The 72,089-nt window shown below is 43.3% G+C and overlaps 1 protein-coding gene across 1 annotated transcript; it reads right to left on the bottom strand.

The window, feature by feature from the left end:
- Window positions 1-15,812: 15,812 nt before the first annotated feature.
- LOC141127862 (lysozyme g-like) lies at window positions 15,813-39,228 on the bottom strand. The gene is made up of 6 exons (XM_073614708.1): window positions 39,143-39,228; window positions 39,005-39,063; window positions 38,164-38,262; window positions 35,219-35,415; window positions 30,361-30,499; window positions 15,813-16,972 (listed from the first exon to the last, which is right to left on the bottom strand). The coding sequence occupies exons 2-6, from the start codon at window positions 39,042-39,044 to the stop codon at window positions 16,839-16,841; spliced, it is 609 nt and encodes a 202-aa protein (XP_073470809.1). The 5' UTR covers window positions 39,045-39,063; window positions 39,143-39,228; the 3' UTR covers window positions 15,813-16,838.
- Window positions 39,229-72,089: the final 32,861 nt, after the last annotated feature.

Below are 72,089 nucleotides of genomic sequence, written 5' to 3' on the forward strand. Positions count from 1 at the left end.
TTCAAATTCTTGTGTGTCTCCTGGTCTGGGAAAAACCAGAGCTTTACGTAGACTTGCCCGATTGCAAAGAGTGCTCACCAAATGAGTTGCCACAGAGTATGGTCTGGAGTTTCCTTATGTTACTAAAGAAATTATGCAGGAAATCAAGGCCAACCGAGAGCAGTGGTACTGTGATGCTTTTTGGGACTATTTGTGTGTGCTGAAACCTTTCTGTAGAGCTGGCCATTCTGCTGCTATGGATGAACGGTTCAGTAGGTGCCTACTGCATTAGGGTTATGGCCGGCACATCTATGCTGACAAGGTGGTCATCTGCAGGCCTGGGAAGGATGATATTGTCTACTTCATTACCACTGTGGGTAAACAGGGGAAAATACTGACTCTGCCAGATCCCCAGTTCTATTGGTAATTATCCAGAATGACCGTTGTTTTTTTTTTCTCACTTTGCCATGAAGAAAAAAAAAAGAGACTATGGGGTGCATAGTTAGATAGTGTCAGGGTTGGTGGGAACTTCGTGGTCAAGAACTTTCACTTACTTCAGCATTTTCACACTCAAACACTCTTTGTCATACTAAATTTCTGCCACTAGGTGGTGGGAGTCACCCATAGACAGAATTGGACTTTTAAGTTACAGTTTAGCCTGTTTGTACTTAAAGTAGGAAGAAAAATTTCATTTCTTAGGAAGTGCAGCTTTGCTTCTTGATGTACAGAAATGCTGGTTCATATTTTGTTTGTGTGTCTGTGTTTTTTTCAGGTGAACTGGTGCATCTGTCAAGCTGCTGTAGAGTGGGTGGTTTAGACAGAGAGTGAGGGGTTGTAATGCATATTGATGTTATCTGATTGTGTGTTCATGTTTAAAGTCTATAACTTCCTTATTTCTTACCCACCCCTTTCCCATCCAAGTTTTGTGGTTCAAATACTAACTTTCAGGATTGAGACACATTTTTTTTTAGACGCTGAGGACATCGTCTTTTGTAGTGGGGGGAGTATGTAGCACCCTGCTCCTGTTGATCAGGCGCTTGTATGTAAATTTAGTGGGTTATCTGTTCTGTACATAGTTCAGATTCAATGATAAATTAGCCTCTTTTCCAGCATTGGCTGTGTTGCATGCAGTTCCACACTGTCAGCTGTAGGTGTCGTTGTCACCACAGGCCAGTGATGGAAGGGCAACAGGCTTTGTATTGAGTGTCCTTCTTTCCCAGAAACAGCCCAGTGGGAGTGGTTCACCGCTGTGCATTCTGGGAAGGGATACTTAAGGGGCAGACGCCATATTTTTCGCTCTCTCACCTCCTGGCCCTCCTGGCCTAAGGTATGCGACAACTCCTTTTCTGTCTCGGGGCCCTGCTGGCCCGAGGCTATCTGGGGCCTACTGGTTCAGAGGTGGTCCTGTGCTGTCTGTCCTGCGGGAAGAAGCTGAGCAATTGAAAGATCCAGGGGAGGACTCATCTTGGAGAGGACCGAGTGAAAGGCTGGTATCTCAAGAAGAGCCTGGTGACTCAATTGGAGGATGCATCCTAACCAAATCTACCTCACAGTACTGCCAGGTGGCTTAAAATAATTATTGGTACTGTGTTGCTGTGTTCATTACCATTACTGAATCCTGTGGCAGAGGATCGTCCAACTAATACTAAATCCTGTGGCAGAGGATTGTTCAACAATTATTGTTCCTATCAAGTCTGTGGCAGAGACTTTTGTCCGTGCATCATTCCGGCTGCTAGTTCAGTGAGAGAGGCCTATCCAGGTGAGCAAGATCCATTGACTGAAGGAGTACTTGTCTATGGGATCTAAAAGTTCCTCAGTGATCTGCACAAGGTATCTGAACTTTCCCTTAAACCCTCCATCCCTCTACTGCTCAAGTTGTTTAATAAAAAAGCATTGGAAAAAGAACTAAATGACTTGTGCATGTATAGGTGGGCGCGAGGCCCAGTACAGACTCTAAGTTTCTAGTGTGGTGAACTGTGAGTAAGGGGTAACGGCAAAGATCAAAAATAATAACCAGCAGCTCCTTCGGGGTTAGTGCTACATATACATATATATATATATATATATATATATATATATATATATATATATATATATATATACAGTGGGGCAAAAAAGTATTTAGTCAGCCACCAATTGTGCAAGTTCCCCCACTTAAAAAGATGAGAGAGGCCTGTAATTGTCATCATAGGTATTCCTCAACTATGAGAGACAAACTGTGGAAATAAATCCAGACAATCACATTGTCTGATTTTTGAAAGAATTTATTTGCAAATTATGGTGGAAAATAAGTATTTGGTCAATATCAAAAGTTCAGCTCAATACTTTGTTATATATCCTTTGTTGGCAATGACAGAGGTCAAACCTTTTCTGTAAGTCTTCACAAGGTTGTCACACACTGTTGCTGGTATGTTGGCCCATTCCTCCATGCAGATCTCCTCTAGAGCAGTGATGTTTTGGGGCTGTCGCTGGGCAACACAGACTTTCAACTCCCTCCAAAGGTTTTCTGTGGGGTTGAGATCTGGAGACTGGCTAGGCCACTCCAGGACCTTGAAATGCTTCTTACGAAGCCACTCCTTCATTGCCCGGGCGATGTGTTTGGGATCATTGTCATGCTAAAAGACCCAGCCACGTTTTCATCTTCAATGTCCTTGCTGATGGGAGGAGGTTTGCACTCAAAATCTCACGATACATGGCCCCATTCATTCTTTCATGTACACGGATCAGTCGTCCAGTTCCCTTTGCAGAGAAACAGCCCTAAAGCATGATGTTGCCACCCCCATGCTTCACAGTAGATATGGTGTTCTTTGGTTGCAACTCAGCATTCTCTCTCCTCCAAACACGACAAGTTGTGTTTCTACCAAACAGTTCTACTTTGGTTTCATCTGACCATATGACATTCTCCCAATCCTCTGCTGGATCATCCAAATGCTCTTTAGCAAACCTCAGATGGCCTGGACATGTACTGGCTTAAGCAGGGGGACACGTCTGGCACTGCAGGATCTGAGTCCCTGGCGGCGTAGTGTGTTACTGATGGTAGCCTTTGTTACGTTGGTCCCTGCTCTCTGCAGGTCATTCACTAGGTCCCCCCGTGTGGTTCTGGGATTTTTGCTCACCGTTCTTGTGATCATTTTGACCCCACGGGGTGAGATCTTGTGTGGAGCCCCAGATCGAGGGAGATTATCAGTGGTCTTGTATGTCTTCCATTTTCTAATTATTGCTCCCACAGTTGATTTCTTCACACCAAGCTGCTTGTCTATTGCAGATTCAGTCTTCCCAGCCTGGTGCATGTCTACAATTTTGTTTCTGGTGTCCTTTGACAGCTCTTTGGTCTTCACCATAGTGGAGTTTGGAATTTGACTGTTTGAGGTTGTGGACAGGTGTCTTTTATACTAATAAGAAGTTCAAACAGGTGCCATTAATACAGGTAATGAGTGGAGGACAGAGGAGCCTCTTAAAGAAGAAGATACAGGTCTGTGAAAGCCAGAAATCTTGCTTGTTTGTAGGTGACCAAATACTTATTTTCCACCATAATTTGCAAATAAATTCTTTTAAAAATCAGACAATGTGATTGTCTGAATTTGTTTCCACATTTTGTCTCTCATAGTTGAGGTATACCTATGATGACAATTACAGGCCTCTCTCATCTTTTTAAGTGGGAGAACTTGCACAATTGGTTGCTGACTAAATACTTTTTTGCCCCACTGTATATATATATTATATGTATTAATATTGTAATATTGGGGGTTATTTAGCTTCAATGTAGAGCTTACCAGTGAGCCGAGTCTACGCCAAACAACAGTCCATCCATGATTCCCACGCAGGAGTTTCAACTTCAAAGCAATAATGAAATAAATGGAAAATACAGAGCCACCTGGCTCTCTGGTCAGCACTGCTATTCAGGCGTTGACCTCGGTCCTCCTGAACTTGCAACTGTGTCCCTGTTTGGTACCCACACTGTACCTCTTGTGACACTCTCTCTCACAGCTTCCTGGCTGCCCTCCGTCTGCTCTGTCAGACTGTCCTGTGCCAACAGGCACACTTCTCCCTTGCACACCTTGACTCCTGGTCCTGGCTCTGCTATAAGCCCAGGACCCACCTGTATAAGCCAGACTCCTGGCTGCTCCCAAAACCCGGTCCCAGGATTGGAGACTCCATCCCACCCAGATCGCTATGAAATCTCCAGGCTCCAGGTCCCCAACTGGATTTTACAAACCACAGAGGAAACTGATAAAACAGTTTCCTCCAAATTAAATAATCCTCCTGGAGCCTCTCAAACTGCCTATTTGAGAATCCTGGGCGACAATCACCAGGACAGGGATCCGTATTGTCATAATATATATATTACAGATATATATATATACAGTATATACACGGACACACACACACTGAAGCAGGAAGCAATATACATTGATCAAAAAATCAAACATAGGACCCACTTCCCAAACCATGGAATTGTAGTATTTCATTAATTGTCACTGATTCGTCCAAAGGGTGGGATACCTTCAAGGCTATAAGGATTCACTATATAAACAACAAGGATATGACAAAGAGATGTCTCCAAAAGTCCCACTACCCCTCTCTTTTGCTTTTTAATGCTCATACAGGGATGGAGACATGGTTATGGTAACTGTGGGGCCCAATCAGGTCAACTGCTTTACAATATGTCTCCAAAAGAATAGCCATTAATAGGATCAACCACAGTGTATCAAAAATAAGAAAAAACTTTATTGAAAAAATTCAGCCATAAGGTTAGTCCACTAGGGGTGTAATAACAACATACTAGTGAGACCAAACCCCCCAGTTCACCCAATTAAAATTACAAATAAAAATTGACAACGTTGTCACAATATGGTGCCAAACTCAAATCCAACCCCCACACACACACACACACACACACACACACACACACACACACACACTTGTAACCGATAAAGAAGGACTGGAATTGCTAAGATTACTTTTGTTGGTTGTACAATCTGCACCTAGCATGTCCTTTACAGGACTTGTGCAGTAGTTGTGTAGGTAAATTTGGGTGAACAGATGTATAAGTCACTTATGATGGTATAGCACTAGTATAGGTAGTCTTAGGCCGGTTAGACAAGTTTCATATTGTATATAACATAGATTGATGCACTCTGATACAAAGTTCAATCAATGTGAGAAAAGAATTTTTGTGCTAAAAAAACAATGTGAAAAAAATTGCTACCAAATCGCTAAAAAATCGCATATATATAAAATCGCAAATATATGAAAAAATCGCAAATATTTAAAACCTGTGTTCCTCCAGTTATGCAAAGCCTTGAGAAAGTCACGTGTCAGTGATGTAACGTGTGGGAGGAGCTTAGGACACAGTCTGCTGAATACATTGTATCAAGCAGGAGCAGCTTGCGTAGCAAGCCTTGTCCTTACAAGCCAGCTGAGATCTGCCTATCTGCTTATCTGCATGCCTAAAACAAGTTAGGCACACGTGAGTGTATCACTGTGCTTTTTTGCCTGTGAACTTTTATTGTAACAATATTGCGCAATGTTTTCTCTCTTTATTTATTTTACATAAAACCACTTGATACTGAGAAAATTACCATTCATTGTGGCTGTGGAAGAAGGGTGAACAACTAAGTACTGCAGAAATCCAGATATCCTAGATTACTGAGGATGGAACTGTCGCCTGTTACTTATCCTATCTCATGAATTTAATCATCTATATTTAATCAGATTCTATTGGCACTATTTATCTATTTATACTCATCAATTGTATATATATTGCACCTTTATAAGTTTATCATTTATTTATTTTTTATTACGGAGGATTCAACACTTATCACAGGGAATATATCTAATTTATTTATTTATTGGCACTAATTTGGATTGATTACTATTTGTAAACGCATTTTTAGTATATTTATACACAATTGTTGCTTAGTTTACTTTGGAGATATCGCACCACTTCCAGTGGATTTGTATAACTGGAGGAACACAGTTTTTAAATATTTGTGATTTTTTCATATATTTGCGATTTTATATATATGCGATTTTTTAGCGATTTGGTAGCAATTTTTTTCACATTGGTTTTTTAGCACAAAAATTCTTTTCTCACATTGACTGAACTTTGTATCAGAGCGCATCAATCTATGTTATATGCTTTAATTTTTAGGGGATTCTAACCACTATATAATTTATAGCAGCTTGATATCATTGTCAATCCAACAAATTTTTTTTATTTTTATTTTATTTAATTAATTGCACGTGCATTCACATACGTTTGATTTACACTTATTTGATTGTATATGTCACACTAGAACATTATTGCGCTTGGTGTTTTTGTTTATTTACTTTAAGTTTCATATTGTGTTGCATTTGATATAAAATATAAGATTTTTCTATAAGACTGTAATAGAATAGCAGACTAGTTTCATTGCAGAGATCAGGTTTGTCTGAGAATGTCTCTCAAACGAATGCCTTGGTAACAATGCAAACTGTTGACAGTTGGCAGTTAGGTTGTTAAGGTAAACTAGTTTGTCAACAAACTGGTAAACAAAAGCCCAAATAAAAGGAGCATTATACTGATAGTGGAAGAGCACTCATCGTGGATTAACACCAGAGCTGATGGAAGAATCTGTAATAAGCGGAGAAGGTGCCTGGTCTCCAGGAGCAACGGAGATCATGATTACACAGTAACCGGAGTTAAGTAACTTTTAAGTGTATTTCTACCGTTACCGACCATAGGATGTTTATTTGCTAGGCATTTTGCTTGTTATAGATATCTGCCAGTCTTGATTTGTATTCCTAATATTGTAATAGTTTTGTATGTACAGCATTTTTGTATAGTAAAAGCACATTTACACACTGCAGAGGTCTCAGCTTCCTTGCTTATTCCACAAAGTAACCTTGCTAGATAGACGCAAGCAAAACACATATGTCAGCGTATAACATGTACACTGAAGAATGGATTTGCCAATATCCATGCAGGAGCGAGAACGGGAGAATATATCTCTCAGTATACATAGGTAATTCAGTACAATCCTATGTGAAAGTGGCATTCAGTATTGATATACTTCACAGTTCAGCATGGAAATGGTATGACATACCACTCCATGGATATTAACTGAGATAAGGATGGCATATAGACCGTCTTCCTTCATGGATGCTGTGATCAGCTTGAATGGTGGTTCCTCTGTGTATACTCGTAAACAAAATATGGGTGTCTTGCGAGCCACAGATGGACCAATGCCTCTAAGGAGTAAACTATTTAAGCTGCAAGCACTGAACCACGTTTCATTGCGTGTGAATAGATATAAAATAGTAAATGTGCCCGCGCTAGTATAGTGTCACATATAAAATATATAATATATATAAAAATAATTTTCACATATAAAACACATATATTGTGATAAATAAAACCATACAGGTAAAATATAATGCAAATAACTATAAATGATAAACCACCAAGTGCATATAAAAGTGCAATCGTGGTAATAACTAATAAAATTGCATCGTGCTGAAATATAAATATCAAAACACTTTCCAGTGACAAATGAGTGTATAACCCAATTATTAAATACAAATCACAAAAAACGTGAATAAATAGTGTCCATAAAATAAGTATACATCATGCTTCTTCTGATGGGTGTATAAATCACAACACGTGAAAACTGTGCTCTCCCGTGACACCCCACATGTGCTTGCGCTCACCTTCAGTCGTGTGACACAGTAATTAAACGGAGTCGAAATAAGCATTGGGGCCACTGCTAGGCTCACTCAGGATACAATGATGCAAAGACACTCCTCTCAGGTGAAACTGCTAGGCTCACTCGGGTTACAATGATGCAAAAACACTCCTCTCAGGTAAAACCAAGATCCAAAATCATAGAAGAAACAAACAGAGGGACTCCATAGTGCAATATAGCCAGGACATTTATTAAAAGAAGGGTAGGACGGAGCTGTCAGCAGAGGAGGAGGATTGCACATGCCATACCGCACGCCATACGATCAGCTGCTTATTATTTTACCTGTACAGTCTGGTGCACTCTAGCACCCATCCAATGTGAGTACCCTCTTGGAGGGCTTTATTCTTTTAATAAATGTCCTGGCTATATTGCACTATGGAGTCCCTCTGTTTGTTTCTTCTATGATTTTGGATCTTGGTTTTACCTGAGAGGAGTGTTTTTGCATCATTGTAACCCGAGTGAGCCTAGCAGTTTCACCTGAGAGGAGTGTCTTTGCATCATTGTATCCTGAGTGAGCCTAGCAGTGGCCCCAATGCTTATTTCGACACCGTTTAATTACTGTGTCACACGACTGAAGGTGAGCGCAAGCACATGTGGGGTGTCACGGGAGAGCACAGTTTTCACGTGTTGTGATTTATACACCAATCAGAAGAAGCATGATGTATACTCATTTTATGGACACTATTTATTCACGTTTTTTGTGATTTGTATTTAATAATTGGGTTATACACTCATTTGTCACTGGAAAGTGTTTTGATATTTATATTTCAGCACGATGCAATTTTATTAGTTATTACCACGATTGCACTTTTATATGCACTTGGTGGTTTATCATTTATAGTTATTTGCATTATATTTTACCTGTATGGTTTTATTTATCACAATATATGTGTTTTATATGTGAAAATTATTTTTATATATATTATATATATTTTACATGTGACACTACACTAGCGCGGGCACATTTACTATTTTATATCTGTGTATACTCATGTTGCTTCGTTGGCTCAAATGTCAAGTGGCAGATTAACGATAGACATCCGGTCAGACGTGGATACGTCAGATAGGAAGACCCATGAGTGAGCGTGCCGTAAATTCATCCAGTCCGTTCAAATGGAAGAAGCGGCTCAAAATTGCGCATGCCTACTGGAACGCATAGTGGAGCGCAAGGTGGAGATGGTGCTGCCTACGTCCAGGTGTTTCGCACACATGACCGTGCGCTTCGTCAGGACACATTGGCCCGGAAGCAATATACATTGGCCTGGAAGTGAATCTGTACATAGGAAGTAGGTGTGTGTTTTGAGGCCAAATCATTTAGACATACATACACACATGACCCACACAAACACCACCCCATGTAAAAATAAATAAATTATCTTTATTTGCAAATAAGGATCATCTCTTCCTCAGAGAACAGTGAGCGGGGCATGGTGGTGGGAAGAAATTAGCAGCAGTACAAGCAACTTCCTGGAGGAGCATGAGGTCATTCCTGTGTGCTGGCCACCGCTTCCGGGAACCAGATATGTGCCAAGGGGACATGCATAAGGGTTCAGGCCCATAACTTTATTGGTGAATAATAGAAAAGCAGATGCAGATTTCCAGGACTGGACTAACAAATGTCTCTAGTGAAAGACAACTGGTGTTTTCTATTAAACAAGGTCTAAATGGGCCGTTGACATCCATCACAGTTGAACTTAGGAATGTGTCTTTGCAAAGTTAAACTAAATGAAATCCTTTCTTATTTTTGCTTGGGGATAGAGTGCAGAGGGATTTGAAGTCTTGTCAGTTTTTGGGGATGTCTGCACCCCTGTTAGGGTGAAGACACCTCCCAAATTTCGCTGGTTTCTCCTTCAGATTTATTCACTTCCTGTCACATAGCCAAACAGGAAGTGAGGGTAAAACCCTACCAATGTTTTTTCTTGGGGACACACAGGTCAATCTAACTAGTGTCCCCATTAGGTAAATTGCACTCTAGCACTTTGCTGTGTACACCCCAAAGTATTAGGTATCTTGGACTTTGGGGTTTATTTACTAAAGGCAAATCCACTTTGCACTACAAGTGCACTTGGAAGTGCAGTCGCTGGAGATCCGAGGGGGACATGCAAGGAAAATAAAAACAGCATTTTTGCTTCTACATGATTGGATGATAAAATCAGCAGACACATACACTGCCACTTGGCTGGCTTATATTCTAGTTATTGACCTTAAAATGGGTATGGGGGCCACGGACCCACCCTAAGTGACATATATCACCAATATGTCACCAATTTTGACAACCCCAAAAATTATAGCTACAATTATTAGATAGAGGATATAACAAGACATGCTTACGTAAAGCATACAACAAAGCACAACAGAAATCACGTTTTGACCTTCTATTCAAAAATAAACCAAGCAAAACAGTGTTACTCTAATCAACATACCCAAATCAAGAAAATCTTAGGCAAACATTGGTCAATACTGTCAGATGATCCCATTGTCACAATTACTTTTAAGAGAGCTAGCTCCCTCAAAGATAAAATACCGTATTTATCGGCGTATAACACGCGCCGGCGTATAACACGCACCCCAAGTTTAGGAGAGAATTTTAAGGAAAAAACTTTTAGGAGGGAAGTTTAAGGAAAAGAAACTTACATTAAAATGCCCATCAATGCAGCCTCATCAGTGTTCATCTGCAGCCTTGTTAGTGTCATTGCAGCCTTTTCAGTGTCAGTGCAGCCTTGTCAGTGCAGCTTTGCCCCAGTGCAGCCTTGTCAGTGCAGCTTTGCCCCAGTGCAGCCTTGTCAGTGCAGCTTTGCCCCAGTGCAGCCTTGTCAGTGCAGCCTTGCCTCGGTGCAGCCTTGCCTCAGTGCAGCCTTGCCTCAGTGCAGCCTTGTCTCTAGTGCAGCCTTGTCCCCAGTGCAGCCTTGTCCCCAGTGTCCACGCCTGCTGCCGACATACACATCTATGTAGTTTTAAATATGGCGCAGCGGAGTTCGGAGGGACTCTGCGCCAGCGGAACTGAACGAACGCTGCCGAGATACACATAATCGAGTGTATTCGGCTCTTTCCGGCGCCGCTCACAGTCCCACCCAGTCCCGCCCTATGATGGACATAACACAGGTCCAATGGCGGGACTGGGCGTGACTGTGAGCGGCGCTACACTATGTGTATCTCAGCTCTGTGATTTCGGCGGCGCTCGTTCAGCTCCGCCGAGTCCCTCCAAACTCCGCGGCGCCATATTTAAAACTACTCGCTATGTGAATGTCGGCGGCGATCGCCGCCGATAGCTCACAATCAGCGGGGATCGGCGTATAACACGCACCCACGACTTTCCCCTGATTTTAAGGGGAAAAAAGTGCGTGTTATACGCCGATAAATACGGTAATGAATCCATTTCATACTGCTCCTTCCTGAATGGATTTTCCTCAGGGAAAATAAACTAATATGCCAAGTTCTATAAAATGAACTAATATGCCAAGTTCTATTTGAAGCTCTTGTTTTCTTAACCGGTTCCCGGCCGGCCTGGAGCTCCATGAGTCGGGTCACGGGTCCCGCGGACTCGATCGCCGCGGGGATACCTGCGATCGCCTCACGGAGAGGACGAACGGGGAGATGCTGATGTAAACAAGCATCTCCCCGTTCTGCCTAGTGACAGTGTCACTGATCTCTGCTCCCTGTGATCGGGAGCAGAGATCAGTGATGTGTCACACGTAGCCACGCCCCCCCACAGTTAGAAATACTCCCCAGGACATACTTAACCCTTACACTGCCCCCTAGTGGTTAACCCCTTCACTGCCAGTGTCATTTACACAGGAATCAGTGCATTTGCATAGCACTGATTGCAGTATAAATCACAGTGGTCCCAAAAATGTGTCAAAAATGTCCGATATGTCTGCCATAATGTCACAGTTAGGATAAAAATCGCTGATCACCGCCATTACTAGTAAAAAAGAAAAAATAATAATAAAAATGCCAAAAAACTATCCCCTATTTTGTAAACGCTATAACTTTTGCACAAACCACTCAATAAACGCTTATTGCGATTTTTTTTTTTTTTTTACCAAAAATATGTAGAAGAATACGTATTGGCCTAAACTGAGGAAAAAAATGTTTTTTTAAATATTTTTTGGGGATATTTATTATAGCACAAAGTAAAAAATAATGCGTTTTTTTCAAAATTGTCGCTATTTTTTTGTTTATAGCGCAAAAAATAAAAACCGCAGAGGCAATCAAATACCACCAAAAGAAAGCTCTATTTGTGGGGAAAAAAGGACATCAATTTTGTTTGGGAGCCACGTCGCAGGACCGCGCAATTGTCAGTTAAAGCAACGCAGTGGCGAATCGCTTTATAAATCAATTTTATGTAACATACAGAATTGATAAGATATAACTTTTTAAGTATTCATTTACAAAGGTAATTTGTATATCTATCTATCTATCTATCTATCTATATATATATATATATATATATATATATATATATATATATATATATATATATATATATATATACACACATATATAAAACACTATGTTCTTTTTCCCCCCTTTTTTTTGTGTCCCCATGCAGGGGACACAAAAGTGGTTTCCTGTCTCTGCGATATATATACATATATATCTTTTATAGTCATTGTAAATACAAATATTTCTCCTAATGCAGACATAATCTGCTGTTTAATCTACAACATGATTCTCACAAGCCATGGCAAACAATGGATATATTAATACATCTATTCTGGGACATACATATATCTAAATAAGGTAATCATGTTTGGATTTTTCAACATCTCTCCTCTCCCTATATGTGAAGAACTATGAATGCATATGAACTTTGATAACATATCTATTTAGTAGTAATTAAATCACAACATTTGTATCGGTGTAATGGACACATTAAGATCTTAGCAAATTTAGCTGCACCATATTTATTCCCTAGTATTATACACATTGCAGACACACCTGTACCACTGCCTCCTCTTGTCCTGGCATGTCTAACAAAGTATGACCTCTTGCAGGTGAAATTGGATTCCTCATTCGCTCCCTTGATGGCTGACCACCCTGACAATATCCTGGTTTGATGTTTTTATTTTGCTCTGGCTATACATGATTCTTTTCATTCTCTTCATTGAAGGTAGGACTCCCTCATACAATGGCATAGTTGCCAACATTGCAAAAAAAATTTGTGGGACACTTTTTTGGCTGTAGGTGGAGCCGTATAATAATTAGGGGGCGGGGCATGCATTTGTAGGCTTGGCATAGCAATAAAAAAGAAAACTGCAGCGCACGTCGCGCACCGCTGCAAAAAATCTGTGTGGTTTACGTGAAATAATGGGCGTGGCTTAAATGGGCATGGCTCAAAGGGGGTGTGGTTAGAGTCTGAGATGAATGAGGGATGGAGAGGGAAAGGGGGAGAGAGGAATGAAGGGACAGCAGGGGCCCAGATCCTACACAACAATAGAAATATGTGTATTCTAGAAAGTTTAACAATCAGCAGATAAAGATACTCCAAACACCTGGTGTTAGCGCTTCAATCATCCCGGCACCATGATTGTTATGGTGTCAGGATGATTGAATCGCATTATTTCTATTATTACATTGTAATATAACATGAAATCATTCAACTCACCATAATGCCAAATCAGTGGGATCCCTGAGCGTGTCACTAGCCACGTCGCCGGTCACCAGCAGAGTCTGTCCTTGCATCAGGTGTCCCCAGCAGAATCTGTCCTTGCATTAGGTGTCCCCAGCAGAGTCCGTCCTTGCATCAGGTGCCCCCAGCAGAGCCCGTCCTTGCATCAGGTGTCCCCAGCAGAGTCTGTCCTTGTATCAGGTGTCCACAGCAGAGTCTGTCCTTGCATCAGGTGTCCCCAGCAGAGTCCGTCCCCCTATCAGGTGCCCCCAGCAGAGTCCCTCCTTGCATCAGGTGCCCCCAGCAGAGTCCGTCCTCGCATCAGATGCCCCCAGCAGAGTCCCTCCTTGCATCAGGTGCCCCCAGCAGAGTCCCTCCTTGCATCAGGTGCCCCCCGCACAGTCAGTCTTTACACCAGTGTTCCCAGCCTCATTCCTTAAATCAGTGTCCCAGGCAGAGCCATAGTTACTACCCTGTACATAGTTAACCCCTCCCCCTGTACATAGTTTCCCCTCTCCCCCTAGTTACCCCCCTGTACATAGTTACCCCCTGTGCATAGTTACCCCCCTGTACATAGTAACCCCCCCTGTACATAGTCCCCCCCTGTACAGAGTAACCCCTCTTGTACATAGTTAACCCCCTCCTGTAAATAGTTAACCCCCCCTCCTGTATATAGTTAACCCCCACTCCTGTATATAGTTAACCCTCCCCTCTCCTGTACATAGTTAACCCTCCCCCTCCTGTATATAGTTAACCCCCCCTCCTGTATATAGTTAACCCCTCTCCTGTATATAGTTAACCCTCCCCCTCCTGTGTATAGTCAACCCTCCCCCTCCTGTATATAGTTAACCCCCTCCTCCTGTATATAGCTAACCCCCCTCCTGTATATAGTTAACCCCTCTCCTGTATATAGTTAACCCTCCCCCTCCTGTATATAGTTAACCCCCCTCCTCCTGTATATAGCTAACCCCCCTCCTGTATATACGTAACCCCCCTCCTCCTGTATATAGTTACCCCCCTCCTCCTGTATATAGTTACCCCCCCTCCTCCTGTATATAGTTAACCCCCCTCCTGTACATTAAAGTTAAATTGCTGCAGAGACAAGAGCCAGTGGCGTCACTAAAGCTGGTGTCACCTGGTGCGGAAAAAAAATTGGTGTCGCCCCCCCCTCCACCAACTATGGTCCCCCTTCAGTACAGACCCCCTCCCTCAGTAAAGACCCCCCCACTAAGTACAGACCACCCCTCCAGCAGTATAGATCCTCCTCCCTCAGTACAGACCCCCCCACTAAGTACAGACCCCCTCCATCAGTTTAGACCCCCTCAGTGTAGACCCCCTCAGTACAGACCCCTCTCCCTCAATACAGACCCCCCTCAGTGCGGTCCCCCAATTTATTAGTATAGACCCCCTCAGTGCAGACCCCCTCCATCAGTGCAGACCCCCCTCAGTGCAGACCCCCTCAGTGCAGACCCCCATCAGTGCACACCACACCCCATCAGTGCAGACCCCCCTCAGTGAAGACCCCCTCAGTGCAGACCCCCCTCCATCAGTGCAGACCCCATCAGTGCAGATCCCCCTTAGTGCAGACCCCCCTCAGTGCAGACCCCCCCCTCAGTGCAGACCCCCCTCAGTGCAGACCCCCTCAGTGCAGACCCCCCTCAGTGCAGACCCCCTCAGTGCAAACCCTCCCCTCCCATAACGCCTCCCAGCACGTCCATTACAGCAGAAGGAACATCATACATGGCATGAGCGGCCGCCGGCACCGTGTGTTCAGTGGAGAGGGGAGGGGCCGATCCGTGCAGCTAACCCCCCGGCTTCAGTGTGAAGAGAGAAGCCCATTTATTGGCTGCACGGATCGAGCCCCCTTCCTCCCTCCACTGAACACAAGAGGGAATGATGTAGCGGCGACGGCCATTTTGCTGAAGCCAGCTACCAGAACAATTAAAATGCAAACATTCCCGATTTCCCTGGGCAAAATCCCGATTCGGGATAGCCTCCGATCGGGACAAGGGTCCCAAAATTGGGATTGTCCCGGGAAAATCGGAACTGTTGGCAACTATACAATGGATACCTGTATATACAAGTCTGTCCTCCAAAGTCAATGCTAACATTTTTTATTGATATGTTATAGATGTCCACACCCCCTGAAGAAGATCCCAAACAAAATATGATTGAAACACGTTGAAGTCTTTCTAAACAATAACATTCACAGAGGCATATTTCTTGTGGATTGTTTAAATGTTAGTGTCCTTCGGACATCCACCATGTATATTTTTTATGTACACCAGAGCTCATGTTGTTGTAATTGCTGTTTTTATTGATCTTTTATATCAATTGGAATAATAAAGTATATATATTTTTTTACATTCAACAAGTATAATAGTTCTTGTAAGCTGCACAAAAGCCCCTGGGAGTTTTCCTTTCTTTTTTTTCACAACTGAACCAGTACTTGGAGAAAAAGGCACACTTGTATAAATTAGCACATCTAGCCATGATTGCTTTCATAAACACTGATTTTATTAGATTTTTTTTCAGAGCAGAAGCAAAAAGAAAGATTAATTATCAGGGAAATTTATATTTGGCTTAAAGACATCGGCTTTAAAAAAAGTGAATGATTTCAGCTGTATCCTGATATCTGCAATATATGTGAAAAAACAAAGACTAAAATTTAAAAGAATAAACATTTAACACAACTTTAATAATGGTGATATTGCTGTAACTGCTGTCTTTCAGGCATACACTTAAAGCAGTTCTAACAGTTTTGGCTCCAGTGCATTTTTTGAACAATACACATTTTTCTGCTTGACAGGAAGAGGGCCTTTTCAACTGGATTTTGATAATATTATATTAAAAAAAACAAGGTTTTGGTTAAATACGTTTGCAAATAAATGTAAAAGCCGCACACTGCTATTGAGGTGTCAGTGTGGATCACTTAATTTTATAAAAACACCAACTTTAAGACAAATAAACAAATTAATTACATTGCAGATATCATATATACGATTGCCATTGGCATCAGGCAAATAAAGTTGAAAAGATTCACCAGAGGGTGGTGCAAATTGTAAAGTTGGAATCATTTCTGGTATACCAGAGAAAAAAAAAATATTATGCATTGTATACCTTAGACAGGTGATGGTTACAGTCAACATATTCTGATACCAGGAGAACTAAAGGAATTTGTGTCCAGCATGAACGATGCTGGATGGATGTCCAGCATGAACTGGGGATATAACCTATGCATGACAGTGAACAATACTTATCAACCATATACAGTTTATGTAGGATGAGAAGCTCACAGTGTGCGGTGAAATCAGAGTAAGCAATTTTAGTAAATCAGAGGATCCTGAACAATTGTGCAAGACTAAGCATTAGGGTCCTTTCACACTGGGGCGGTTTGCAGGCGCTATTGCGCTAATAATAGTGCCTGCAAACCTTACAATAGCGGTGCTTTACCGCCAACGCCGCCCCCGCCCCAGTGTGAAAGGGCCCTTAAGGCTGGAGTTAAGCTTTAAACCTCAGCTTTAATATCCATTACGTTTGAAGAACTGCACTCGTGCAGCAGTATCATTGCCATAATCTTTTCCAGTTGTGCGACGATCAACATCATTTAGGTCCCTCACATTTCCAGCACCGGTATTGTATCCAGCAATAGCCCCTGCAAAAAGTTTACAACAGTTAGGTTACGCATACTAATTTAGTGTAATGAGTGTTAATTACATAACCTGAATTTATCACTTATAACAAGCAAAGGGTCTGTGAGGACAGGCTGATTCATTCCAGAAAAGACGGAGGAGAATTCTATACATTTATAGCCTTAAAGCTGTACAAATAACAGATTAATGAGATTTAAGTGGGGATACCCTGCCATTCTGATAATTCTGACAAGAACTTGTATGGTTGTGCCCTGACCCTGTGTTTACCTATTGGACATCAAATGTAATAAGCAGTCTCAATGAGCAATAAGGAGATGCCAAAGGTAAATAGAGGGAAGCTAGAAATATGTGAATTCTGGTCAAAATTAGCATAATAAAGCAATCCCTGGTTTTCAAGCTCTGGGAGTAACATTAGAAATAAACTGATGATGGGCATTCCTGGAGGTACCTGCTATACAAAAGACATCAGATGAACTGTTTGAGGCCCCTTTCACCTTGGCAGACTTATAGTTCTGCCTGTCAGTTTTTTTAGGCGGACCTGATCGGACCATCCATTGCCCTCTATGGAGCTGTGGATGTAAAACGAAAACCCGCCGACATCCGATTTTAAAAACAGATAAATGGGGGATCCTTTCCCCATCAATCTGGCAGATCAGATTGGATGACAGTCGGATGGAAACGGACAGTTGGTCCGTTTCCATCCGACCGCCCATAGAGGAAAGCGGGCTGTGTCTGCAAGCAGACCTGTTATCCGCCTGCTTAGCGGCAAGCAGTGCTCAGATGCTCAACTGGTGGAGTCCACCAGCCTGAATGAGGCCTAACTCTTGGGGGGGACACGTTAGAGAAAAGGTGAGGAAACATTTAGAAAATACTGTTTGAAAGTTTCCTTATCTTGCAAGTTAGAGTTGTAAAGGCAGAAGGTTTTTTTATCTTAATGCATTCTATGCATTAAGAAGCCCCCCCAGCACCCCCCTAATTACTTACCTGAGCCCCTTCTCTCTGCAGTGATGTCCACGAGTGTCTTAGCTGTCCCAGACACTCCTCCTGATTGGCTGAGACACAGCAGCGACGCCATTGGCTCCCACGACTGTCAATCAAAATCAGTCAGCCAATCAGGGGAGAGAGGGGGCAGGGCCAGGTCGGGGCTCCGTGTCTGAATGGAAACACAAAGCTCTGACCCGGCTTAGGTGTAGAAAACTGCTGGCTGAGGGGGCACTCACGAGAGGGAGGGGCCAGGGGAGCAGAAGAGGGCCCCTAGAAGAGGAGGATCTGGGCTGCCCTGGGCAAATCCCACTGCACAGAGGAGGTAAGTACAATGTGTGTTATTTTTTTTTAAAACAAAACAAGACTTTACAATCATTTAAGGGACCAGGATCTGATTTTTTTTTTTTTGTTGGGTTAACAAACACTTTATCTTGCATGCTGTAGCACACCACAATGGAATGGCATATGTAATAAAAAATGCCGCGCTGGAGCAATAAAATAAATAAAATAAAATAAAGCAGCAGTAAACAGTGTGACAACACAAATAACAGTATTAAAAAATAAAAAATAAACTGCGCTAAATGTCCTTTAGTTGGTAATGACATAAATAATCAATAATGTAGTCCAAATGTCACTTTGGGTGAGAGAAAAAAAAAACACTCTGGATCTTCCAAATCCCACCATATGTATGGAAATATTCACAATCCAAAAGATCACGAAAATGAATTGCCCTTACCAGAGCACCAAATATAGTAAGCGGATGGCTTAAAACCCAGCTGGGGCCTTTGGATAAGGACCGATCAGCTCTATCAGATTTCAGGCGTGATACCCTCAATACAATACCGAAAAAGAAACAAAAAAACTTGCCATAGTATAATATTGTTTTGCAATGAAACATGAGCATGCACCTGACACCAACACCCTTTTGTGCATTTAAAAACGAAGATGATGTCCCACCACCACAGCTGTTGAGTGTGCTTACCAACTCACAGACTTTACATTCATTGGATTCTATGTGGCACTGGGAAATTGATGGTTGTATCAGGAAATCCTTATCCATAGTATACGACCCAAAAATGAGATAAATGGACCATAGTGTAATACAGTCTAAAAATGCTTTAATGAATAAAGTAGTGCACTTACAAACAGACAATCAAAATTCGCATGGGATATATAAAAACGCCGGCCGGCATAACAATCACGGAGCAGAGCTCGTCCTCCTTCCTCATTCACGTGGTGACGTCACTGCGTGCGTACCCAGACGCGTTTCGTCATCAAGCGGACGTTCTGAATGGGGACTGGCATAGTATGAAGGGGTTTTAATATTTTAATTTGTTGGCAATGTGATGTGTGATCTGAGGACATAGGTGCTTCTGAAAATGGCAGGCAGTACATGCTTTCCATGTACAGTATGTTTTAAGAAACATCCAGCTCATTAAAAATCAGAAGTAGTATAGTTTAAGGTCTTAGCAAATATGTTTTAAAGTGGTTCAGAGTTTAATAAATTGGACTTGTTTATTTTTTAAAAGAATCGCCAGACAATATATTGAAAAACTCATGTTTACAGTAAATGCTGTATGATTGATCTTAACCACTTGCCGACCGGCTCACGCCAATATACGTTGGCAGAATGGCTCTCCTGTGCAAACTGAGGTACCTGTACTTCAGTCTGTAAAAGCAGGATAGCAGACGTGTGCGTTCTATGTCCGCTGGCGGCCCGCGATCACGGTGATGAGAGGCAGAACGGGGAACTGCCTATGTAAACAAGGCGATTCCCCCGTTCTGCCTAGTGAGATGACAGGAATCTACTGCCCCCAGTGATCGGGAGCAGTGATCTCTGTCATGTTTCAGTAAGCCCATCCCCCCTACGATGAGCGAACACACTTAACCCCTTGATCGTCCCCTAGTGTTAACCCCATCCCTGCCAGTGTAATTTTTACATTGATCAGTGCATTTTTTATAGCTCTGAGCAATGTAATACAAATTGTAAGTAAGGTAGTTGTGCGATACATTGATCAGGGCCTCCCCTTCACCATTCATAAGCCAGCTTGAGGAGTATGGGCGTAGGTCTGACGAAGGAGCCGCACATGCTCCGAAACGCGTTACCACCCCCTTCTCTACACTGACACCATCAGCCTTGTGTGTCCCGCAGTGAATACAGGCTTCCCTGCTGCCTTCTCTTTCCAACACGCATGAGAACGCTTTACAGCTGCTGGACGGCTCTACACTGCTCTCTACCACCATGCTGAGGATTAACACATACCACAGATGAGGACTCCTGATTTTATTATGTGTTTTAACACTCAACAATCTTGTAAGTGCTTTTAACCTTTTGTGCACTTTATTAAATTTTGCATACTGCACTTAGAGGCGCCTTTCTTTTCCTTTTCCACAAAAGCTATGGGAGCCGGGAACCAACCAATGTAGTAATGTCACTGGTCCCCAAAAAAAGTCTAATTTGGGGTCAGATTTGTCCGCCACAATGTCACAGTCCTGCTAAAAATCGCAGATCGCTGCCATTACCAGTAAAAACAATAAAAAGAAGTCCCTAAATCGATCCCGTAGTTTGTAGATGCAAACCAATCAATATAAGCCTATTGCGATTTTTTTTCTTCCAAAAATATGCAGAGGTGATCAAATACCACCAAAAGAAACCTCTATTTGTGGGAAAAAAAGGACGTCAATTTTGTTTGGGTACAGTGTCGTACAACTGCGCAATTGTCAGTTAAAGCGACGCAGTGCCGTATCGCAAAAAATGCTCTGGTCATTAAGGGTGTAAAACCTTCCGGGGCTAAAGTGGTTAAGTCATTCCAGTGCCAACATCTTATCCAAAAGACATTTTAAACCCATCACAGGAAATTCTTATGTCCGCTTTAAGAGTTGTCACCACCCGAGGTGGAAGAAGAATATTCCCAGTAGTCAATTCCAGTGATTACACCAGAATTGTACTTTAGACACTGACTACATCTTACAGAGCAAGTTGCTCAAAGATAAGTTCTCTGATAAGGGATACCCATCCGATTTTATTGAAGAAACTTTCACTTCACATCTGGCCAAACAGCCTTATGCCCTGTACACACGGTCGGATTTTCCGAAGGAAAAAGTGCTATCGGATTGTGTTGTCGGAAATTCCGATTGTGTGTGTGCTCCATCTGACTTCTTCCATCGGAATTTCCGACACACAAAGTTTGAGAGCAGGATATAAAATTTTCCGACAACAAAATCCGAACGGTTAAATTCCGATTGTGTGTACACAAATCCGACGCACAAAGTGCCACGCATGCTCAGAATAAATTAAGAGACGAAAGCTATTGGCTACTGCCCTGTTTATAGTCCCGACGTACGTGTTTTACGTCACCGCGTTCAGAGCGATTGGATTTTCCGACAATTTTGTGCGACCATGTGTATGCAAGAAAAGTTTGAGCCAACATCCGTCAGAAAAAATCCATGGATTTTGTTGTCGGAATGTCCGATCAATGTCCGATCGTGTGTACAGGGCATAATAAAAATATATCGAACAATGATCAGACTCCGATACGGTTTATCACACGGTATCACTCCAGATTCCGATACATGAAAAAAAATGTAAATAAACATTGGAATGTTTTGCAACAGGATGCCATATTAGGTCCCATGATTCCCAACAAACCCATGTTCACATACTGGAGAGCCCGCAATTTGAAAAGTCGTATTGCTCAGAGTAAGCTTACAGCACTATCAGAAAATAAAAACACTACAGAGTACCTACATTTCCTCTATAATCTGGTAGACATGTTCCAATGCCGAAAACCCAAGTGCTTAAAGCTTCATGTACACTGTTGCTGGTAAACAGACGTTTAGGAGCAGTTGGGGGGCCTTTTTTTCAGCTGCCCCTGAACTCTCCTCTATGTTATTTTATCAGTACATGTACACAGGGTCCTTTATAGTAGTTTCTAGGCAGTTGAGTTTAGAAGCATTTTTTGGAAAGCAAAAAAATGCGTTCAGGATGGATGTTCAGAGGCATTTGAAACGCTAAATGCCTGTTACAGCTTGTAAACGTTGTAACTCGCATTTAGCTGCGTTTCGTTTACAGACGTTTTTCATTTTTGACTATTTGAAAAAAAGCGGCAAAACTGCAATTTTTAAACGTCGGTTACTATCTGTCAAGTTAAATCATTCAGGAGAGGTTGTAAAACGTCCCGTGTACATTAAGCCTAACATGTCTGTAGCACCCTGGTGTTTAGGCAGGGTTGCTCCTAAATTTACCTGGCAGGTATAGCTACCTTGGCCCATTGTTAGGGGTCAATTGATTTCGCACTGTAATTGCTGCACTTCTCCCTTTTGCCACTAGGTGGCCGGGCACCTGGCGGCATTCGATAATACAAGGGCAATGCAAGGTGAGATTAGGAGTATATGGGGTATCTCAGTCAATGGGTAGGGGTTTTCTTAAATCCCTTGGCCTGCTGGGAGAACCTATATATTTGGGTGGAGTCAGGTGATCACGGTTCTGTGCCACCTGGACGACTGTCTGGGTGGACATATGTTGTACTGTCCAGGCTGCTAGACCGGAGTTTGGGCCTATCCCGGGCATATCTGGCTGCTAGGCTGTCTGAGGGCCTATCCAGAAGCAAGAGAGCAGCGCAGGGTTGGGATTGCGGCTTGCAGTCCAACCAGAAGTGACAGTACTGCTGGCCGGAGAATCTGTCGTGGTCGGAGGTAGAGGGGAAACTGTCGCCACTAAGGAACCATCCACCTTATTATCTTACTGAAGCACGTACCAGAGCAGAATTCTCACCAACAGGGGACAGTGAAGAATCGGGAAGCAGGTGCCAAGCCAGGGACCCAGCCAACGGACGAAAACTTGATATCAATTTCAGTTCATGTTTTCTTTTATTTATTTCACTACCCCTTCCCATTTCTGGGAGCTGTAGTTACTGTAGGATTTATTTATATCCGTTTCACTTTTTTTCACTTATTCCTGTTAGTGTTTAGCTTAACAGTCCTTATACGTTTCACTTGAGTGCTTTACCTAATCACTATAGGTGATACATTGCTTATAATTTCACTTATGATTAAGTTTCATTAAGACACTTTATTGTGCATATTGTCTTTCAGATGCTATTCTGTCTGACTTTGTGCAATAACGTACATATATATTTTTTTAGCGCCACACTTATCCACACTATATCCGTACCACAATTCGTCTGATTGTTGTGTTGGCTGCTTTTCCCTTTGGTTGGCGCACTATTACCTTTGATTTTTTGTAGTGAATGGTAGCGTTCAAAACATTCACCAATGCAAAGACCGGGATTGTCAGGACAGGAGGGACAATAATAGCGGGTGTCACGCCTATATCCGCGCTTGCTGCAGACACGACATCTTCTTTGGGGGGCTCGTTGGGTAGGGGTACTCGGGAGGACATATGGAAAATGCCTCTCATGCAGCCGGCTTACTGCATTTGGTTGGGGAAGGTGAGGTGGAGCACCGTCTGGAAACAGAAGGGCTCTGACGATCTCTTCCTGGAATTTAAGGAAGGATCCAGTCCGTCCTGAAGCTCTGTATAGCACATGAGCGTTCAGCAAAGCCAATTTAAATAAATAAACAGACACTTTTTTGTACCAGCGTCTGGCCTTACGGGCATGGTCGTTGAGGTCCACCCCTCCCATGTTAAGGTTATATTCGTGGACACAGAGGGGTTTCTCCACAACACCAGTCGCCGTAGGAATTTGGACCGTCGTGTCTGCATGAAGGGAGGTAAGAACGAAAACATTCTTATTATCCCTCCACTTCATAGCGAGCAAGTTATTACACTTCAAGCAGGCTCTCTCCCCCAGCCTAAGACAGGAATCTACAAGCCGCTGGGGTCGCTCATGTAATAATTGTCCACGTACAAGTGGTACCCCTTTCCGAATAAGGGTGACACCAAATCTTGCCAGCACTTCCTATGTAGTCAGGGCAGTTTGTCGGCTCTACGTGACTATCTTTGCCCTCGTAAACCATAAAATTACATGTATAGTCTGTGGCCCTGTCACAGAGCTTATACATCTTGACCCGTATCTGGCATGCTTGCTGGGAAGGTACTGTTTGAATGACAAGTAGCGAGAAAACGTAATCAGGGACTCATCAACGCAGACAACTTGATGGGGAGTAAACAAGTCTGCAAAACGCTGGTTGAAGTGGTTTACGAGGGGCCGAATTTTGTAGAGCCGATCGTATCCAGGGTCTCCACGAGGACAACAGAGTTTATTGTTGTTGAAGTGCATGAACCGCAAAATCTGCTCGTATCGTGCCCTGGTCATGGAGGCAGAGAACAAGGGCATATGGTGAATTGGGTCAGTGGACCAATATGACCGCAACTCACTCTTTTTAGTTATGCCCATGTTGAGGGAAAGGCCCAGAAAGATCTTACATTCGGAAACCGTAATTGGTTTCAAATCTCTGGCAAGGGAAGACTGGGGAATAGTGGCGATGTGTTGACCAGCGTACAAATTGCTTTGGTCCACAATAGATCTATAGAGATCTTCAGTGAAAAACAGCGAATAAAAATCAAGTGACGTAAAATCAACTGTTTCCACCTGACTGCTGGGTTGGCCAGTGAATGGGGGAAGTACGGGTGCTGCAGAAGTGGTGGGTTCCCAATTAGGATTGGCGAATGCAGCAGGAAGGGCACTATGGGCATGACGGGCCTGTGTTCGTCTTCTTCTTGGTGGCAGCGGGACACTAATTGTGCTTGCCACCTCACCAGCTTGAACTGCACTTATGGGACTTGCCACGTCACCAAGTGTTACTGCAGTGCTGGATGTACGACCAGAGTGTAGTAGGCCGCTGGTGCTTGCCAGTTCACCAGAAGGAATAGCGGCACTAGTACTGCTCTGCTCCATACGAGGGACCTGCGATTCTTGCACCTCAACAACAGCAGAAGAAGATTGGGGTCTGGTACGCCTGACCTTGGCAGGGACCACAACTCCGTCGTCAGAGCTTTTATTATTATTATTATTATTATACAGGATTTATATAGCGCCGACAGTTTACGCAGCGCTTTACAACATTAGGGCAGACAGTACAAGTACAATACAATTCAATTCAATACAGGAGGAATCAGAGGGCCCTGCTCGTTAGAGCTTACAATCTAGGAGGGAGGGTCAAGTTATACAAAGGGTAATAGCTGTGGGGGATGAGCTAATGGAGAAAATAGTGCAGTTGTTAGATGGAGGCAGGATAGGCTTCTCTGAAGAGGAAAGTTTTCAGGGATCGCCTAAAAGTGGATAAAGTTGGAGACAGTCTGACAGATTGGGGTAGGGAATTCCAGAGGATGGGCGAGGCTCGGGAGAAGTCCTGGAGGCGGATATGGGAGGAGGTGATGAGGGAGCTAGAGAGCAGGAGATCTTGGGAGGAACGGAGAGGGCGATTAGGTTGGTATTTTGAGACTAGGTTAGTGATGTAGCTGGGGGCAGAGTTGTGGATGGCTTTGTAACTTATGGTTAGTATTTTGAATTTAATTCGTTGGGCGAGTGGTAGCCAATGGAGGGATTGGCAGAGCTATCTGTCATGGAGCCGCTGTCCTCTACAGGATCGTATTCTGAATCTGACAGATGAGTGACTTCCTCTTCACTATCTGTCATGCTCAGAATCGTGTAGGCCTCTTCACTAGTGTACCTTCGATTTGCCATTTTGGGCTCTAAAGTTAGTGGTACACTAGTGAGACTCACAGGTAAAAAAGCTTCTGACTGTTAGCGACTGTATCAAAACGCTACCAAAAAACTGTTAGCGATCGCAGGGATCAGGCCTGACTCTGCGAACGCTGCAGTTATGTGTGTTTAGTGTTTTGTAAGTGACAGTGATCGATCGATACTGCACTTGGGTGGGCTGGGCAGGGCTGGGCCGAGGGGCAAAACGCAGGTGCAAGCAGGTATCTGGGCTGATCCCGCTAACACTGCGTTTTTGGGGACCCTAAACTGCTGGGGACGCTAGTATAGATCTGATCAGATCAGATATTGATCTGTTCAGATACTATACCACTAAGGGAGGTGTATGCTGCGTGCGTGGGTGTTAGCGCTACTGGCACTAACCTGATGCTGCCTGGGGCGACGCAGACCCTGTCTGACCCTAGAACTTAACTTACATCACCGCCAGGCGATCAGGGGGCTAAACCTTTATTAGGTAATAAGCGGCGGGTGCCCTGACACTATAAAAAATAAACTAACTAACCAGTGTCACCTGTAACAGTTATACGGTGATCACTGGTGAAAGGGTTAACTAGGGGGCAATCAGGGGGTTAAAAGCTTTATAAGATAGTATATGGGGGTCCCTGACACTATAAAAAGCTGACGGCGAACCTATATACTTGCCTCCCTAACTAGCGTCACCTGTGACACAATTACAGTGATCAGAAAAACGATTGCTTAGTGACACTGGTGATGGGGGGTGATCAAGGGGTTAACCTTTATTAGGGGGGGTTAGGGGGGTACCCTAGACCTAAAGGGGGCTAACCCTAACTGCCCTACCACTTATAACTGTCACAAACTGACACCAATGCAGTAATCCAGAAAAAAAAAACCCCGCTATTGGTGTCACTGTGGCAGGGGGTACAGGGGGGTGATCGGGGGGTGATCGGGGGGTGATGGGGGGTGAAATGTGTGCCTAGAGTGTTCTACTGTTAGTGTAGTATTTGGTGCACTTACTTGATGTCTTCTCTCCTCGGCGCCGGAACGGAAAAGACCGACTCGAGGAGAGATGACATCACTTCCTTTGCCTCTGTTTAAATTACAGAGGCAGAGGAAGCTTGTCATTGGCTGGGAGCGATCGCGAGGGGGTGGCCACGAGTGGATGGCCTCCCCCTCAGCACGGATCACCGGGGGAACTTTACCGACCGCCTCGGGCACCCGTACGTTACTTTTCCTGCCCGTGCCATTCTGCCGACGTATATCGTTGTGAGGCGGTCGGCAAGTGGTTAAAGTGGGATCAAGGAACACCTAGGATTGGGTGTCACTAACATAAGTAAATAATAGTCCATATAGATTATTGTTACAGTGACTTACAAAAAAAACACATTTTGTATTTTTATTACATACCCAAAACTCACAAAAACCCGGTTAAGCCCCAAGGGAGACCCATAGCAGCCTCTATGGGAAGCATCACCATACATTTCCTACATAATGCCGAAAACCCAAGTGCTTAACATGTCAATTTGTTGATCATAAGAAAAAAATCCTTCAAGGTGAATGGAAAAAATATTCTATGTCCCATTGTTTTTGCTGTTCAACTGTGTTTGTTTTTCATTGCTTAAAATGTCCATGTGGGTTACTGTATGTTAGAACTACCATTAGAGCACTCAGAGCTAGGTTTGGTGAACACCATAGAACAAGGCAGTTTACCCAGACACTTCAAGGAGGTCCACGAGCAATCCACCCATGGTCTTAGAGTGTGGGTACTAGAAAGTATTTCATCGAACTGTACCAAAACAGTTCAAAAGACTTTGCGAACGTGAAACGTTCTGGATTTTAACCTTAAACACTCTCAGCCCCCATGGCCTCAATAGAGAATTAGAACTAAATACAGCAATCTAACCTCCCACTGGTATCTCACTCCATCCTGATCTCATTTAAACTTTACCATGGGTTGCTCTGACAACCTCCCTTACCACACAAAAGTAAATAAACCGTAAACTATCTCCAAATCTCCATTAAGCAAAATAGCATCTCCACCTTATTTTACATGAAGATTTCCATTGTGCCGCAATCTGACAAAAAAAAACATATCCATGAGTTTTTGGTTTTTTTGCTGCACTTAACTGTTCCGCACACCTCACTAAGCATTCCCACTATTTCCACTGTAGTTTACATGTAGGTTGCCATTGATCCATTTCATTTTCTATATGTTACACTTTGACTGTTCCGCACACTATCATATATCTATTTATTGGTGCCAATTTTTGCCATCTAAGCATTGATACATTCATAAGCCCAATCATAAGACTGACCCATTTAGTATCTAATCATCATTAGAACATGTCTTTCTCTTTTAATTATTTATTCCAATTTTACTTCTTAGTTTTTTGAGTATGGTCAGTATTGATCGCTCTAGGGTCAATTAGCATGCAGTGTCTAGCACTAGGTTTTGGTTAAACAAGAGTTATTAGTACTGGCCTCCTACTCCCATCCCTTCCCACTCTTCACAGCAAATAAAGGCTTGTTCTTTGGCCAATCTCCTTCCTATGGTTTGATAAAGAGGCCCTCCTGTCTGCCCTGAAACATTTGGATCACATCCCCTCCACTTCCTGTCATCACCCAGCTGAGAGAGATGCTGTTTGGACCCACAGCCATCTTGCCACTTCTGGAAGCTGCTGATGCTTATGTTCTAGCCTGAAGCCTGACAGCTGCCCTTCCATCAAGAACTGCTTCTACTAGCCACATGCCTGCTGAGCTATGCAGCCTCCTGGTGATCCTATGGAGGTCTATGACAAGTCCTGATCTACTTTTATCTAGTGAGTGCATTTTTATTGTCTTTTATGATTTTTTAATAAATCGCTACACCTAGATGGAGGCACCCTCTGGTGTTTTTTTTCTACATGATGCAAGTCCGTTGCCTACTGTACTTGTGCATAGGAGTGCCTTGTGTTGCTGTTGCAGTAAAACACAAATTACCATAACACATATGTCTGAAGATGGCCTTAAGGCCAACTATAATTTGAGACAATTTAGTCCTAATGATCTCCCTCCCCATGCTAACTAAACTCTCTTGCACTTACCTTGATCAGTAGTTTCTGCGGGCCAGAAGCCTGCCCATATCGGAAAGGCATGCTGTAAGAGGACTTTCCCTGCAGTTGACAGCTTTGGTATTCAGGTCAGTACCCCTGGCATTCTACACCCTGACATTTTCCTGTCAGCTAACACCTCCTATCACCGACCTCCCTGTACCCCTGATTCTGAACCTCCTGTCTTCCAGCACCCCCTTACATTGCACCCCCTTGTACCCATGACTTTGAATCTCCCTGCATCCCTGTCATAGAACCCCTGAATCCCAGACACTGCACATTTCTTCCAGCTAGCAACTCTGCCACCACATATAGTATGCCCCCACTGCCCCCTTTTCCCTGCTCCCCTATTTCACCTTTGCAGGGACATGCAGAGAAGGTGTGAGGCTGAGCCTGGAGTTTCTGGATTCTTTACCCACTTTCTCCTCTGGTGACATCACCTCATCCCCAGTCCAGCCTGCTAAGGATAATGGCCCCATTTGCATGTGCGAATGGGGACTTACTCTTAAAGCAGATCTAAAGGATATTTTTATTTTTTTACCTAAAATAAGAAATGTTATACCAACCCGCTCTGTGCAATGGTATTGCCTAGAGTGGCCCCGAACCTCATCCTCTAGTGCCCCCCACCGGTGTTCTCTGCTCCTCCTCTTCTGTGTCTGCTCCAAGAGCAAGCCACTTGCTATTGGGTAGACGTGTAGGCTTGCACCTGAACTGTGCTGTGTTTGCGTCCATAGACACACATAGCCTGGCTCAGCCCAACCCCCACTCTTGGCTCACAGATTTTTATTGACAGCAGCAAGAACCAATGACTCCCGCTGTTGCCTCTGTGTCCTATGAATGCAGCTAGAGAGGAGAGAGCCTCTACAGAAGGACACTAGATCATTGGCTGAGGCAGCAGCGGATGCCATTGCTGCTGTCAAAGTCAGTGAGCCAATGAGGAGAGAGAGGGTCCGGGGCTGAGCCACGGCATCATGTCTGAATGGACACACAGAGCAGAGGTTAGGCTTGTGCGCCCAGATAGCAAGCTGCTTGGTGTGGGGGCAGGAGGGAGGGGCCAGGAGTGCAGGTGAGTGACCCAAGAAGAGGATCAGGCTTCTCTGTGCAAAACCACTGCACAGAGCAGGTAAGTATAAAATGTTTATAAAAAAATTAAAAACCCAGTGGTGATCAAATACCACCAAAAGGAAGCTCTATCTGTGGGGAAAAAAATATAAAATTGAATTTGTGTACAGCGTTGCATGACCACGCAATTGAAAGTTAAATCAAGCAGTGCCAAAATCTTCCGTAGGTCAAGTGCCCAGTCTTGCCCAGCACAGTCCCAATGCAGGACAAATCAAAAACCCTGATTCCCTTTCATTCTAGATTACACCACCGCATTGCAGTGCAGTGCACTGAAAACCATATGACATGCAGTACTTTTTTTTTCAGTGCAGTGTGGCAACACAATCCACCACATCATACCATGTGGCGGCCAATAGAACTTAATGAAATGTCACTTTGTGACAATTCAATAAAGTTTGCCAAAAAAATAGCAGTGCAATGTGCTATATACATCACATTGGCAGCCTCATTCTAATTCAGCTGCTGGTTTGCACAGTCCCTTAACTATAAGTGTGATGCAAACAATGCATTTAACAGAGTTTTTGCTTTAATACAGGTTACATATGTTCTTACCTTTCAGTATTCTTTCATTGGATTGCCCCGGAAATTTCTTCTTAATCTGATTATATGTTGAAATGAAAATATCTACTGCCTGAGCAATATGTGTCTCGCTATTCCAGGTTCCCTTAAGTTTGTGGTACCTTTTATCAACCTGCCAAAGTAAATGCAAGTTATATAAGCAGATTTAATCAATGCCATCAATTATACAACATTGCTAATGCTACAGCTAAACTCTTTTATTATTTATGTTAATAACATGAGTCACTAGAAAAGAAGAAACCACTTTGTTACAATTTACCAACCAAGTAATGGGATCATGTAGACAACAGAAGAAGATAAGATATGTCACCGTTTAGCTATTACAAGCTGGGTAAAGCAGGAACTTTTTTCTGAAGTGTTATAATTTGCAAGGTGATTGGGTGTTTGTTGTGGGTTTTTTTTTTGGGGGGGGGGGGGGGGTTCTAACTCCTTCCCTCCCACCCCAGCGTCCCTTTAAACTCTTTGGCATGCCCAGGGGGCGGGAAGATTCTGCAATATCAACATGATCCTGGGCGGGAAAGATCAGCAATGTCACATAATTAGAAGCTGGTCCGGACTGAGAGCTGTCTGTGACAGCTCAGTTTTGTGCTGCCAGTGGCCCCTCAGCACATAAACAATAGTACCCTGGGATGCATATGTGCAGTGTGTGGGCATAAAAGCCCATCCTTTTACTGCCACACATATGCTCCAGATGGTTGTAAAGGGGTTAAAGACTGAAATATCAGGTATACAAATGGACATTTTATGACCTTCATCAAACATATAGCATAGCATACACATATACATATTTTTTGGATCAAAAGGCTGCACCTCTATAACTGAAACATTAGACCGAATACAAAGAAAAGCTTTTGAATATATATAAGTAGAAAAAAAGTAAACACGTCCCTTTAAAGTTAGTGTAAACCCTTACATAAATCCACTAAAGTAACTAGTCTCAGGTGATACACAGTGATGAACAAAATCCTCCTACATAAGTTGTACCTGTTTATCTGCCACAGCTTCTTTTCTACATCCTCCTAAAACATACAGATCAAAGGCTTTTTCCCAGCTCCAGACAGGGGGCAGGGATCTGATGTCACACACTGCATAGCATGAAGAGCGGAGCTGAGCGTAATCTGAGACCTGAGTGATGGGAATGGCACAGACCCCCTTTACAAACTACCATAAGGAAACAAAGCATGGACTGCTGATAGAGGGAGGAGAGATCAGAAAGCAATCTCATTGGTGCTTTGGAATGAGGCAAGTACACACTATAGAAGGATATGCTTTGTTCGTTTTTCATTCAACCACTTTAATTCCTGTATACCTCTATTAACAAGTAAATATTGCGCACAAATAAAATTATGTATTAACCAATTATGGACATGCAGATCAGGTAGGGTTCATCCTAGGACGGAAATGAGATGGGAACATTCCTTCTTTTGCGTAAAGTAAATAGAGAACAGTCCCCAGTTCTTTTCCTGTCAATCGATGCTGAAAAAGCATTTGACAGGGTAGACTGGGGATTCATGATTACTACATTAGAAGCAATAGGCATTGGCCCAAGAATGATTCAATGGATAAAAACACTATATAAACATCCCGCAGCGGTAAAGATTAATGGTACTTAATCTCAACCATTCAAACTGTTTAATGGTACAGGGCAGGGGTGCCCACTCTCACCCCTGCTGTTTGTACTATCGCTGGAACTTATGCTGGCAAATATATGGAACAATGCAGATATTAGAGGAATCTGAATCGGAGAAGAGAAGAACACAAAGTGGCAGCATATGCAGGTGATGTGCTGTTATATATCACTAGTCCTTGAGTAACATTACCAAATTGAATGAAGGTATTGAAATACTATGACGAGTTATCAAACTTGAAGATGAATCCTCAAAATCAGAAATATTGAACATAGTGTGACTAGGAAAGATGAGCAGTTCTGATGAGATGAGCAGATGAGTTCCCGTTTACATAGCAGAAAACAGAGCTAAAGTATTTAACCACTTCCAGCCCAAGGACGTTATATGACGTCTTTTTTCAGTGGGGATATGCAGCTGCAGGCATCATTCAGCTATTAACTTTTAGATCTGGCGATTCTGTGCACCGTAAGAACAATCTTAGTTCAGTTCAGACACTTAGTTCAGTTCAGCCACTTGATCGTTCTTACAGGCGGTGGGAGGGGACATCTTGCATTTCACACTTAGTTTTACCACTAAACTGAATTTATATAGTCAAATATAGTATTTGGAAGTCCATGTGACTGTTTTGAAGTCTGCTGATCTCACGGGCTTGCTAATCTGACTGAAGACCGATGCTTATAAAGTTCAACAGTTTGACAGATTTCTAAATCCTGTATTTCACTGTATAAGGTCCATTTACTGGTAAAAATAAGTGTGAAATGCAAGACTCCGGTGGGTGTAAAAAGATGTCCGCTTGGTAACTTCAGACTGTAGGCTTACTGCTAATGGGTGCGGGTGTATCAGGATGGCCATGACGCAACCTCACTTCGGTTGCACTTTCTGATGGGTAGCAGCTTTCTGGTAGAACACTGGAGAAAGAGTCTGCCACCACCGGACGATGATCTTAGAGATTTCCAGTGACCAGATGGTCCCCAGTCATCTCTATGACCGTCGGAGGCCCAGGCATGGTGTTATGACTTCATGTCCAGCCGGTGGAAGTAAACAAAGCCGAGATCTCGGCTGGAAAGAAAGAGATAGGTCATTTTTTTTTTATCTCAATCTTTCCAGCCTGGAGGAGAGATGCGGGCACTGGACAGGAGCACGCCGTAGGAGCTTCAGGTCCCAAAAAAAGCCCTAATGGAGTAGATTAGTACCTTCCATACCCCTGCCTGGCTTAAATCCCCGTCTTGCACGTCCTGTATGTCCATCTCAAATCTCCCCTCCTTGGAGTGTCTCTACGTGCTGGTGATTGCTGTGGATTTGAGAGAGGGCCCTCCTTCACTGGCCATGCGGTTCTCGATAGGCCCCCTTCTCACAGGGACATTGGTCGCTGTGTGCAAGGAGATCATGGGAGGTGGAGAGTACTTGGAAGGAGTGCGTTGGTGCCCCCACCCCTCGGGAGATAGACCGAGAGGAGAGAAGGGGAATAGTGGCAGAAGAGGCGGCCGTGGATGCCTGTGTATATCCGGCGGACATCCGGAGCCGGAGTTCGGAGGTACTCAGGGACGGCAGGAGGAGATGTAGGCACTTGGGTAGTTTCGACAGATTAGACAGGGGCGAAAATAGCCGAGGATAGCTGAGTGGAGCCGAAGTGAGGCCCTCCCAGGGTTTCCAGAACTTGAAACGGCAGAACAGCAGAGAGAGTCTCAAGGACAGGCTACGGGGACTGTTTGTCTAAAGCTTTGGAGAGGGGGAGAGAGAGAGGAAGGGGAAGGAGAAGAAGAGAAGCAGTGAAGAGAAGAAGGGGAGAGCGTGAGTGTTTTCTGCTCCCTATTTGCTTGGAACAGTTTTTTTCATATCTGCCCGTATGTTACTTCGGACATAGAACTATTTTGTTTAACGGGTAACATAAAGTAAATACGGTGTACCCCACGTATGGGCAGTACCCTATGTCTGGAGTATTTAGGTCCCTGTGGAAGTAGGGGTTTGGACATATGGATGAACTGAACAGGAGGAAATATAAAAGCGTAATGGACACCTAGGAGAAGGTGTGGGTCCAACAAAGATCATTAGCAGAGAATAGACGGCAGAGACAGTTAACAAGTGCATATTTCACAGCCCAGTTTGCCCAAAATTCCCAGCACCTCCCCCCAAGTACAAAGCTCTCCCCCAAAAACACCTTTCCAGTGCAAAGTGTCCCTTTTCACCCAAATCCCCTCTCCTCCATCTAGAGAGTACCATAGAGAGGAGAGAGGGGCAGTTACAACTTACATTCTCATAATTTTTTACAGGCTGCATGCGCAGCCTTCAGAGCAGTTGACTCCTGGACACTGGAGCCGCTGTGCACATCGCATGGATCCTTACTCCTCTGCTCTCGTAGTGATTGTGCAGGGCAGGGAGGGCTGTGTGCAGAGCGTTGGGAAAGGTGCGCATAGCTGGGAAAATAGCTTGTGAAGCTTCTGTGTGTGAAAGTGACAGCAGTGAGTGGGGACAAGGGGCTAGTGCTGGAGGTTGGGGAACTCCATTCTGACTGAAAAAAAGCCCTGGTTTTAATTAGTGAAAGCCTGCAGCACTGCATGCATATGTTTCTGTTGCAGAGCAGTTTCTGCACAGTCCCATGCACTTAAATTGGGTATGTTTGGAAGTTGTACTGCCTGACAAACATGATAGGCTTTATAATACTCTCTGTGCCACAACTGTAGTGATGTGTACTAACATGACCACTGGCCATGTTAACTTGCTGCATCACTTGTAGTGCATGGTCATTTTTGGTCTCCTGCTGACTTTGTGTACTGACCAGCAGTAAAAACGTGTATATAGTGTAAATAAGGGACTCCCTTCAAAGAAGAAACATAATCCTCACCCCTCCTGGCAACTCCTGTGCCACCAATCTCTACTTTAGTAAAGAGAAAGTACCACCTGGAGAACTGCAAAATCTGACACTTCTGGGAGTGTCAATTTTCTGGTCCCTTGCTACAATCATAAGCGGGAGTAACCACAGCGTTTTCTCTAACTGATACTGAGACAGAAGTATCCTTGCCTGCCAGAACTTACAAATCCTTGTGCGTTATTATTACATCTTATTACTTATTGAATAAACCCATGTACACATACAAAATTAAATTTTACATATGAAAATAGCACACAGTGACCATAATGAATAATGATATAGAATAATGGCAGCACCACTTCATGTGTTCCATAAATAAACAAGTTCCTAGTACCTGCATCAGGCCAAAGCCATTGTTATGGTCGCCCCAACCATTTTTTAGAACGCTTCCTCCACGTGATTCCCGGGACATAATACCAGCAATTATAGATGGATCAATCTTTTTTTGTTTAGCCACTGAGAGAATTTTACTCTTGTATTTATTTATACGTCCTAAGTCATTTTGGGCCAGCCTTTTTGAAGCCTCTACTCCTTTATAACAATGAAAAGATGAAAATATGTCAGTAGTGATCTTTTTTGTATTGATTCTGAAAATAAAACGAAAACCTAATAAAGCAGAGGTTGGTAACATATAGCAGAATGAATCAGCACCAGCTCTTTTAAGCACTTTTGTAGCAATGGCAGTAGCTGTGCATGTTAAGTATCAGGACACTTCACAAGTGTAGAAAAAGTTTGCTATAATTTACATCATAGAAATAGTGTCAAAATATCATGGAATAACATTTCATACTCATAGGCCATGGTATTACAGGTAAAGTGCACTTCAGCCAAAACTTCTCTTTTTTTTACTCTTTGACAGAGCGTAGAAGAGTTAGTAGCTTTGTCAGAATTTGATTGCTTTCTGGATCACCAGTAGGGAGTTACTTCACTGTAACTGTCTTATCTGTCCTAGCAAGGCAAGCTCTATTTAGTTTCAAAATTCATGCTATTGCTTAACCTTTTAACCCTTCTAACACTTAAGTTAAACTCTGGAAAACGTAAAAGTCATCCCTTGCAGTGTGACTTGTTAAAGTAGATTTACTAACCCTCCATACTGTTAGACCGATCCCCGCAGTGTCTTCTCCGCTACGCTCCAGTAGTCTAATGTCCGGACGTCATCAAGATCAGTGCAGGGTTCATAGCCTTGCATTGGATATGATGACACCAAGGAACAGTCCACCCCTAGACTAAACAAGCAATTGACCCTTGCAGTGTGGGTGCAGCCCCACTGCAAGGGATCATTTTCAAGTTTTCCAGAGTTGGGCTTTAATTTGATGTGAAACTCCAGCCAAGAAATAGACAGCTGAGGTGTGCAGGGCTAGGAACTCACCCCAGCGATCCCTAAAGACTATAAGGAAAGGTTAGGTGATTAAAAGGAAATGTACTAAGAAAATATGCTATTGCTGATCTCTTTCTTAAGATGCTGTCCTTGGATTCAATACTTTGTAAGTCATTAGCAAATGAAGACTAATGACTCATAAAGTATTTGGATAAGACAAAAAATGATCATTTTCAAAAGGGGGTGCAGCAATAGTTGCCTACATATTTTCTCAGCACAGGTCTCTTGTAGCTCTACTAACAATATTTTTTGTCTACCATTTATTTTGTTAATAGATTGCAAATCTGCCAGTTTATAGCACCATCAGTGCTGTCACCAACAGCTTTATTCATTCACTTAGGGTCCTATTTATTTGGAATTAAATTATTGCAGTTGTACCACTTAAAATAACTAAAAAAGCGTTTAGCACATTTATAAAGCACTGCGGTGTCTTATAAATTTGTACTCCACTCTATTTGCTTTGGGACTGTAAAGCGACAGAAGTCCTACTCATTTTGATAGAAGAAAGAAATTGGTAGGATGGGCCAGGGGCGGATCCAGGGGGGGGGGCAACAGGGCAATTGCCCCCCCCGAAGCACACACTCACTGACACTCTGAATGTTATTGTATATATCCTGCCGCAGCGCCGCTCCGGCCGCTGTGCCGGGCCGAGTCTCTCTCTCTCTCTCTCATGAGAGAGACTCGCGTGTGGTACGGGCGGCGGCGGTCAATAACACTGAAGGAAGGAGGTGGGTGGAGCCTCTTCCCCCTGCACTCGTTGCTAGACGCCAGGCGGCCCTGGCGTTAGCAACGAGTGACGTCATCAGCGTCAGTCACACTCTCAGCCGAGCCGACCGGCGGCCGGTGTGAGTGTGACTGTGACACAGCCTGGAGCGGCGCCTCCAGGCTCCTACATTACATAAGGCAGACTGAGCAGAGTGAGTCTCAGAGAGAGCAGACAGCAGCCTAACTCAGTGAGTGTGGCTTAGTCTGTCTGTGACACAGGCAGCCTGGAGCGGCGCCTCCGAGGAGTCTCTAACAACAAGTCAAGTGCACTGCAGCAGCAGCACACAGCACACTGGCAGGCAACGTGGCAATCCGCAAGGTGTGGCAGGTGACGTGGCAAGTGCAATCTGCAAGGTGTGGCAGGTGAGGTGGCAAGTGGCAGTCCGCAAGGTGTGGCAGGTGACGTGGCAAGTGGCAATCTGTAAGGTGTGGCAGGTGACGTGGCAAGTGCAATCCGCAAGGTGTGGCAGGTGAAGTGGCAAGTGGCAATCCGCAAGGTGTGGCAGGTGACGTGGCAGGCAAGCGACAATCCGCAAGGTGTGGCAGGCGACGTGGCAAGTGGCAATCCGCAAGGTGTGGCAGGTGATGTGGCAAGTGGCAATCCGCAAGGTGTGGCAGGTGACGTGGCAAGTGGCAATCTGCATCTGGTGGCAGGCAAGTGACAATCCGCAACGTGTAGCAGGTAACGTGGCAAGTGACACACTCAGGTCTCCCACTGATTCTGCATTATGGTGAGTTGAACTATTTCATTTTATATTACAATGTAATTATAGAAAAAATGCGCTTCAATCATCCTGACACTGGTGCCGGGATGATTGAAGCGCAAACACCAGCCGTTTCCCCGATAAATTGCCCACAATGAAAACGCATTTTCTGGCAGTGCCCCTCCCGAGACTAGACTCTGGATCCGCCCCTGGGATGGGCATGATATATCATAGAGTGTTCCATGCAGTGTTATGCAGAAGACACTCCAAAGGACACCCCAGACTCCACACCACACTCTGTATTTTACAAAGGATTCATAAAATGTACTAGACAGCATGGAGAAAACTCTGCAGTGTCCTGTAGAAAGTGTTATCCGCTCTACATTTAATTAGCCCTCTTAGTCACTACATTAAAATCAGTAATAAACTTACCACAAACTTTCAGTTTGTCTTGTTTGGCTGTTGCACAAGATGCACCAGTTGTGGGAACTTTATTGATGTCCCCATAGTTTCCAGATGTGTAAACAGTGGCTAGAACAAAGAGCATACAAAGTCACATCCCCAGTTAGAGATTATGCTGCCCAAAGGTACTTAGTTAAAGTGTCAGGTTGAAAAAAAGACACACGTCCATCTTTTAGATGAACCAATCAAAAAAAAAATGAAGCACAAAACAATTGAAAACCTCCATATACACAATTCTATAACAGTTGATAAAGAGAGAGGCAAAAAGAAAACAATAAATCATGGTATAAAAAAAAAAATAAAATCTTCCTGATCCCCGGGAAGCAATTGGATATTCCCTAGATTAACTACCCCTGGGATTATTACCTATAAATGTATCCTGTTATATTTTGTGCATTTGGGACTAGTGTAATGAAGTCATAAATACCAATGACCCCCCTGTTGAGTTTGATGGGCAGTGTCACAAGCAAATGCAACATAATCGCCTCTCAGCCATCTGTCAACTGCTCCCTAAAAAGGGATGGAGCACAGATTGCTTTTCAGAGGGGCAGCAAGGGCTGCCACTGACCCTGCTAACACTGACCCTGCTAATGTGCACTTTTCCTAGTTTTGACTTTTTGAAAAGTTTCAATCATGACACCCTTGATTGGTTCCCTTTGTCAGTATAAAAACATAGGTACATCATGTATATCAATAGTAATCAAGCATTTTTTGTTTCATTTTAAGGTTTGTAAACGTCACCATATTTGATTACAAATGAAGAATAAAAAATGAATACAATTTTTTATTTTTCTAATTTTAGTGTACTTACCGGCCAGAGTGGAAAGAATGAGAATTGTAAAAAAAGTCATGTTTGTGTTCTTAAAATACCTAGAAGAAACAAAAAACATGAATGCAGTATTCCTAGACCTGATCTAAAATACCTATATAGAATCACTAGTTATTATACCTCTCAGTCGTCTTGCTGTGCAGAATGTGGAAGGAAGCTTGAAGTGAGTTTTATAGCTGTTTAAAGTAAGGGTGTGGTTTCTGGTTTAGCTGTTTACAATGAATGCATCCAGGAAATTGTTGGGAAATTTTGTAAAACCCACTTGAATACTGTCTTTCAAAATTGTTTGCATTAGTACTATACATGTTATGACCTTCCACTTTCCACATCCACATCCTCCTAGAGGAGCCATTTGTTCACCATTGTTACAAAAGTGCCTTCTTCTTCTTACCCCTTCATTAATCCAGCCATAGCAGGATTTTTTTTTTATTTGAAAAACTTCTTAACCTAATTCTTTTACTGTATACAAAGAGATGTGTAAATAATAACTATAAATAGAAACCAGTATCACATCAAAGCGGCGCTATCCTTAGTCAAAAAAAAAGACTGATAAGTGAAAAATGTCTCTGCTATCAGTACACAATGAAGAACTTGAGCAAAGTCAGATATAATGGAAATCAACATGGAGTCTTCAACTGGATATATAGAGTGTGTGTAGCAGATTGGATGAGTGCACCATTCACCATACGTTGTGTCACCTTGTGCAGCACACACCCCCACAAGGGGTTCCAACTTACCAGAACCCGGGGGTTAATAGGCCTTTAGAAAGCTTCCTCAATCCGGTCGCTCCTGGGGTACTCAAAGGTAAGTGGTTAAAACCACCAGCAGTATCCACATGTAGAACAGAGACTCCACATAGTCCAATAACATTTTGATAATTTATTTATAAAACAAATAAAATAAAATAAAATCAACAAATCTCTTGGCACAGAGCCGTTCCAGTGGTAACTCTGTAGCTCTTAAGCCCCTTTCACACGATCAGACCGTTTAGGTCCGCCTGTCAGCTTTGACGGCGGACCTGAACGGACGCTCCATGTTAGCCTATGGAGCGACGGATGTCAGCGGAGACATGGCCGCTCACATCCGACCCGGTCCGATCCGCAAAAAGCAGACAGATGGCCCTATGTCCAGATCCGTCGCTGGCGGATCGCGTAAGATCTGATGAAAACGGACATGCTGCTCCCTCCATAAGAAGCAGCGGCGCCTGACAAGCCCCTCCCCGCTCAGTGAGCAGAGAGGGACCTGTCATCCACCGGCTCAGAGGAGATCAACGCAGAGATCTCCCGCTGAGCCGGCGGACCGAGGCGGACTCCATGGTAGGGGAGTCCGCCTCGTGTGAATGAGGCCTTAGTCGGTTGTAGATACAAGATGCCAATAGTAACTTCCCCCAAAGTCACGGGACCGAAGTACAGGCTGGAAAAAATAGATCTGACTGCTCACAGCATCAAGTACTTCCTCCTTCCGGTTTCGGTGGCTTCGGGCTTGGAACGCTTGGAACACACAGCGTTGTGACGTAATTCGGGGTTGCCGTAGGGTCACGCCCTGACTAGTTTCGTCATCACGACTTTTTCGAAGGGCGTGGTCCCACAGCACGCCATTCGGTATTTATCTCTGGGGCAGGAGGTGGGAGTTACCCAATACTTCACCCATGTCAATATTCAAGGTGTATGAAGCTAATTGGCTGGTACAAAATAAAAAGAAAAAAACTGCGCTTGGAATGAATAAAAAGAAGCTGCGGTTACAAGTGAGGCACACCAATACAAAACTTAAAAACAAAAAAAACGCGCTAATGAGTGTTACAAACAGTAAATGATAATGTTAGTCCCATACAAAATTGTGTAGTCCCATATAGAAAAGTCCAAAGCAAAAAGAAAGTGAATCTGTCATAAGTGAATGGCGTGAATATCATCCAAATTTAACAGGTGGTGAGGTGACATATAACTGGAACACATCTATATGGTATTATGCTTACCAGAAGTAAGCCAAATTAGGGCGAGTGGCTTAAACCCAGCCTGGGCCTTTGGAAGAAAACGATCCAGGTAAATTGGGATAAAACTCACACGTCCCGTATATCCAATCCACAGAGATTTATCCGAAAATATATAACAAAAACATAGCGTAATACTGATAACGTAAACCACTCCAAAAACAGATAAAAAGTGCAACACTCAACATAGACCCAAAATAATGTGTATTCATAAGACATCCAGTGTCAGTACAACAACTAGGATTGTTATGTGAGTGTCATGCAATCATGCAAAAAATTATTATTAAGTGGGTATGTTAAAAAGATAGAACGTGAACAATACCCAAAATCTGCTTAGCAGATATAGGTGGAAAGTGAGCATGTAACAATCACCCAGATAAAAGTATGAAAAAGATCCCTCTAGGTGCAACAAGCCACAAATACAAACTGCTTACCAGATGGCAAACTGTTGTGAGCATACTCCATACAGCTAAAAACTATCACCATGTGTGGAAACACCGGATATGTAACTGCAGCAAACCTTAGGGAAAACCTGCTTACCAGATATCAAAACAAGGTGGGCAGATGTAATAAAGCAACAAGACGAACTCCTGACAGGAACGATGTGGATACGTCCTGACCCACTGGACCCGAGCTCAGCAGTTCGTGGATGGGTCTTTATCCCAAGGTTTTAACAGTCTTTGTTGATTATTTTAGCAGCCTCCAACAAACTCACGGCTCTCCAAGACAGGTGTATTCACTTACAACTCCTCAACTTGACACAACTCCTCAAATTGGCTGGTACGTCCCTCCCTCTGATAGGATGATGGCCGAAATCCAACCAACCTTGAGCCACAGACACAACATACGACCACAGATGTCACGAAATTACTTATGACAACTGCCTATAATGTGTAGGGTTAAAACATAACATCAATCGTTTTTTATGATGATACCATAAAACCTTATAAAACAAAACACGTATCAGATTTTAAAATTGTCCGCCTCACACCTATCGATCAGAATGGTACAAAATAGGAGGGGAGGAGACCGTCTTTCATTAGAGCAGCAATAACACAGTGTGAGGATATAGCAATGTAAAAAAGAGGAATTCAATAAAAATATATGGAGAACCATAATGCCAATTCTGATGTAAACAGAATACTTTTGGTGGTCCTGACAGATTGCAATAAAACTGGAATAGCAAATAGGAAGAAATTTATAAAAAAGTATATAAAAGTGTATAAAGTGTACATAAAAGACCCCCCAAATCTATTTGGGGTAAATGGAAATTGATTCTACAACAGCATTGGGACAATAAAAAATAGTGTGAGGTCTATATTGTATACCAGAAACATAAGTCAGATTCTAAAAACACAAACATACAGAGCTAAATAACCCTAATCAAATATAGAACTAAAAATCACTTATAAAACAATTTATGTCGAGTTCTATATTTAACCCTTTCGGGCTAAGCGTGTCAGTTAAAAAGATCCATTGGGTTTCCTTTTTAGATAATTCCTTTACAGTATTGCCACCCCTCCATGATGGTTTAATGTGATCGATTCCCAAAATGTAAGGCCAGAGGGGTCCTGCTCATGATGTTGCTTGAAATGCAGAGATACATTGTGGTCCTTTAAACCAATAGAGATATTATGTACATGTTCTGCGATTCTGATTTTTAGGCGACGCTTGGTACGCCCTATGTGCATTAAACCAAAAGGACAATGTAAGGCGTATACAACGTGGGATGTATTGCATGTAATAAAAAGCTTAATTGCAAATTACCTGTTGTTAGAGGTTGAGGCGAACTTTTCAATTTTCCTCATAGGTCTAATCACCTTTCTACAGGCTTTCCATTTACGACATGCAAAAAATCCATTTTGATCCCAAAAAGTTGGATTCCTACTGGGGGGATCAATAATTTTTTTGACTATAACATCTCCAAAGCTTGGGGCCTTGCAGTAAATGAACTTGGGTTTGTCAGGTAGGACACTTGACAAAGTTTTATCAAGGCAGAGAACATGCCAGTGTTTGTGGCATATATTCTCCACCTCCCTGAATTGTGAATGGAAGGAGGATATGAAGCTCCATTCATGATCTAGATTCTTTTCCACAATCCGTGCATCCCTTAGACAATGTTCACGAGGAAGAGCTCTTATTTCCTCAACAATTGGGTCTAAGTGTTGGGGTTTGTAACCTTTTTCCACAAACCTATTTTTTAGTACCATTACTTGTTGGTCAAAATCCTCAAGCGAAGAGCAATTTCTCCTGATTCTCGTTATTTGGCCCTTAGGCACATTTCTCAGCCAGAGTGGGTGATGACCACTATGTACTGGAAGAAAACTATTTCTATCAGTGGGTGTGAAAAACACTTTTGTTTGTATTGTATCACCTACTCTAAAGATGTTAACTTCCAAAAAGTGTATTTGTTCAGTGCTCCAGTGGCTCATGAGTCTGATGTTATGCTCATTATCATTTAAATGATCCATATAGTCCTTGAGCGTAGATTCTGAACCAACCCATATTAGTAACAGGTCATCTATATAATATAGGAGTTCAGGTCTCCTGTCTCTAAATACTTCTTTGTCCTCCCATTCACCCATAAAGAGGTTGGCTATACTGGGCGCAAATTTCGCGCCCATTGCCACCCCCCTCTTTTGGGTGAAGAAATTGTGTCCAAACCAGAAATAGTTATGCGAGAGACAAAAGTCTATCGCATCTCTTAAAAAGATTTTCTGTCTAAAAGGGAGATCTTCCCTTTTACTGAGTGCCCAATTAAGGGCCAACAGGGCATCTTCATGTTGAATGATAGTGTATAAACTAGTCACATCAGATGTGACCAGAAACACTTCATCTTTCCCAATGAGATTGATTTCTTTTAACTCCTGTAATATACTCTTGGTATCCTTCAAATAGGCTTTCGTTGTGACCACACTCTTTTGTAGGAACCTATCCAAATATTGACCCAGTCTTGAAGTGACTGAGTCTATCCCATATACTATGGGGCGGGGTGGAGGGTTGACTGGGTCCTTGTGGATTTTCGGAAGGGTGTAGATAGTTGGTATGCTGCTGCTACTGGGACAAAGAAACCTTTTTTCTTTATTAGTAAGAACATGTGACCGATACCAGAAATCAATCAGAGCTTCCAGTTCTGTTCTATACTGTGAAGTTTGATCCCTATCCAACATCGTGTATGTGTCCTTATCGGACAGCAGTTCTGTTAGCTGGGTGACATAGTAATCTTTAGACATAATGACCACCCCCCTCCCTTATCAGCGGGTCTGATAATTATGTCTTTCCTGGCTTCCAGTGCCTCTATCCCTTTCTTAATATAACTTGGGTTCACTTTCTTTTTAGGTTTTACATGATCAAGGTCTTGCAAGACTATGTTTTTGAAAACCTCCAAATGGTGGGAGCCACTGTTAGGGGGGTTAAATAAGGACTGTCAATCGCCAGTGATGAGCACCTGCTCACGCTGACTGGGTTTAAATTTCTATTTAAGAAATGTTTTTTAATGCTCAGCTTCCTTAGATATTTATGTACTTCTTTATAAGCGTCAAATTTGGTTAGAGGTCTTTTCAGACCACATTTCAACCCTTGATGCAAGATGTTGGTTTCTTTATGCGTCAGTGTTATATTGCTGAGATTAAAGATACCTCCTATTCGGTTTCCCTCCTTCTTTTTTTGGGTCCTAAGTCCTGCTCTGCAGCCCCTGGTTCATTTTTTTTTGGGTTTTGTTGTTGGGCCTGATGTCTTTCCCTGGGGATTGATCTTTCCACTGGTTTTCCCTTTGTGTGGGTATCATCGGAGGGTAATGTTGGATAGGGGTCTGGACCTGTGGGGTGGGAAGCCCCTGCCTCTCCTCTGGCCCCCCCCCGGCCCCCCCTAAAAAAGGACGTGGGGAGGAATGGCCATAGGCTATATTCTGATCCCACAAAGGTTCAAATCTATTCTCCACAGGTACCTGATATGAATGATCATAAACTGGGGGGTAGGGTGTCCTAACTGGCCCAACCCTTCCTCTATTACCATTGTTCTTTTTTTTTTTTTTTTTGTCCACTTCAGCGACCTTTGTTTGGGGGACTAAAATCAACTTTACAGTTCATTTTGGTTTAAATTATCCTCCAATGTCTCATCATCGTGGCCTTTTGCCGTACACAAAAAACGAAACTGAAGAGAAAAGGACAAATGGTAGGGACATGTTATACAAAAAAAAAAAAAAAGAGAGAAACATAATTTCTTACGATTCCCACTACTTCACTTTATCACTCCCAAATATCAAAATGTTATATCCCTTATCCCATTACTTCTAATCCCCCCCCCCCCCATAACCTCCCCCCCCCCAAATCGTCCTCCACCCACCTCTCCAGGGTCTAATTTTCCTTCTAGTCTCCTTCTTTAGACCAAGGCTTTGATCTCTTTAGCATAGCTCCATGTTTTTTTGAATTTTTTCCAGCAGTCCCACTTACCAATATTCACATTTCTTATTTCCTCAAGCATACTCCCCAGTGTCTCCATATTGCAGCTCTCCTCTATCACGTCAAACCACTCCCATATCTCTGAGCTCTCCCTCCTCTGCCATTTCCTAGGAATCGTTTTTTTTGCCGCGTTCAATAGCTGCGGGACCAGAGACTGCTTATATTTATTTATTTCCCCCACCCCCCCATGGAACAGGACCACCCAGGGGTCTTCTACCACCTCTATTTCCGTGATTTCCTTTATGAGGTCTAGTATTTTTCTCCAGAAGTTTTTAATTTTGGGGCAACTTCACCACAAGTGACCCATTGTACCAACCTCTTGGCATCCTCTCCAACACATGGGTGACCCCTTTTGATATTTACTTATTATCTCTGGAGTAAGGTAGCTTCTACTGATGCATTTGTAGTTCATTTCTGCCGTTCGGGTGTCTATTGCTGAGTTGGCGCTCATTTTCAAAATTCTTTTAATTGTATCAGTGTCCTTATTAGTGCCTAAATCTCTTTCCCATTTAACCAAAAATGGCGGTATCTCCAATCTTTCTGGGGTCATCAAGATTTTATATATCTGTGAAATTATATTTCTTGGAGCCTCCTTGTCACACAACCTTTCGAAGTCCGTCAATTGTTTCCCTGTCCTAATCGGCTGTGGTAATTTATTTACGAAATGACTTAATTGGAGATATCGCCATCTATCCAGTCCCCATGTTATCCTCCCGTGTGTAAGCTGCTGCAGTGACATAATTTTACCTTCATTTATAATTTCTCTCAGTTGTGTTTTCCCCCAGAATACCTCTTTTCCTCCTGTGCCCTCCATTCCTGGTGTTAAAAATATGTTATCTATTAGTGTAATCAACAGTGAATTATATTCCCCATTTACTTTCTTATATACCCCATCCCAAATTTTAAAGACATTTCGTGTTATTACATGTGTACTGTTCTCTAGTAATCTGAAGTGTGGGGGATTCCAAATAATGGTGCCTAATTGTGATTTACTTAAATTTTCTTCTATATTCACCCATTTTTTTTTGCTTTCCTTTCCTTGCCCATTCTACAACCCTTGAAAGTACTACGGCTTTATAATACATCTGCACATCGGGAACTGCCAGGCCACCATCTATTTTCCTTTGTTTTAACATCTGGAAAGAGACTCTCGGTCTTTTGTTTTTCCAGATGAAGGTCATAATTATTTTCCTTAACTTCCTCATATAGTACTGGGGGAGTGGCACTGGTAGCATCTGGAAAAGATACATAATTTTGGGTAATAGGACCATTTTAATGACGTTGATACGTCCTATCCAGGAAAGGGCCTTGCGGGAGACTCTATTACAATCCAATCTAACCGAATCGAGTAAGGGCAAATAGTTGATAGTGAGCGTCTTCTTAATTGAGTTAGTTAGTTTAATACCCAGATGCTTTAGTTCCTTAGTCCATTTGAAGGTAAATTCTTTTTTCAAGGTCTCAACCACTGACTTGCTTACATTTATGTTTAATATTTCAGATTTATTCATATTTATTTGGAAGTTAGATACCTCCCCATATTTCCTTATTGCTTTTATAAAGTTAGGCATAGTTGTATCCGGGTCCGTTACAAAGAATAACACGTCATCCGCAAATGCTGCGACTTTGTGTTCCTCTCCTCCCACCGTAACACCCCTGATTTCGGGATCTCTTCGAATTGATGCCAAAAAGGGTTCCATAGCCAAAACGAAGAGCAGTGGGGACAGGGGGCACCCCTGTCTCGTACCATTCTCCATCTCAAATGGTTGAGATATTAACCCATTGATTTTTATTACGGCAGTTGGATGGTGGTATAACGTTTTTATCTTCCGGATCATTTTAGGGCCCAGCCCCATGGCCTCTAAAGTCTGGATCATGAACCCCCAGTCTACTCTGTCAAAAGCCTTTTCGGCGTCGATTGACAGAAGTAGTCCTGGGGGCCCACTCTCCTTCATTTTTCCCAGCAAGAGAAGGGTCCCAACTCCATTGTCCCTCCCCTCCCTATTGGGGACGAACCCTACTTGATCCAGGTTGACCAATGAGTTCATAAATTCCTTCAGTCTTTCTGCAAAGACTTTTGCGTAAAGTTTTGTGTCGCTATTCAGCAAGGAGATTGGGCGATAGCTTGAGCACAATGTTTTATCTTTACCTTCTTTCAAAATAATTGTAATGGATGCTTTCAGTGCATCTCTACTCATCTCAAAGCTGTCTCCCAATCCATTCAGATAACGGCACAACCTAGGTACTAATACTTCTCTAAATGTTTTATAATAAAGTGTTGTTAGGCCGTCCGGGCCAGGACTTTTCCCATTGCCATTCCCGCTAATGCTTTACCCATTTCTTCTTCAGTGATTGGTCTTTCCAATAAGTCTCTGTCTTCCTCAGAGATCTTGGGGAGCGCTGCCTTTTTTATATAGTTGTTATATCTCAATGTCCTATTTTTTAGGAAGGTGTCTTTTTTGGGGACTGAGTACAAATCTTTATAATAGTTCTTAAAAATATCCGCCACCTTCCTGGTTGAATACTCCATAAAGCCTTCTTTAGTCTGGATTCTTTCTATGAAATTCCTAGCTTTCTTCTTTTGTACCATTTTTGCTAACTGTTTGCTAGGTTTATTGCCCCATCTATATCTCTCCCAGGCTATCTTATTGAGTGATGCTCTGGACTCCTGCTCCAATGCCATTTTTAACTCAGATCTTTTGATAGCCATCTGATAATGTATCTCTTGGGGTAGCTGGCCCTTGTATTTTTTATGTTTTTGTTCTAGTCCTGTGAGTTCAACCGTTAATTTTTGGATTTTTTCCCATCTGACTTTTTTCTTCCTCGCCCCCATTTCAATCAAGACACCTCTAATATAGGCTTTATGTGTCTCCCAGAGTATAGCGTCTGATACATCCCCAGTGTCATTTGTCTCAAAGAAGTTCTCTAATTCCTGTCTAATTCTATTGACCCCCTCCACCTCCCTTAGCTCCTCGTTTAATCTCCACTGCCCCCTCTCGGCCTGGCCTCTACCTATTGTCATTTCAATGGTCATAGGTGCATGGTCAGAGTAGGTTATGTTTCCTATGGTGGACTCCAGTATCTTATCGATCACCCTATGCTCGACCATACCCCAATCAATCCGAGAGTAGGACCCGTGCACAGGGGAATAGAACATATAATCCCTTATGGTTGGGTGTTGGATTCTCCAAATATCTACCAGTTGCCAAGTGGAAAGTTTTTGCTTAAACTCTTTCAGGTGGGTGCAGTTCTTCCCCTGGGCACGGGCCATACTATCTATACTTGGATTAAGACAGAAATTAAAGTCCCCCATTAATATCAAGTACCCTCTCGTAAACTCTTTTATTTTTCCCAAAACCTTTGCCAAGTATTTCGTCGGGTTTTTAGTAGGAGCGTAGATATTGGCCAATGTAAATTCCCCTTCGTTTAATCTACCTCTGAGGCACAGGTATCTACCTTCTGGATCCACTAATCTTTCCTCCAGCACAAACCTTGTTTTCTTTGCAAAGCCAATAGCAACTCCCCATGACCTACTAGAGATAGTATCTCCTTGGAACCAGACCGGGTATTCATGTGAGAATAATCTAAGTCTCGATTGAAGTGAGATGTGTGTCTCCTGCAAGAACACCACGTCTGGTCCCAATACTTTTAGCTCGTTAAAGATGTCATGTCTTTTCTTGGGAGTATTTAAGCCTTTGACATTATATGTTGTAAATTTTATTGTTGTCATGGCCCTTTTTCCGTACTTCTGAGATCTCCTTTAGCCCTAGAACCTGGAGAGTTTTCCGCATTTCCCCTCCCCCCTCCCACTCGTTCCACCCATCCCTCTCACCTCCACCCCCCTGCCTCCCTCCCCTCTCCCTATTACTCCCCCCTATCCCATCCCCAACCCCCCCATCTCCTCATGCCCCTTCACACCGCCCTCCTCTCCCCCCATACCTCCCCCCTTGGTCCCTACCGAACCCTTGGACCAATGAGGGACACACTTGTAGTGTCCCACCGTGGTCTCCTCCTCCAAAGGTGGAGTCTTAGGCATGTCGTCTCACCAGTCTGCACTGCCTTAATAACCGGGGATTCTGGGCTTCACCTGACGGAGCTTCCTTCTTCTTTTAAATTTTAGTTAATAAAATCCTTTAACTCACCCACCCCCCACCTCCCCCCCTCCCCCCGAAGCCTCCCCCCTACCCCACACTCAGATCTATCCAGCGTTCCATGGACCAGTCCAGCACTGGGGGCACCTGCATGCCCAGTTTCTCACAGAACTCTTCTAGTTCTCCCGGAAATCTTAGTCTTGCGGCTCTCCCATCTTTGTTGCCTACCAGGCAGGCTGGGAATCCCCATGTGTATTTTATCTTTTGATTCACCATCTGTTCCAATAGGGGTTTTAAATATCGCCTCCTCGCCAGTGTACCTTTGGCCAGATCCGCAAAGACTTGGACCCTTGCCTCTTCAAACTGAAGTGGGGTATGTCCCTTAAGTTTGATCCAGATTTTTTCCTTATCCTCATAAAATCTAAACCTCACGATTATGTCACGACTTCTCTCTGCCCATCTGGTATCAAGCCTACCCACCCGGTGCACCCACTCAATTTTTGGGAAGTCCTCTTCGCCCAGTCCCATGAGTGGGCTGAAAATAGTCGCCACAGTCCTCCTCAAATCTTCTCCCCTATTTTCTGGGACCCCTCTGAGTCTCAAATTTTGTCTGAGATCTCTGTTTTCTTGGTCTTCTAACCTGTAACATGTTTTTATCTGGTTTTGTTGAGTTGTTTTAAGTTGTTCTTTTAATTCAGAGATCTCCCGCTCTTGTTTGTCCAGCTTATCCTCGACCCCTTCCACTCTGGTCAGTATGTTGCCTAGATCTGACCTTAACATGGTGATTTCAGCTTTAATTGATGTCTCGAGGGCATTGAGCATTTCTGCCAGGTCGTTTTTTGAGGGTAGTTGTATCTCATCCCTAAGAGCGTCAATTCTAGCTGCCTCCAGCGTATTTTCAGCTAGCAACTCTTCTCTAGAGTGGTCTGGGGTCAGGTCTTCCCTCTCATTAAGTTCCTTATTCTTTTTCTCTGCCGTGTTTAATTTTGGGGACTCTTGATGGGAACTCCCCGGGCTCCCCCCTTTCACCATATATTGCTTAATTGTGCTTGTGCTTGCAGAAGTGCTACCTGCAAAATTGTCTTTTGGGGTTTTCGGTGGGCCCCCCTTCCCGGTTTTAGATGCGTTCCGACTCATACCTCTCTTCCTACTGTCCATGCACTAGATTTTAATCAATGTATCCAATGTTGACAGTGATGGGCCAAGGTCCAGCTATCACCATTTAACTGACCAATAAAGTTGGATTCAGAATATAGGTACCAATGTGGTGGTTCTCAAGTGTAGGCACCTGGAGTGAGCCTCAATGTATCTAGGTTTGAACACGAATCTCAGAATCCAGAAAGTTTGTTTCCGGGATACCTTCTGGCTTTACCCCCTTTTGTCCCAAAAAGGCCCGTATTGCTGTAATATAGGGTTCCTAGATCTGTTTTACTCAGCGCTGGCCAGTGTCAGGCGTCCCCTACTTTAAATACGAAAATGGCGAGTAAATGGCCTGATAGGTGGTTATAGTGCGATATTTATGCTCTAAATCCCACCCCTTGGCCTTGTGCCTACAATATACCACCCTTCAGGCTACTTAGGTGTTCAAAGTATGAGTTTCTGTGAATATTTATTGGGGAGTCGCTCATATCCATTAACTCCCTCCCTGAGAGTCGCTGTGTCCACTTTCCCAGTGTTAAATTTGCCCCTATGCTAGGGGAGAAGACATGAGGAGGTTGGATTAGTGCATTGGATTGGTTATCTATGTCCCGGCATTCCCTCATATATGGGAGCTGAGAAACCTGTATAAAGACTTACTAGCAACTTTAGACATGTCATGAGTGTTTTAACATTTCAGCGAAATCAGACAACCCGCTGTTCCACCACAGAGTGCCAGCTGTTCAATTACAACCCCAAGTTACCGTGCTCTATTTATGTTATAATGAATTTGGAACAGTTCATGATGTGGAGAGTATATAATATATAACCAAGGTTCCAATCGTCCCTCCACCGGTTTACAGGCTCCAAAGAGATTATCACACACAGGCTACTTTACTAAGCTTTCCTCTCTTTACAGACCACCAGCATACTTCTCCAGGCTTGTTTCTAATGCACTCTTACCTTTGGGGTTGTTAAACTTTATTAAATCTCTTACCACCACCGCATGTACTTTTATCCCAGCAACCAGCTTTCTGTGGGAGAATCCGGTGATAAGTTTACTAGCCGCTCTCAGGGCTGTACAGCTCCTGTCTTGTGACTCTCGCTGCAGCGTCCGGGTCGATTCCTGACTCATGAGTTTCCTCTCCGTGCAGGGAGGGGGGCGGGGATCGGAGGAGCGGGGATCCCCGAGCGGGCGGCCGGTGTTCTGCCATATACTGTCCTCTTATCAGATAGTGTCCGCCTCGTACTGCGCAGGCGCAGCGCCTGCGCAGTACGGAGGAGCAGGAGATGCCGAAAATGCCCGAAGTTGATCAGCTGACCATCAGCTGTACACGGCGCTCGGGCACCTGTTAGCGATGGCAGTGTAAGAGGGCCCCTCGCGGGCTCGCTTCGCTCGCCACGCTTCGGGCACGGCCTCGCTGCGCTCGGCAAATATTTATTCTAACTCTATGTCCACTTGGATAGTAGGGAATGATCCTGGACATAAGGTAAGAATAAATGCGCAGGCGCCGTGTACAGCTGACGATCAGCTGTTGAACTTCGGAGACTTTCGGCGTCTCTTTTGTCCTCCGTACTGCGCCTGCGCAGTACAGGGAGGACACTATATGATAGGGGACTGAATTCGATAAGACACCGGGATTATCGCTCCGTCTTCTTTCCTCGGTTCTCGGCGCTGGAAGCAATCTCCTCAAGCTCCCAGCACACGCAGCACCTCTCGGTTCTCCCGGCGCAGTGTCTCTCCCATACCCTTTCATTTAGTTCCGTCCAGCCATCCCACCCTATAGAAGAGAGAGAGAGCCCAACAGAGCATCTGCGGGACGACACGCCTCCTTCTCCTCCCTTCCCGTCCGACGTCTCACGTCATGACTCCTTCCCCCAGCAATTGTCCTATTACCCCTGTTCTGATTTCTAGCTCCTCTGTCAGGGGTGCCAGGATATGGGTGAGTGGAGAATTGTAGCAGGGCAAGTTTTCTCTTTTGTTGTTTTTTAATTCTTTTACTGGTTTCTTTATAATATCAGAATGGATATCTGTGTTATCCACATCAAACTGAAAAGAACACCACTTCTGTTCTGCAAATAACCAAATGGTGGAAAGCAAAGGCAAAGATGGTATCTATCTTTGGAGTATTGGTTAGTTTTAGGTAGGGTCAGGGCCGTCTTTACCGCAGGGCAAAAGGGGCAGCTAGGGCCCAGTCATTGTTGGGGGCCCAAAGCAGCTGCCCATACTCTCCAACTGTCAAAAAGCTCCCTAAAATCAAAGCTGCGGTCGGGACAGCACATCGCGGATCACTGTATGGGGGATCGCTGTCCACTGTCCGCATAGACTGAAATCTCCGCCCCCTGCACCACCCCCTTCCTCGCTCCCCCACTGTTTTGCAGGCACTCTTCTGAATGAAGGGACATCCCTAAGACAGAGCCTCCTGTTGGGTGTAGGACAGGGGGGACGGGATGTGCCCAACCTATGAGTTCACGCCCGCTGGGAAGAGTGTGGTGTGAGCGCGCTGAGGAGATAAGCCAGTGTGTCCGAACTGCGGAGGTAAACTCATCTGCAGGCAACTCTATGCTAAGTCTGCTGAGTTACTTCAGCTTAGCATAGAAGTGCTGCATGTTTGCTGACAAATGGGAAGATGGCATCTTTTTCATGTAGCGCTGGGAGAAATTAATAGGTTTATTACAGGTTATCACTCCCTCCAGGTTTTTACTACCCCCTAGCTAGTGTGTGCCCTCCTGACCCCGTGTGTTTCCTCCCAGCCCCCAATACTGTGCCCTCCCCACCCCTGTACTGTGCTCTCTTGACCTCAGTAGTGTGCCCTCCTCACCCCTGTACTGTGCCCTACTGACCTCCATAGTGTGCCCTCCCCACCCATGTACTGTGAACATCCCCACCCTGTACTGTGCCCTCCTGACCTCTGTAGTGTGCCCTCCCCACCCCTGTACTGTGCCCTCTTGAACTCCGTAGTGTGCCCTCCCCACCCCTGTACTGTGCCCCTCCCCACCCCTGTACTGTGCCCTCCTGACCTCTGTAGTGTGCACCTCCCCACCCCTGTACTGTGCCCTCCTTACCCCTGCAATGTGCTCTCCTGACCTCTGTACTGTGCCCACCTGATGCCCGTACTGTGCCCTCCTGACCCCTGTACTGTGCCCTCCTTACCTCTGTACTGTGCCCTCCTTACCTCTGTACTGTGCCCTTCTGACCCTCGTACTATGCCCTCCCAACCCCCGTACTGTGTTCCCCTGACCTCTGTACTGTGCCCTCCTGACACCCATACTGTACCCTCCTGACACCCGTACTGTACCCTTCCGATGCCTATACTGTGCCCTCCCAGCCCCCAGTGTGTGTTCCCTCCCAGTCCCTGTACTGTGCTTTCCTGATGCCCATACTGTGCCCTCCCATCCCTATACTCTTACCTTCTGACCCCCCTGTACTTTGCCCTCACTCCCTGCACTGTGCCCTGCACTCTCCCGACCCCTTTTGCTGACCCCACTGTACTGTTCCCTCTAGACTCCCTGTATTCTGCCCTTGTGATGCTCAGTCTTTTGCCCTGGTGTCTCCCAGTCCTCTGCCCTGCTAAACCCTGCAAACTGCCCTTTGCTCTAATGAACTCCATACACTGCTCTACATACCACTGACATCTGTACACTTTCTTGTTGCCCCCTGTCCTCTGCCCTACTGACCCCCTGTCCTCTGTCCAGTCATCTCCTGTCCTCTGCCCTACTTTTCTCTGTACACTGGCCTACATACTACTGACATGTGTACACTGCCCTGCATCCCAAGGCTAGGCTCACACTTGAGTGGGTTTGAGGCCCGCATCTGCCAGGTACAACAGCCCATTTATTTGTATGGGGAGCTGTGCCTGCATTTTCAGGGGAAAAAAGGTGCCTGCACGTTTTTTTTAAATGTAGCCACTGGGAAGTCGCATTATGCTTTTGCACCTGTACCCACACACTCGCTACGTGTTTTTGTGTTCTGACCGCGGGTGGTTGCCGGTGTGGGAACAGCTGCGATTTCTGTCATTTATAATATATATCTATATATAGATATATACATATATATATCTATATATATATCTATATATAGATATATATATTGTCTGTTGACGTATTTTTGGTGCGTAAGTATGGCACTTATTGTTTCTCTGCTGGCATGTGTTGTAAATAACTGGATGCTAAAAGGATAAAAATGGATAAAAGGCTGAAACTTTCAGCAACCAATCAGTGAGCGTTAATACTGTTCAGTAACCTCTAGCAACCAATGTGTAAGCAGTATTAATGTGCAGTAACCTCTAGTAACCGAATCAGTGAGCAGTAGGGATGTGCAGCAACCAATTAGTAAGCCTGGACCAGTTTTTGGGATGTTAGGATGGAGAGCGAAATTGCATGGGGGGCCCCCAAGAAAATGTTTGCCCAGGGTCCAATTAATAATAAAGACGGCCCTGGGTAGGGTGCCTCCTATAACAGAGATACAAATGGATATAGATAGATACTGTAGATACTTTCAGTTGTGGAATACTTTAGAACAAGTTTAACCAAACTTCACCTAGATAATACGGTAGCTGGCTGTGCGGACAGTCATGGATGGCTGCAGCCAATGTCATCCTGTCATTATATTATTATATTATATGGGCTTAACAGCTACAGCTCATTCCAGCAGCAAAAATCCACCGATTCATGCTCTTGGAATTCGAAAGGTGTTCTAATTGCTCCTGTGAATGTAGCTTTACAATTACATTTTCAGGACAAGCTTTCAAGCTTCTTCTAAGGTCTGATCAGAACCTGATTGATAAACAAAAAGGACTTTCTTTTGGATCCTCCAGTTTACACCTAATCTCTCTTAACACTCTTATTGCCACTGGGACTCAAAAAAAAGAGTCTTCCATAATGTAAAAAAGTTACCACTCTTTTATTAAAATCAAATTTGAGTTAATAATACACTCACAAGCTTAATAAAAATAGGCTTATCAATAATATATAACTTGTGGCATCAGAACTGTCAGAACCAGTCGGGCCAGTGAACACAGCGCCTCACCCGATCGTGTTACCTCCTGTCTGCATCACTTCCAGTCCGGTGTCTGTCACTTCTGATATTTTTTGAGGAACCATTTGAACACTGGCTAGGGGCCTGTCCATTAAGGGCACACAGGCACCGCCCCCTCTTTCCAGCCACCCCCTCTATGAAAAATGGATAGATTCATGCATTTCATGAATCTATCCATGGCCGCCACCCCCCTATTCAGGCGTCCGGCCCCTTTTGGAATTACATCAGTGGGGACGTATTTTTGAAGCACCTGATTAGAGCCATAGGCTCTAATAGTAATTATGGGGTATTCCTGCGCTATCGTGAACGGGGTTAGGGAGAAAGGAGGAGGGAAACCCAATCTCAATAAAACAAGGAAAAGCAGCCTACACCGAATGGGGTACAGCCTGTCCCCGGTTAAAAAGAAATGGAATAGAATGTGGTGCTGCGCTAATCCCAATGAGATAGGCGTATATTGGCTCTGTACTAGTGAGTATCTTATAGTACACACAAATTTAATCTTTGCAACTGTAACAGAGCAGTGGAAAAATAACCTAATGTGACAGTTGTATAATTATGTGCTAATGGTGTGTATGATCAAATAATCGTAATATAGATACACGATAAGTGCTAATAAATATAGCGTGCAAAGTGATCAGTGCTTAAACATCATGGTAGCAAACATAAATATATAAGTGAATAAATATAGCATAAATAAATATAGCAGCTGGCTCAAACTATCGCCAGTCGCCAACTGGCTTAATAAAATATAAATCAACACATTCACAAGTGCATATATAACCAAAGTGTTAAAAGTGCATACAGTGAAGGTTAAGTGAGGCTAAGTGCTTGAAAGTTCATTAATATGCATGCAAATCTTGCGTGCAAAGTATTATCAGGTGCAGTGCTTCGTACGGCAAAAAACAATTAATCAAAGTCCATAAAACGTGTAATCACTTCCGTGCTGAACATGGGTGACAATGGTGGTTAATCTTCATGCAACAACGTGCACATTGGTGGGCAGTGGCCCCTTACCTGAGGGTAATGGGGTAATCACGTTTAGCCATTTAGAGGCATGGCAGCCTTTGTAGAGACCATGGGTATAATCTGCTGTGAAGGATGGTAGAAATATGGTCCTATCCTGATCACTTCTCTTGTAGGGGCGTCTGGTCCTTTCAAGTAGTGTCCCTTTCTTAATCTATCTGGGTGACCCCGGGACACTACTTGAAAGGACCAGACGCCCCTACAAGAGAAGTGATCAGGATAGGACCATATTTCTACCATCCTTCACAGCAGATTATACCCGTGGTCTCTACAAAGGCTGCCATGCCTCTAAATGGCTAAACGTGATTACCCCATTACCCTCAGGTAAGGGGCCACTGCCCACCAATGTGCACGTTGTTGCATGAAGATTAACCACCATTGTCACCCATGTTCAGCACGGAAGTGATTACACGTTTTATGGACTTTGATTAATTGTTTTTTGCCGTACGAAGCACTGCACCTGATAATACTTTGCACGCAAGATTTGCATGCATATTAATGAACTTTCAAGCACTTAGCCTCATTTAACCTTCACTGTATGCACTTTTAACACTTGGTTATATATGCACTTGTGAATGTGTTTATTTATATTTTATTAAGCCAGTTGGCGACTGGCGATAGTTTGAGCCAGCCGCTATATTTATTTATGCTATATTTATTCACTTATATATTTATGTTTGCTACCATGATGTTTAAGCACGCTATATTTATTAGCACTTATCGTGTATCTATATTACGATTATTTGATCATACACACCATCAGCACATAATTATACAACTGTCACATTAGGTTATTTTTCCACTGCTCTGTTACAGTTGCAAAGATTAAATTTGGGTGTACTATAAGATACTCACTAGTACAGAGCCAATATACACCTATCTCATTGTGATTAGCGCAGCACCACATTCTATTCCATAGGCTCTAATAGGCTTCAAAAAAGGTGAACCCGGAGCGCAAAGCATTGCGCTCGGAGTCCACCCTGGTGTGTTAGAAAAGCGAATTAATATTCTAACACTGAACTGCCTCTCCGCCAATCAGGAAACGCAGGTCTGTTACCCGTCACCTTAGTGGCTGAAAGGACATGCACTGCTATTGGATGCCTATCAGGAGGAGGGGAGGAGATGCATGGAGGACACAGCTCGCCGCTGCAAGGTTCCACAGCCGTCACCTGCTGCCTAATCCGTCAGTGAGGGTAAGTGCCGGTCAGACGGCGAGCGGGCAGGGGTCACAGTGGCAACTATTGATGGGCACAGTGGCGGCATTTGATGGGCACAGTGGCAGCATTTGATGAGGCACAGTTGCAGCATTTGATGGGCACAGTGGCAGCATTTGATGGGGCACAGTGGCAGCATTTGATGGGGCACAGTGGCTGCAATTGATGGGCACAGTGGCAGAATTTGATGGGGAACAGTAGCTGCAATTGATGGGCACAGTGACAGGAATTTGATGGCACAGTGGCTGCAATTGATGGGCACAGTGGCGGTCTTTAATGGCACAGTGGCAGCATTTGATGGCTCAGTGGCAGCATTTGATGGGCACAGTGGCAGCATTTGATGGCACAGTGCCAGTACTTGATGGCACAGTGGCAGCACTTGATGGGCACAGTGGCTCCATTTGATAGGCACAGTGGCAGCAATTGATGGCACAGTGGCTGCTATTGATGGCACAGTGGCTGCATTTGATGGCACAGTGGCTGCATTTGATGGACACAGTGAGGCTGCAAATGATGTTTTTTTTTCAGTGTTTTTAAGAATTTTCCAGTTTGTTTGCAGCCCCCCAAAAAATTTTGAGCACCAGCCACCACTGACACTGGCACTATCTGTTTCTTTAATTTAAAGGGATCCAAAAGAAAAATGCTTTTTGTCAACTATTTGAAATGAGAGGAAAATAAGTCTAATGACCTATGGGAGAAGAAATCACATTGTTTTTGCACGGAGGTGTGCATGGTGGAGGAATTAGAAGTGGTTATGTTGATTTGTCCAATTGGAACATAATAACCATAACCTAATTGGACACTTTCGATATTTACAGTAATTTCATGAACTTTATATTGATGGCCACTTTTTTCTTCACTGGTGTTTTTTACTTTATGTTGTTGTGAATTCATTAAGAAAAAAAATAATAATACATTTAATATTTACTGGCAGAGATGTGAGATTCCAGTAGGCCTCAAAAATGAAGTGAACTATTGCTCTTGAAAACCTTTCAGGGAAAAGCAGATGAGCTTATGTTTTCCAAGTTGTTACTACATCAACTATTGAAAACTTTTACAAGCCTGCATTGAGACAGAGACTCGCCGGAGCAATGGTAGCTCTCGTCACAGAACAAGGCGACATGTACCTGGCTTTAGTGGATGAATAACAGCCACAAATATAGCCATAAAGACAAAAGGTTTTTCGGACTGTTATCACATAGAAATTACCCTCACCTGGCCTAAAACATTGTGTTCGAGTGAGGAACTGTTTAAATAGCTAACACCTTTGCTAACACAACTCATTGTGTGAATTTTTAGGAACTGTGTGGATAGCTAATCCATCTCTAAGGTGTCCTTTTATGAAACTGAGATCAGCGGCGATCCCGAGTCTCACCGCTGATCTCAGCTCATTACCAGTTTATGAAACTGAGATAATCAGTGGAGAACATGTTCTCCGCTGATTATCTCAGCACAGTGAGAATTTGTAACTGACTTCACAGAAACGGCCAGTTTATGAAGGTGCGATCTCGGCACCTCACTGGCGATCTGTGACAGAATTCTCACTTTCTGATTCACCATTTCAGAAGTGGAGAATCAGAGTGAGAAGCCTGAAACTGGCTGAGTAATCTGGAGAAAGCAAGAAGTCTTTTGACTTCTTTCTTTCACCAAACAGTCAGAGCACACCTTCCCCACCATTACACACCCCAAAACCAGCAGGATAGGAATTTATAGTGTATATATATATATATAGATAGATAGATATATATATCTATATATATATATATATAGATATATATATCTATCTATCTATCTATATATATATATATATATATGTATATATATATATACACATACGTATATATATATATATATATCTATATATATATATAGATATATATATATATAGCTATATATATATATATCTATATATAACTATATATAGATATATATATATATATATAGATATAGATATATTTATATCTAGATATAGATATATCTATATCTAGATATAGATATATATATATTTTTTTTTTTAGATGTTCACGTCTCTGGCTGGGTTCACACTTGTGCGATGCGTGAACCAGCGTGATTCCTGTGTGGGTTTTCACATCGCACCTACATTGACATCTGTGCACCACTGCGGGTGTCAATGTAAAGTTAATGACACCCCCAGATCATTTCACAGATCGCAGTGCGAACTATGTAATGGTGCAGGAATCGGATCGCATGGGTGTGAACACCCATGCGATCCGATTCCAGTGCAGACCAAATAAAGGGTCCTGTACCATTTTGGTGCAAATGCAATATGATTTAGGGCCAGTTCCCACTGCTGCGGTGTCCGAGATCGGATTTGATTCGCACCGCACTGCAGTGCAAAATCACATCCGATCTCTGTGCGATGCGATTTCAGCCATACAGATAGTATTGCTAAATTTGCATTGCCCTCGGACCAAACTCTTACATGACCCTTTTTTTGGTCCACAGCAGAATCGGATCGCATGGGTGTTCACACCCATGCGATTCGATTACTGTCCGAGTTTGCAGATCGCACTGCGATATGCGAACTGATTTGGGGGTGTTGTTAACTTTTAGGCCCAGTTCACACTTGTGCGATGCCGGACATCGCACAGGCATCGCATGTTATTCGCAGCACACTGCCATTCACGTTACATGCGATGTCTGTGCGGTGCGATATCAGCTGTACAGATAGTATGGCTGATATCACACTGCATTCGGTGCAAACACGCACAGGACCCTTTTTTCTGTTCGGACCAGAATCGGATCACATGTGTGTTCACACATATGCGATCCGATTCATGTCCGGACTGTCAGTTCGCAGTGCGATATGCAAGCTGAACTGGGGGTGTCGTTAACAATGTATTGACTCTCCCCAGCGATTCGCATATGGCAGTGTGAACTGACATGCGAGTCGGTGCGATGCGGGAACCCGCAGTGGATTCGCAGTGTTCTCGCATTGCACCAGTTTATCAATTTTTATGTTTATCAATTATGAAATATATTTTATTTTAATTTATTAATAAATATTTATACTTGTATACTTTAGTAAAATTATTTTTTTAATGATTATAAATGTATTTTGCATTTATATGAATGGTGTATAGCTGAATTACGTATGTGCATTACATTCATTTACTATACACCATTCACATTTAAATAGGGACATGTATGATCTTTAAATATTGATAAAAACAATGTTTTTTTTATAATTAGGTTAATGTATATTGTGTAGGGGGAATTTAACTTTATTATTTTATTAATATGTTGGGGAATAATGTGTGCTGATTTGTGTTAAACTTTTGTATTTTATGGTTCCTCATACTGTAATCCCGCTATATCACACGAGATTATAGTGAGAGGAGCCATTCTCAGGAGTTCCCGGCGTTTGTAGATCGTTCCTCAACTCAACATGAGAAGCGATCTACACACTTTCATAAACAGACACTCAGAGGAGAGCGATCTCCTCTGAGAATGCCTGAGAACTGAAAAGCGGTATTTTACCGCACTTTCATAAAAGGACACCTAAACATCCATTAAGACTGTTTAAAGTCCATCTCAACACATGTTAGAAAGATGTGAATTTTGCGCAGTCAGGAATATTTTAAAAATATATGTGATTGTCAGTCATTCAAATTATATGTGATATTTTATATCACAGAGATATTATAATTTTAGTATCTGCGGACCTAACAACTTTGGTATAAGGTAAAAATATGAAAGTTGTGATTATAAGTAGAAGTGTTTTAAGAAACCAATTAGTATTATAAAAAACATATCATCGTAATTATAACTGTATAAGAATTTACACATGTTTTTAGATAAACAAATATTCATCGGATATACCCGAATTATACATGTATCCATATAGATAATCATTTTATGTGATATTGATTAATATATATAACAACATGTGTCTTTCATAGATAGACCAGTTTTTATAGATATACATTTATAGATATACATATATATAACCATTTTATGTAATAGTGATTAATCAAAATTATACTGAGTGTATTTTATATTAGACCGGTTACCAGAATACTTAAAGGTATATATTCTTCTCACCAAGATACAGACAAATACATATTATGAAAATTGAACATTTTATTTAAGATCGTTCAGAACACATGTTCTGCTCTCAGACATGCCTAGTGGTTGAAGGTGATATTACCTGAAATTCACCAAAGTAAATCATTAGTTTTTGCTTAACCAATAGAAAAGAAGCCATACCTTTTGGGCTGAGCATATTATAAGTTGTATGATCTTATTGTCTGAGAGGGTAATTAGAAGCAGGAAAGATGCCATGAGAGGACACACTCAGGGACAGACCCTGAGGGGGGACACTGAGAGATACACACACTCCCAGACAGACTGACACTCATGCACCATGCATGAATACATATTTTGACATTCATGAAGATTCCTGAACCCTGATCCCTGGAACTCTGAGGTCGCAAGAAGTAAATCCTCTTTAAGGATATCCATTTTTGAAAGCTACGGCAGCCATCTTAACTCTGGTAACCAGCCATTAGGAATAGTAGCCCCATTTTGGGAATGGGTAATTATGCCATGTTGATGTCATTTTGTGTTCATTTACGTTCTCTAAAATATTGATTTATTGAATATTATAATATTGATAATCGATCTCCCGAATCAATAACCGCCTTGTAGATTTTTCTCTAAAGATTTAATTTTTCATTATATTTTTCTTTTTGCATAGTTGCCACTTTTATTGACAAAACAAACGTCTAATTTATTTCACATTCTTAACCACTTACTTACCTGCAGTATAGTAATGGTTGGACGAGTGAAATCCAGACATTCTGTTTAATTTTTAATTTCACAAGGTTATTGATTCTACTGAGAAGTTAGCATGGTGGTATTATGTCAAAGGGACTGCATACCCATTTTGCGGGTGTTTCTATGGATTTTCAAGACGTTCATGTAACGCAATCAGTATTTTAATTTAATGTAAATATTTGTTTTTTTGTCAACCGATAAATGTAACTATTTTGTATGATCACATGTCTCCGTGAATACCTTTCATATGTATAGACTGTGTCATATAGATTGATTTTGTATCTTAAAAATATCCTCGTTAAAAATTACTCAATAATAAATACTGTGAAGTAAAAATGTCCTTAAAAAGCACAACAATGGGATGTTTGTTTATTTTTGCACCGCTTGTGGGTGATAGCTCACATTATTTTTGGTTTGTTATACATGTAAGATAGAAAGTGGCAGCATTTGCACATTAGTTTTATTTGTGGAAATATTTTTAGAGCACAGAGTCATTTAGTAAATTTGTAATAAAAATGACTTGTTTGCAAAATTTTATAACAGAAACTAAGTAAAATGTTTTTTTTTTTCAAATTATTTGCTATTTTCCATTTATTTAGCAAAAAAACAAACAAACTTTGGTGGTTAAATACCACAGAAGGAATGCTTTATCTTTCTCAATAAAATGATAGAAATTTCATTTTGGCTGAAAATTAGCCTGGGTAGGAAGGGGGTAAAAGTGTCTGTTATTGAGCTGGAGAACCAAATAGTGATCTGGTTGTGAGAAATGATGTCCCAAAGTTGTACAGTAATTATCTTAATTGTGTTCTTTAATGGCGTGTCTATATACAGTAGGTTTATTATTTTTTGTAATTTCTGTACTGTCTTAACAATGTAACATACCTAGTTGCACTTGTTACATTAAGCCCAGGTTCACACTGTAGCGATACGGGAACCAGCGCGATTCCAGCGCTGGTTCCCGCATCGCATCTCTCCCACAGGCAGTTCACACTGCCCTCTGCGAACTACTGCGGGTGTCAATACAATGTTAATGACACCCCAGATCGGTTCACAGATCGCAGTGCGAACTTTGGATTCGGACAGGAACAGGAATCGGATCGCATGGGTGGGAACACCCATGCGATCCGATTCCAGTGCGGGAGAAAAAAAAGTCCCTGCACCTTTTCTGTGCGAATCCAATGTGAGTTCAGCCATACAAACGGTATGGCCGAACTTGCATTGCACAGACATCGCATGTGATGGGCACAGTAGTGCGGGTGCGAATCACATGCAATGTCTGTGTTCGTATCAGTCTGAACCCAGGCTAAATGAGATCACCACAATCCAGGAGGTACAGCTGTGTGATCCTGTAAGACTGAAGTTTCCCTTTGTTTGTTTGAAACTATGTAATGGATTGATCTGGCTGCACAGTTCTCAGGATTTATTATTGAAATGCTATGTAAAAACCTGTAGTGCTGCTCAAGGTATTCCGATAATAAACAAGTCCGGGGTCTCACAGTATTGTACAGGTTCAGGCTGTCAGATAGTTAATCCAGAAAGCAAGGAATGTGAACCTCCTCAGCGGGGGTGTGGTTTAGGAGCTCTCCAAGGCTGAGGTCATTCACATTCCTCTTCACTTGTTGAGCTGGCAGTGTGCGGCATTCTTCATTCAATATTGCAAGGTTGTGTTCCCTTGCATCCCTGTATTTAGAATGAATTGTCCTGCTGATTAATCTATGTCTGAAGCTAGGGGGTTGCCCTAAGGCCAACATTCCTCTCTTATGATGGCCTGCAGTGCTTTGATTATCTTTCTTATCCTTTATAGTGCTCAATGGTTTGTGGTTACTAGAGGTACATGGTTATTTGACTTTTTCTCTTTGTATTGTAGGAGATTTTTTGGGGGGGTTTCAAGGCAACATTTATGCTTGTTCTTATGGTTTTGTTGCTGTAACCTTACTTATGGATGGATTCTGCTAGTACCCTGAGATGTTAATTTTTGTCTTCTGGGGCAGAGCATACGCAGTGGTATCAAGTGGCCTAGCTGTGTATGATGGCTCGTCTAGTGTGTTGGGGTAGAAGTTGGAACTATGGGACAGAGCATACGTGGTGGTATCAAGTGGCCTAGTTGTGAATAATGGCTGGTTTAGTGTGTGTCAGTGAGTTTCCTGTATATTGAGGTTTTCAGTTTGTCATCCCTAATGGATACCGTGGTATCTAAAAAGTTCACACAGCAGAATAACCCCCACTGTTCTTCTCACTGGCAGAGAACTCCTCCCAACAAGCAGTTTCCAACAGAAAAATTACACCCCATCAAAGCGCTGTTTCCCAAAAGAACACACCACCCCCCACAGTGAAATAACTCCCTCTAGCAAAAAGCTACTCCTCACATATAACCCCTGACAACAGAAACATGCCCTCCCCCACCAAAGAGCTCCTCCTCACAAGAATTCTTAAAGCGGGGTTCCACTCAAATTTTTAACTTAATCTTACCCCCTTCAGTTAATTGCACAGATGTTCAAAAATTCAAAATTTTTTATCGCTGTAATTACCTTTATATTGTACTTTATTGGGGCACTTCCTGTCTCTCCTCCCATGGGAGTAGGCGTGTTTATTGCCTTTCTCCGGCGCCGCACTGTCTCCTGGGAGCTTAGTGTCAGGCTTCCCAAGATTCAGTGCGGGAACAATGATCATGCGTGTGAACAAGCTGTGAATGAACAGCATTCACCGCATCCAGGAAATCCATGCTTGTGGGCTTCACATGCCCACAAGCAAGATGGAAACAGCCAGCATCACATTTTTAAAGTTATTCTTCAGTACGAAAACAGACAGAGGCAGAAATATTACACCCAAACTGTGAGTATTATTTTGGGATTAAAAAAGTGTCTCAATGACCTAAAAAAAAAAAAAAAGATTGGTCGCCGGACTCCCACTTTAACCACATCAGAATAACCTCACTCAGGAAAGATCTCCTGCTTTCGGGACCCCCTCATACAGCTGAAATATCACCCTAGCTCTTCCTCACAGGAACCCCCACAACAGATTTACCCCTGAGCAGAGCCCCCACCCCCCCCACCCCAAGCAGAATAACCTCCCAAGCAAAGAACTCTACCTTAGATGACCCCTTTTTTCCCAGCTACTCCCCACAAGAATACTTCCACAGCAAAATTACCCCCTCCTAGCGCAAAGAGCTCCTCCCCACACGTACCCCAAAGACACGGCGGAAAAAAGCACAACCACCCCCAGCAAAGAGCTCCCCACCAAAAGCACAACCCCAGCACAATGGTAGAACCATCTCCCTCTTGCAAAGAGCTACACCCCACAAGAACATCCCCCCACACACACACACCTTCCACAGCAGAATCACCTCAGGCCATAAGGTTATCTCCTGGCAGGAGGACAACCCGAGCCTGGGGTTTTCACTGGCCAGAAGAGGATGCCGATGTCTCAAGATTATGCTTCAGTACCTGTGGATGGTGTTTAAAGACAGCTCAATATTTTAAATGGTTTATGGTAATGGTTTTCTTTAAATTGTTCTCTATACGAGACTGCTGAAAAGGCTGTCTATAATGTTCCCTTTGTTTATGTTACTAAAACTATCAGTTCCCCTGTTAATGTACCAGATCCTTTAGAAGTGCTTAGCAATATCGTTATTGGTAAACCACCTAGAGTTCCTGGAACATGTTTTAAAGAAGTTTTGCCCTGTGATATTTCCTCATCAGGTTTTCATTTACCTCTTTAAGGCAATTTTGCCTTAAAATTCACCATTTTCCACTCACAGCACTAGCAATTGCACTTGCATACATCATCTCACAATTTGCAATACAAAATACATACCGACTTCTGTGAGGCTGTGGGCACACTCTATGGACAATGTGGGCACTGGATGGGCACAGGAGATTTGGTCTTGTCACTGTGTGGCTGGCTGGTGGCGGCTGGGCCTGGCTGGGTGGCGGCGGCATTGGCACTCTGGCAGGCAGGAGCAGGTCTCAAACAGGACAGGAAGTCAGGGCAGAGAGGGCAGGCACCGAGAGTTGCAAGTGGAGCAAGCAGAGCAGCCAGGGCAGGGCAATGTGCCGAGCGAGCAAAGCCGGAGAGGCCAGGTACGTTTTTACACATGGGGTCCTGCGATGCCGATGCAAATGATGGCTGGTGGGAAAAGGCGCCTGGTTTTATGGATGCCGATCAATGCGCATCAGGATGTCACGAAAATGTGCATGCGCATTGTAAATATCTCTAAATTTACAAACTATCTGTAAATTTACGGACAGTTGGCAGCCCTGCCTTAGAGATGTATAGGATAGCTGTAGGTCTCAAGTTATAGTGGATAGCTGTTAACTTAAAAATTACTGATGAAACAATTTAAGTCTAATGCTCTGTACACACGATCGTACATTCCGACAACAAAATCCATCAGATTTTTTCCGACGCATGTTGGCTCAAACTTGTCTTGCATACACATGGTCACACAAAGTTGTCGGAATTTCCTAACGTCAAGAACGCGGTGACGTACAACACGTATGACGGGACTATAAAAGGGCAGTTCAATAGCAAGCGTGCCACCCTTTGGGCTCCTTTTGCTAATCTCGTGTTAGTGAAAGTTTGGTGAGAGATGATTCACGCTTTTCAGACTCGTGGTTTTCAGATCATTTTTCAGGTGTTCAGTTTGTGCTTGTGGGTTTGTATCTGTTCTTCAGTGCGTGCAGTGAGTTCGTATTTGATTACCAGTGCATTCTTGTCCGCTCGTTGCTGATTTTCAGCTTGCTCTTCACAGGCCTTGCTGTTCTTCAGTGCGTTCTGTTACTTTGTTCTGACTAGCCAACAGTTTTGAAGCCATGTTGCGTGTACGTACTCGTCGTAGAGTTCGTGCTGTGCAGGGGCTTGGTGTTGGTCTTTTAGCTTTGACACAAGCCCAGTCCATGAACAGGGCGAGGAGGAGTTCATGGACGAAGAATTGGTTGCTCCAGCGTGACCAATTCTCTCACATACTATACAATAAATCAAAAAAATAGCTGCGCTGCAAATAGTGAAAAATAAAAAATAAAACAAAAATACATTGATGTGATCAATTATAAGAGTTAAAATAAGCATCCACATGTGATGAATTCATAGTGAAAAATCAATATTCCTTCTCATAATTCAAATGAATCTGTTGAATCAAATAAATAAACAAAAAATAGTCCAATCGCAAAGTGCATAAAGTGAATAGTTCATGAGGGAAAATTATCCTTTTGCACAGAGATGCATAACAGTCATCCAATACGTGAATGGCATGCAACTTTATCTTTAAGGAAATTGTGATGACAGAAAGTATCCTCCACCTATAAATGCACTGCCCCTTACCGACTCCTTTGATCTCTATTTAGGAGATCATACGGGCAGATGGCTGTCAACCCCAGCCTCAGGTAAAGAACTGCCAACGGATCCCAATTAAGGTCTCCCCGACAGGAATCTTCTATGTAGTAGATGGATACTCGGTCCCCATGGAATTACAGATAAAGAATGCTCCCATAGCGTAACACGTTTAAGAATATTTATTATAAAAACAGAAATGCACTTACAATGTTAAAATGAAAATTTGTTTGGAATCAATAGCCGGCCGGCTCCAGTCTGCTGCCCGTTGCTTCCGGGATCAGCGAGGTTAGTGGTGACGTCAGCACGCCGCTCCTCCTTACGCTGTTTCGTCACACCTGACGTCTTCCAGGGGCACTCACATGCCTTTGCTTCGTGAGGTCCGTGAGAATAATCCTGATGATTTCAGGAACTTTCTCAGGATGACGGACCCCGTTTTTCACCGTTTGTTGGCTTTGCTGTCCCCTTATATCAGCAGGCAGGATACCTGTATGAGGCAAGCCATCACTCCGGAGCAGAGGCTAGTCGCCACGTTGTGGTACTTGGCGACTGGGAGAAGCCTGCAGGACCTCAATTTCTCGACATGCATCTTGCCCAAGGGCTCTGGGGATCATTATCCCAGAGACCTGTTCTGCCATCATTCAGGTCCTGCAGAAGGACTATATTAAGGTAAGATTTCTCCTTTAACATCACATTCTATGTATTTAATTTTTGCTAATGTATTGTATTTCTTTCATCATTCCCTAATTACCATGATTGTAATATGCTGTGAATGTCCCCTTTGTCCTCATGCATGCTGGAAGCTTTAAAAGTTCCTTTTTTGTCCTTCATGCATATTTTCATTCTCTAACCTCCCCAGCATGCTATCCTGGGCCTATATCGACCTCGTCTAGTCACTTAACAATGTATTTTGTCAGCTCCATTGTAGTGCTTTAGCCTAAACACCCCCTAAAATGTGTACAAATGTTATTTGTGTCTTTAAATTCATTCAGAGTGCCAGAGGCTTTTTTTGGGGTCCCAAAATCACTTGGAACCCTCCCTCCCCCCCAACCACTAAGTCAGCCGATACCAATACTCTATCTGCTGACTTTGACAAACCCATACTCATTATACCTACCTCTTTTGTGGTCATATTTATGGATGAATTCCCCAAAACATGTACAAGGGCCTGCCCGAATACTTTCAAATGGCACTGTTTAAAGTTTTGTTTTCCTATTATTATCTTGATAGGTAATTGCAGAATGTAAAAATGTGCTTCAATTTGTACAGTGTGTATTTATATTTTTGTATTATGACACTTCTTACCTGTCCAGTGGGCTGTCAGTAGTGTAAGTAAGGAGGGGCTGGCCAAAGTTACACACATTATTTATGCATTCAGCTCTCAATGAGGTGGAGAGGGTTACCTGTCCAAAACATCTCCCTTATATTTTTGTCTTTAAATACTCCCTAAAATAAATTTATACTGATGTTGGCCAAGAATGTTTGTGTCTAATCTGCTTGCAATGTTATGTGCAAAATTACTAATTTTTTTTCTTGTTTGACTCCACAGTTTCCTTCAACGCCACAGGAATGGCAGACTGTGGCCTCCCACTTTGCCACCTGTTGGGACTTTCCCAACTGCGGAGGGGCAATTGATGGGAAACATGTCCACATAGTCCCACCCCCCAACTCGGGGTCATACTATTATAATTACAAGGGGTTTAATAGTATTGTGATGTTGGCGGTGGTGTCGGCTATTTACGAGTTCCTCTATGTGGACGTGGGAAAGAATGGCCGGATGTCGGATGGTGGAGTCATCGCCCAGACCGAGTTCTACAGGTGTCTCCAGAATGGCAGCTTGGGCTTGCCACCTCCAGAAGACAGTGTGGAAGGACTCCTATTCGTCTTAGTTGCGGATGAAGTGTTTGCGCTGGGGGACCATCTTATGCTGCCATTCCCTATGAGGACCCTCACCCTGGACCAGAGGGTTTTTAATTACCGGCTGGCCAGAGCCAGAAGAGTGGTGGAGAATACGTTTGGAATAATGGCCAGCCGGTTCCGCCTATTTCTTACACCCATACACATGGCGGAATATAAACTTAATCACATTATCCTTTCATGCTGTGTTCTCCACTACTTTTTAAGGAGATTGTCACAGACCTAGCCGGGACAGAGGCTGTTGAAGAGGACTGTATGCAAGCCTGTTGCCTTTTGATTATGGGCCCTGGCTTTTCAATGGATTCATTCTGTTGGGACACATCCTGTGAGGAGATGCTGGTGTCATCAACCTGTGTTTATGTTAATTGAATGAGCTAATGACATTGTCCTCTATACAATGTAGGAGACGGGACGACTGCCATTGTGTTGATATAACTGTGTGAAGCTCGGTGACCACAAGTCTGGGCGAAAGGTCATGTCTCAGTCACCTAGACTGTATAAAGGATTAGATAATTAGCTCATGTTAATTAGGTTACGTTTGTATTGTTAGAGTAATCTTCTCCTGTGTATATAAGACTGTATTCTGGTTCTGAATAAAGTCAGTTCTTAGTAGCAACAAGCAAGTGTCGCCTTGTTTGTGCTCAGAGAGGTTGGGATATCTGTATACAGACTGGGAGGAAGTGGTATATGACGGAAGCACTCAAGCGGAGTGTGGGACGTTCCGTGACATTGGTGGCAAGCAGCGGGAAAGCTTCCTGCAGTCTGGGACATCCAAACTTCCATCTGGATCCAAGGTCCAGATAGCAGGAGAGGAGAGGTACAGATACCAGCCGCCATGGATGAGGAATTCAGAAGGAGGTTGCGAGAGATGCAGATACAGCACAGAGGACCAGTATCGGAGCAGGTCCTGCTGGGATGGTGTGATTCTATTCGCTGCAAACTCTGGAAGGAAGCGCTAGCCCATGAGCAGCGACACCAGGGAAAAGGTCTCCCCTCCATCGAGGAAAGGTACTGGTCGCAGTACGGACTGCGGGTGCAGTTTTTGGGAGAAAAACCACACAAGAAGCAGACAGCTGAATTAAGCAGGCTGGTCTGGGCAGAGATAAAGCTGGGTGAGAGCTACAGAGCCCTCCGGTGGCATGTATCCCAAGCATGTCCCTGGATAGCGGATGACAGCCCAACGGAAGGCTTAAGCTACGGCGGCTTGGGACTGTTGTTTGTGAAGCTGACAGGGGACCCTAACTTTGGGAGTGATTTGGAGCGGCGGGTGGACGAAATCATGGATTTCAGAGAAGGGCTACTGAACATTTCGGAAGTGCACTGGGCACAGGAAGATTTGGAGTTTCTGGCCGTTCAGGAATGGGAGCTAGAGATCGCCTACAGACGGCTGCTAGACATTGCTCAGTGCCAGGGCTGGGCTCCCTTTGCCTGGGACTATCAGGAAATACCAGCTGACAACCCTGAAATCCTGGCTGAAGAGTCGGCAATGTGGCAGAGCAATAGTGTGCTTTGCCAACCTGCCCCCACAGCTATGGAGGCGGAGGTCTTATGGCGGATGCAGCAAGTGCTGACTGACCTTGATGATCCTGTTTCTGCATGGGATGATCTTGGATGGAGGAATGTGCCTGTCCAGCAGCATGCCAGAGAATCTGCAGTGGAAAATCTGGAGATTGCCATCCCCAAAGCTGAAGTGCTGACAACAGGGCAGAGCTCTGCTAACCTCTGCCCAGCACTGATAACATCTTCTGGGTTCCATGGACAGGAGATGGTGAACCTCCATCCCCAGACATCAGTTGCAGAGACATGGGATTTGATAGACTTTTCTGCTGAGGAAGAACAACCTGATGAGCCTCCAGCAGAAGAGCTGCTATCAGGGCCAAAGTTCACTGTGTTCTGCCCAGCACCAACAATGGCTTCAGCCTTCCTGAGAGAAGAGGTAGTCGGCCTTTCTCCCACAACACTGACAGGGACATGTGATTTTCTGCCAGCAGCATCTATGGAGTTAAAACAAACTTCTCCAGCTGAAGATCTGGTAACTGAACAGAGGGTCCAAGACCTCTGTCCCACACTTTTAC

This window comes from Aquarana catesbeiana, linkage group LG02 (genome assembly GCF_042186555.1).
Source record: "Aquarana catesbeiana isolate 2022-GZ linkage group LG02, ASM4218655v1, whole genome shotgun sequence".
In the NCBI taxonomy this organism is placed as follows: domain Eukaryota; kingdom Metazoa; phylum Chordata; class Amphibia; order Anura; family Ranidae; genus Aquarana; species Aquarana catesbeiana.

What these genes read in the sequence shown, in the direction of transcription:
- LOC141127862 (XM_073614708.1), bottom strand. Translation starts at nt 39,044, where the DNA reads ATGACTTTTTTTACAATTCTCATTCTTTCCACTCTGGCCG. An exon ending in CATTCTTTCCACTCTGGCCG is followed by an intron (nt 38,263 to 39,004) that starts GTAAGTACACTA and finishes TCTTTGTTCTAG; the next exon opens with CCACTGTTTACACATCTGGA. An exon ending in CAATGAAAGAATACTGAAAG is followed by an intron (nt 16,973 to 30,360) that starts GTAAGAACATAT and finishes AACTTTTTGCAG; the next exon opens with GGGCTATTGCTGGATACAAT.